Source organism: Ambystoma mexicanum, chromosome 5p (genome assembly GCF_040938575.1).
Source record: "Ambystoma mexicanum isolate Mex_15411 chromosome 5p, UKY_AmexF1_1, whole genome shotgun sequence".
In the NCBI taxonomy this organism is placed as follows: domain Eukaryota; kingdom Metazoa; phylum Chordata; class Amphibia; order Caudata; family Ambystomatidae; genus Ambystoma; species Ambystoma mexicanum.
In genome coordinates this window covers 6,973,501-7,045,589 of record NC_090930.1, presented here as the reverse complement: position 1 = coordinate 7,045,589, position 72,089 = coordinate 6,973,501, and positions in this window count along the sequence as shown.

Below are 72,089 nucleotides of genomic sequence, written 5' to 3'. Positions count from 1 at the left end.
CATCGACCTGGACATTATTGAGAGGGTGGAGGGTCCAACCCCGTGTGTCTCCCCAATTGTCGTTGCCCCTAAACCCAAACAACCAGGGGCCGTCCGCATCTGCGTGGACATGAGACTGTCTAATATTGCCATCAAAAGGGAGTGTCACCTCACGCCCACTCTGGATGACACCGTCGGTGAGCTGCAGGGAGCGAAGGTCTTCTCCAAGCTGGACCTGAGGTCTGGCTACCATCAGCTGGAACTTCACCCGGAGTCGAGATATATAACCACCTTCACGACTCACGAGGGGCTCTACCAGTTTAAAAGGCTCAGTTTCGGTGTATCGTCGGCAGCGGAGGTTTTCCAGAACGCCATCCGGGGAGCCCTTGCGGGACTGAAAGGGGTGATCAATATGTCAGATGACTATTAGTCTTCGCACAATCGGAGGCGGAGCACCTAAAGAGAGTGGATCAGGCATTGGAGAGACTGAAATGCTTGGGGTTGACCCTGCACCGAAAGAAATGTGAATTTCTCATGGATCGAATAGAATTCTTCAGGTTTGTGTTTCGTGCGGGAGGTATCTCGCCTGATCCGGAGAAAGTAAGGAACATTCGTGAGGAGGCCCGCCAGAGTCACAAGCCGAGATAAGGAGCTTTTCTCGGCATGGTCAACTACTGTGGACGATTCATTCGCGATCTGGTATCTCTGTCTGAGCCTTTGCGGGCCCTGACAAGGAATGACGCGGCATGGGCCTGGACGTCGAAGGAGCAGAGGGCGTTCGCTGAGATCAAAAATGCCTTGTCGGGCCAAGAGACCATGGCATATTTTAACCCAGACAGGGAATCGGAAATAGTGGTGGACGCCAGCCAAGTGGGGTTGGGAGCGGTGCTCATGCAGGCAGATCCGCAGGGAACCATGCGTCCCATCGCCTATGTCAGTAAGGCGCTTACAGAGACAGAAAAGCAGTATTCACAAATTGAGCGTGAGGCCCTAGCCATCCTGTGGGGCTGCAAGTACTTCAGGATCTACATCCTGGGGAAGCCCGTGGTTGTTATAACTGACCACAAGCCACTGATTATGATTATGGCCGGGGCCTCCTCCAAGCCCCCACTGCGCATCGAGAGATGGATGCTGTTGCTTATTGAATATGGGGTCAAGCTACAGTATCGCCCTGGCACTCACAATCTGGCGGACTATCCGTCCCGTCACCCGGCGGCAGGGCGCCCTCGAGACTCGGCCGAAGTGGTGGACTGCATTGAGATGGTGCAGTACGTGGTGGAAGCAGCCCTGCCAGTGGCCCTGGCGCGCCAAGAAATTGCGGATGCGTCGAATGTGGATGAGGTATTCCTGGTCATCAAGGAAGCCATGGCTAGCGGGAGAGGCGTGAAGTTCTCACAAACAATGCCAGGAGAGAGAGCGGGGCGCAAAGAGATCTCCAATCACTATGGAAGGTGCGCAACGAGCTATCAGTTGCAGACGACGGCCTTCGGCTGAGAGGGTGCCAAATCGTCATCCCACGAGCCATGGTGGGGAAAGTGCTGCAACTCGCCCATAAAGGTCACCAGGGGGCGGCAAAAACAAAGGCACGCATAAGACTGAAGGTGTGGTTCCCGGACCTGGAGAGGAGAGTGGATGAATTTGTGCGCGCTTGCGTACCGGCCAGGCGGCTAGCCCAGTGGGGAGAGGGCCGCCCATCCTGGCACTTGGAAAGAAGTGAGCAGCCTTGGGGGACGGTGCATGCCAACTACGGCTCCACGGGCAGAGCAATGTACTTTCTTGCAGTTGTTGACCAGTGGTTGCGTTATCCCGAGGTGGAGCTGGTGGAATCCACAGCCAGCACCCACACAATTCTGGCCCTGGAGAAGATGTTCGCCACACACAGGTTCCCCACCGAGATTTGTTCTGACAACGGCTCGCCATTCCAGGGGCAACAGTTTGCCTGACACTGTGAGGTGAGGGGGATCAAACATCAGAAAGTCACCCCACTCTGGCCCAAGGCGAATGGGGAGTTTGAGCGGATCATGTGGACACTCAATAAGGTCTTCAGGATCTCGCTGGATGGGGGAGAGGAGATACGCCAAAACCTCTTTGAATTTCTGTGTGAGTACCGCACAACCCCACATCAGTCCACTGGGGTTGCGCCAGCCGAGGCCCTATTCAAGCGCTCTCACAGAGGACTGCTACCAGAAGTGGAAGGGCGCAGCCCTGGAGTGATTGACAACAACCGGGTGCGCGTGGAGTGGGATATCAAAAACGAGCGGGAAAGCGCCCGCCGGAACTTGCCAGAGAAGTTGATTGCAGTAGGGGACACTGTGTTGGTCTGGAATCGGAGGCCGGAAGGGAAGCTATCTCTCCCGTACGAGGCCCAGCCGCTGGGCGTGACCCATGTCAAGGGGTCCATGATCACCACGGCCAATGCCAGGGGCAACATCACGCGAAATGTGTCGTACTTCAAGCGGATTGAGGCTGCACCTCCTCCAGTGCCGCCCGAGACACCCAGACCTGGACCCGAGCCAGGGTCACCACCGAGGGACGAGGGACCTCCAGAAGCTCCAGGGACACCGGAGACACCTTGAGAGGAGTCCAGAAGGTACCCGAGCTGTGCGGGGCAGAAGCCGACGCAGAGGTTCCAGGACTTTATCATGGACTCAGCATCGTAACAGGTTGAGAACTGTTAGTGAGGTCCAAAGTTGTTATTGTTGCGTGTTAATGTTATAGTTGTTTCTTGTTTGGGGAAAAAGGAGGGATGTTGTGTAGTGACTACGCTGTAGGCGCATGCGCAGCCCATAACGAGGCTCGTGCATGCGTGTAGTGAATTAGGAAAGTCCGGGCCAGCAGTTGCAGCTGGGACCCGAGCAGGCAACACGCGTCCCGTTTGTGTTCTTCCAGTGTGAGTGCCTGCGCACGTGTGAATGCCGGCGGGGGCCCATGGGGTCCCTCGCCCACACAACTCCAACACATTATTATCATGTGGATTTCGTACCACTTACCCTGCTGCAGAGTTATGTTTCATGCTCTTTATGGTTAAACAGTGTGACTTTGCAAATCCCAGAGAAATCGTGGAGGTGAGCCCTACATGGGAACCCTGCAAGGCTGAACAAGAATGAATGGATGAATAAGGAACGTATAGAGTGCAGCGTACAACCGGGGGTGTCTTGGTGCTGACATTAGATGGACGCCTAAAGGAAGAGATCCAGGGGAATGGGGAAATGGGGGGGAGGGTCTGGGGGTGCATCATGGATAGGAACAGATGTGAAAGCCTTTCACCTCTGGAAGAAGCAGGCTGATTAGCATCTGTCCATGGTGAAGCGAGTAGCCCCAAAGCAGAGAGCTCTGAGAGCCGGTTCCATCAACACATGCTGACAGAAGGTTCCCGAGAGGGATGGCGACAGCTCGGTCGAGGCTTACCTTAATGTCCTGGAATATTGCTGGGGCAGCCATTACATTTCCAGACCCCCCCCATTCTTGACTTCCTTGATACCTCTGCCATCTGGGCCACAGGGGGGGGACTGGCAGAATGTCTGCAGTTCACAATGTATTCCTGCAGAAAAAAACACTTGGCAGACTCTTTTGGCGCTTGGCGTATCTTTTAACTTTATACAGGATTCTTAAGATATCCAGGATAGGAGCTGATCCTGTCCTGGTCATTCTTGTGTGTAACTCCCCGGAATTACATTGTGACAAACAGACCCTCAACATTTTAATTTATTTTTTTACAGGAAACTATTCAATTTGTTAATATGGCGCTGGACCAGCACATTTTTGGAGGGCATTTTAATTTGAATGTTGGTAGTGGGCCTGTATGATAATTATGAGGAAAACAAAAGAGGTGATGGCTGGAAGGTTTACAACGAATCTTAACTGCTGGCATTGCTCTGGGCAACCGTCTAGACCATCGTTCTTCGCCTGCCAAGCCATTACAGAAGGGGAAAGACCATATGCAAATCAGGCATGGCCCACCTCAAAAGGGGCAGTCCAGCCCAAACTGCTAGGTCACATCCCTTCTGCACGAGACCACAAGCATCCCCAAACATGTTTCGGCCTGGTTGGGCCTCATCAGTGAGGAGCGGCTTGGGTCTCTAGGACCAGCAGGCACGGGACCCACGTCTGGGCAAACCCGTCCCGCTCAGGTAGACATAGCAAAAACAAAGAGGTGATGGCTGGAAGGTTTAGAATTAATCTTAACCGCTGGCATTGCTCTGGGCAACCGTCTAGACCATCGTTCTTCGCCTGCCAAGCCATTCCAGAAGGGGAAAGACCATATGCAAATCAGGCCTGGTCCCTCCCCAGCAGGGGCACTGCAGCCTGAACTGGTAGATCACATCCCTTTTATAGGAGACCACAAGCATCCCCAGGCATGTTTCGGCCTTGTTGGCCTCATCAGTGAGGAGTAGCTTGGGTCTCCAGGCCCAGCGGGCACACGGCCAATATCTGGGCATACCCGTCTTACTCGGGGTCACTAAAGCAAAACAAAAGCGGCAATGGCTGGAAGGTTTACAATTAATCGTAATTAAATTATAATTATGAGGAACATACCTTAGACCTGGCGGAACCAATCAGGATTGACGCTCGCACATGTCCAAATGGGCTCTTATTCAATTAGTGGCTGAGAGAATGGAGTCTGAGGTCCATTTTTGGGAGAGCTCCGACCGATGCTCCCGTTCAAGGGGCAGAGGGTTATCAATTATAGATGACTTCTGTACACCAGGAGCAAAGCGGGGCCTCATGAAGGCCTTCCCTGTGGTACAGGTGGTGGGCAGTGACCATGGAAGGGGGTAAAATGTCCTCATCGACCTTTGAGCGCATGGACCTGTTAAGTTGGTGTCCGACCAGGATGAGGTTGCGATGGGGAAAGCAAAACCGTCAACCATATATGAAAAGCTTATTAGCCATATACGAGAGGGGGCGTGTACACGTCTATACGCCTGCCTTGGGTATCACACATCATGTAAGTCCGGAAAGGATGGGGGGGGGATAACGCTGAATGTAGGCAGCAAAGGGCAGAACCCTTCCCAAATAAGGGTGCAATAACCACTGGTAGAGCACGAGACTAGCACCTGCTTACTCTATGGCCATCCTCATTAGAAGCCTCAACTAAGCCATGTCCAAGGCCGAAGGTCCAATCTAGCAGTCTGCCCAGGCGCGTCTGGAATCACTCACTCAAGACTCAAATAGTCATTGTTCCGCCCCATATGCACCTCGGCCGCCCATTGGTGCTACTGGCTGAGAATAGTGGTAATTATAAATGGCACAGACGTGCTCTTGGTCACTCAGAAGCAAACTCAGAAGCCATAGCCCGGTGCCTGAGGACGTAGCGGTACAGGGTTTAAATAGTATTTTCGGGCATTTGAGCTCCTGTAACAGCACGTTATTTTAACACAATAATTCCAGAATCTAGTTATTCACCCTCTGGAAAAGAGGAATCATTTACCCCATTTTTTAAAAGGGGCGGCGTGATTTACCTTCCTCTAAGAGACCGCTTTCCCTTTTGGATTCCCCATTTAACATTCTTGGGCCAAACTGGAGCAAAGGATACCTGACGGGGGTGAATTGAGTGATGTACGATTGGGAACCAGTAAACAGACATTGAACTTGTGCCTCATGATTTCTTTATTTATTTATTGGATATTTGTAACTTGTGCCTCATTATTTCTTTATTTATTTATTGGATATTTGCAAGGCACAATGGTGTTTCAAGTCGTCTATATTGCAAGCAGCAGCCCCCATATGTGGCCTTCATGGATCTGAGCACCAGGGAGAAAGCTTCTTCTACTGTCACATGCAAGAGCTGCCCAACGGTGCTGGTGATGTTCTGGCAGATGCAGAGGGATCGTCGCACCCCCAGTCTTCCAGCTAATATGGCAGTGTGGCAGGCCTGCGTATTGGCGCCCCTCCTGTTCTCATCATAGCTGCAGGATTCGCTGCTGGCAACTAATCTGGATGTGCCAAGGTCGGCAATTGACACTTCCCAGCATTGATCTACGAAGACGCTAACGTGCTCCTGGCCCACACACTGTGTGCCATACAATCTCCGATCAGGCAATATATTATTTCTATTAATGCACCGGACCTCCTGGTAAATGCTGGGAAAACCGCCATTACGGTCTGCCAGCGGCGTGGAAAACCAGTTACCAAACCCTGTATTATATGTACACAAACTCCCATAAAATCCTATGCGTTACCACTTTTGACTATCGAGCGGTAAGATTCTCATCCAGTTTAAATGGTAATGCTCACCTTCTAAACCAAAGCACAACAACGCAACAGGCGGTAGGTGGCGGCTCTAGGTCTATGGGATCCTGAATACCACAACCAGTGCCTATAACCCTCAAGGTGTTCCAAACCGGTGGCAATTGCCGGATCGAGAATGTGCACAGCCTTCACGTTATGATATGATAAGGCATTTTTAATGCACCTATACACAAGTGTTTCAAGGCGCAAAATCATTTTATCAAAAGTCATGAGGTCTGCCCTATTCTACATATGATTTCGTGGCCGATGTCGAAGTTCATCTTTCCTTTTTGGAAGATGAGCTCAAGCTGGAGCCTAACTTTTGTTGGCTGCGATTCTGGAATAACTCAGAGGCTGTCCGGACACATTTTATCCTGAGAGCCTGCTTATCACACCCAAAGGCGCTGAGGGTACCATGGCTTGCCCGTATTAAGTATTATTTCTCCAAGATAGATGCAAGGGATTGCTTTCATAACCCCATGCCTAGGACTAAGTTCTGCGCAATCGCTCGTAAAAGACAATTTACTGCTGACATTGAAGCAAATGCAGCACAAGAAATTAAGTTTGCAAAATAATCGCAATCATGTTGTTAAGACGGCCTGGGAAGTCCCAATTACACAAAGGTTCTGGATCCAGATGAAACTGGACTCAGTAATGGAAACAGACAAAGTGCAAGGCAAAGCCCAGCTCTAATATCATCCAAATATAGCAGGGACAGCACAAGCATAGAATCCTTGACACTCTCAACGTGCTTATCACAAATAACAGTGTATATACTCAATATTCACCATAATTCATATCATACTAGGATCTTAGCAGAACCTACAGGTTATGGCGATTGCTTACTAGTGGTGACTACCTACGTGTTCTCTAGGGGTTACATTCCTAATTGGATAATGCATGTCTGATTGCTCCTACTGAGACCACCTCTACATCGATAAAAACTAAAATACATCCTCTCTACAATGAACTATTGGTTGTCAGAATACATAATGGGCAGCATAACATCAGGGATTCCGATTGGTTGGCAGTCTACTGACCAACCTTGGACAACTGCCAAATCGTCCAAACATGAGCCGGACAGAAGCAGGGAGACAGAGGTCCATGGGCTGCTTTCCTTTCAATTAAACATTATAGCATCCCTCATTTCAAGGCCATGAGCCAGGGGGATCCCTTTGTATTTGGCCTTGTGTGGCATCCTGTGTACACACGTGTAAGGAGTAAGGGAGGTGTCTTATCTGTGTGCGTTGTTAATGAATACAAAGTGTTCTGCAATTATAGGTCACAAGTGATAGGACCATGCTTTGAATTATTTAAACCTGCATTCATCCGGATTTTAACTAATATTGATGCAAGGGCTATGGTTTCTTTTACCACTGGAGATACTCTTGAGTTATTCTTCTTATGCACTATTTTGACTTATAGTTGTGCTGCACCTGGTGCACAGAACCTGGTTGCATGTTTATAAAACCTTAATTAATCCGGGAGTATCCTTCTTGCGTTCTGGCAATTGCGATTGCATGCTTTCATTGCAATGTTCTGACCCACCCTTAATTTGCGATAACCTTGGGTGGGGTTGTCAGCTCCTGCCTAAGCTCTGCACAGACCTTCATTTCTGTGGTTTCAGCATTCTGAGTTCTCAGAGAGCCTTGAGGCCTTTCATTTACTTGGAAGTGAGCTATGACTTCCATGTTTGAATAGCTGGCATCCCATTACTATTGCATTTCTATGTTAGTGAGCTCCATTCATGTGTCATTCATGTTGCATTCAGTTTATACTTTTCCTATGTTTGTAATCTACATGTTTTATGAATGCTGTGTTCATATTATTCATGTATAAATGCATGTGTTATCTGGTGTTCACGTTCTTCATGTTGAGCACACATTTGCTTTGAGTCTAATGCATGCACAGGTATTGTTGCAATGTTAGTTTGGTTACTCGTGCCATCTTCAGCATTAGATTGGGCCTCATTCCGAGTATGGCGGTAAGGGATAGCGGCCACCGCTAAAGAGAGCGGTGGCGGTAATCCCTTACCGCCATACTCCGAGTTCCCTTAGCGCCATGGTGCTTTTAACACCTGCTTTTAGCAGGCGTTAAATACCATGGCGCTAAGGGACCTTGATGTTAATTACGCCACCGTAATTTACGGTGGCGTAATTGACGCCTTCCCCACTCCCATTATGCCCTATGGGGCAAGAATGGGAATGGGGAAGGGTAAATGGGGATTGGGGAATTACCGCCCCGCCAACCTTGGAATGGGGCGGTAATTCCGCCAACCACCAAGGCGCTGCCGGTCCGGGTACGGCGTCAACCAAGGCGTTAATAGCGCCATTGGTTAGCGCCGTACTCGGAATGAGGCCCATTGTGTCCATCTCCTGCTGTACCTGCCTGGGATGGGGGTGGCAAAATTGTCTTAGTGAGTAACGTTTCTCACCTGTGTAATATTGAACTGGGGGAGGGGCAGAAGCTATGGATGACGTATTCATCTGCCTCTCAACAATGGGCCTCATTACAACTCAGGCGTTAAGGGTTAACACCACCGTTAACCCTTAACGCCTGATTCTGATTTTAACGCCTGCTTTTTGCAGGCGTTAAAATCCATGGCGCTAACCTGCCATGGTGCTAATTACGCCGCCGTAATTTACGGCGGCGTAATTAGCGCCTTCCCCACTCCCATTATGCCCTATGGGGCAAAAATGGGAATGGGGAAGGGAAAATGGGAAATGGGGATTTACCGCCCCACTCACCTTGGAATGGGGCGGTAAATCCGCCATCCACCATGGTGTAAACAGAGTTTACACCATGGTGGTAAAGCTGGTGCACTTAGCACCAAGGTTGTAATGAAGCCCAATGTGTTCCTTATTAGTAATACTATTCAAGAGTATCTCCTGTGAAGCAATGGAATCAACGAAAACATTTTGGTTGAAGAGCAAGAGTAAATAAACTATCGCTAAGGGCCGTAATCGCTGCATGGTCTAACCAGGGGGATGCTACTTCTCCATTAGGTGGGAAATTGCGTGAAGATCTTCTCCATTTGTTTCTATTTCGTCAAACGCATTCTTCAATAGGAAGAAATAATGTATTATCCATTCTCAGAGTGTCTGGGATTCGACGATGCAGACCGGCTTTGTTCTATTTATAAATGGTGGTGACTCAACGTAAAGACGGGCTGCATACTCACACGCATGACAAGCTTTGAGTTTGAGGTCACGACTATTACTGATCAGTAAGGGAAAATCACCTTCAAGGATAGCTGAAATATAATGTGGACGATATTAAAAAAATTCTTCACTCTAATTGGGATAAGTTTTGCACTTTTTTAAATGATTTTAAGGAGTTGCATTGCTGTATTGTGATGTGTAGTTTGTGGAATACAAATCTATGATTCTATTGGTCCTGATAGTGTTGTTAATCTGTTTTAAACCTATTGATACTTTTTAATGATCATTTGGTTTTATTGTTTCTATTTTCTCTTTTATGACACTGTGTGTTGAAATAAAGAATTGAATTGACTTCTATGATCCCTCTTGAGTAAAGCACAGGCGGTCTGCCTGCACCCCTCGCCCTGGCTTTGGAGCCCGCATGCCTCTCGCAAGTCAGGTAGGGCAGTGCATTGGAACACATATTAGGAGGAATACTTCCTGTAATAAGCCTTCAGTCATTGGTGGTGATGTGTTTTGCTCCAATGTCTGCTATTGACATTCTCAGAAGGGTGCACAGAGCTGTTTCCGCTGTGCAATGTTATTAATTGTATGTTTTTTTATTAACACAATGAATACCTGAAGGATGGCATGAATACATGGTATTGTTTGATAGGACTGCAAATGCACATTTCTGATGTTAAGATGGATTGACCAGTGATCTTACCCTATCTGTGGCACACATTCCAAATATCAGCAGGTGCCATGCAGCAGGGAAGTCCCTTGCAAGGCCCGATGTGGATCTTCTTACCTCTGGCAGGAGGCGGGCACAGGTCTGTCCCTGAAGCCGGTCTCTCTGAAGGTCACCTCCGTCTGGACACACATGATCCCTCCCAGAAGAAGCTGGCCAGGTCTGGAGAGGGCATCAAGGTCCCACCCTGGCAGAGTGCAGGGAGAAGCCACCAGTGGGTTCAAAGCAAAGAGGACAAGTGTGATAATCACACGCCTGTGAAGATCCATGTGCGCTTGAATGGTTTATGATGACCGGCAACTGCTTTTCTTGACAATTTGTCGATTATGCCACTTGGAGGTTCTCCTGTACACATGTGGTGTGTTGCAAAACACCACTAACTACACAAATGAAGAGATTACAGTGTCAGTGATACCGAGGCACTGTGCCAGAGGGGACCGCAAACAACTACCCAGCTGCCAGCGCAGTCGTAGTCACTCCTGAAGATGGACGTATCTTCAAAACAAGGATCTTATGTAGAGGCAAAGAGCAAAGGAATCCCTGCAGATTACTTCAGAGGTTCGATCTCAGATCGCAAACTCTCTAGATGAGCACATTTCGCACAGGGCCTTATACAGTGAGAATTAATGACCACTTTCTGAACCGGTCATTAAACGCTCGAAGCTCATATTCTCAGGGGAGAGGAGGGGGGGTGAGACTGTGATTAAAGAGGCGTAATTGGATCTAACGCAATGAAATGTAAAGCCCCCTGTGCCCCACTCAAGAAGAGGGCGTGAGTGGAGAAGGAATGCGGAGAGGAACCGAGGGATATCCACCAACCACCGAGGAAAAGGGAACACCAACATCTCTCTCTGTGAACTACAAAAATAATGAAAGCTTGATTAAGATTCAGAATAAAACATGCATGGATCTTGCCAATATCATGTTTGGGATTTCAGAATGCGGCGACTTCCTGCTGTAACATGGCCTGACAGATACAGGTCACACAATACATGTCGCGCCATTCCCTCTATTCCACAAGTGACATGTACGAGCTATCACTCCTGCTACATTGGCTCAGACATGGGTGGTGCTGGCGGAGCGGTGTGGCTCCGCTTTGCAGAGTAGTGTGGAGTGAAGTGAGATCACAGTTCAGCAGAGGGTTGGTTAGATAAGCACATCTATCATGAATTGATTAGACTGGAAGTAGATGTTTGGAGTACATGTGCTAAGAACAAACAAGATATTCAGATTTCCATTATCATGTTTATTTTCTTATTGTATGCAATGCTTAGAAAAACATGTTTTGGTAAATGTACAGCAGATTAAAAAAAAGTATTTTCTTTGAGTGTACAAGACTCAACATGAAGATCCTTTGATCATCAAAATGTAAGTAAAACCTCTACACATGTTTCACCACTATATGTGGATCCTCTGGAGGTAATTAGTGTTTATGTACTTGTTGATTGTTCCTTCTGGTGATGTTGCTTAATTTGTTTGTTTGCTCCCCAGCATAGATTTTTAATTTCCAATGTTTGTTAAAGATGAACAGAAGAGGAAGATGATGGCAGCGATTCCAGCAAAACAAGTTATTAGATTACAGAAGGCCCAGAATGCAGCAAACAGGTTGATTGACACCTGAGGAAGAGGGACTATGTATCCGGAATACGTAGATCCCTCCATTGATTAATGGTAGACGATCGAATCAAATTCAAAGTGGCCTGCCTGATGTACAAATTTCTCAACGGGTTGGCCCCAGACTATCCTACTGCTCGGGTTGTCCGGTATCATCCGAGCAGAGATCTTCGCTCTGGAGATAAATTACTGGTCTGTGTACCACACTCCAAATTGGTCTCCAAGGGGGACAGGAAATTTGGAGTGTTTGGTCCCAAATTGTGGGTGCAGTTTCCATTGCAAATCAGAGTATTCCAGTCCTTGGGACTGTTTGGAAAGATGCTGAAAACCTTTTTTGTTCAGAGAAGCAGTCCCAATTATGGATTGCACATATTGTTTTTATACTGATAATTTCTGTTTGATAGTTGCCATCTACGGCCGAATACAGTTGAGTCTGTTTGGTGCACTTCATAAATTATCAAAATCAAGATACCTCCTTTGGTTTCAGGCCAAGAAGTATATTTGTCCTCTTCTGTTCATCTTTAAAAAGCTATGGAAATTAAAAATACCTCACACAAGACCTCAATTAAGGATCAAATGCGGGGGCATAAACAAAGAAATTAAGCAATATCACCAACAGGAACAATCAACAAGTACATAAATACTACTTACTACTTACCTCCAGGGGATCCATGCACGTTGAGAGGTTTTGCTGACATTTTGATGTATCATAGGAAATGTGTGTTGAGTAATGTACACTCAAAGAAGATACTCTTTTTTGATGAATAGGCTGCAAATTTAATTAAAAAATTAGCGGGTCAACTAGGGTTGTAATATCCCTGTAATTGCCCATTCCAGGGCACCGGAAAAAAAATAACTCTGGCGGCGTCCACCAGGGTCCCTGTGCTACAGGCACGGCTGTCCGCCAGGGTCCCTGTGCTACAGGCACGGCTGTCCGCCAGGGTCCCTGTGCTACAGGCACGGCTGTCCACCAGGGTCATAATGAGGCCCACTGACTTGAGCCTTCTTCCCCTTTATATACTCCTCCCTCTCCTTCCATTGGTTCCGCTGCTCAGCTGGTTCTCCAGTCAAACCGCTAGCTTCCTTTTCCCCATAGGCCACATTACAGACATCAGAAACAAGATAACAGGACTTAAGCACCGACCCCTTTTTGTAAAAGGGTCAGACAGGGTTTGGTAATGGGGGCCTGTAAGAGGTGTTAAAATTCAGTCCATATCTTGATGGAATAGAGTGGCTGGATTATTGGTTGGATGTGTGCAATGGTTCCCTGGCGCTCTCTCTCTGGTGCACTGCAAGCTTGTGTCTCAGCCGATTGGAACGCTGGTTCTTTTGGTCCTAAGGAGAAGGAGAGAGAGCAAGAACACTGGACAGCAGGTATGGGGCAAGTGGCACAGTGATCATTTAACTAGGCACAGGTTGAATTGACAGGCGATGGGGCCCTTCCAATTCCCACAATTGATCTCGGAGGCAGGACTGCCGATGGTAGGCCTCCTGCCCCAGGAGGAGAGGGGTCCCACACCCTCTTGACAATGTCAAGTCCCTGACTCTGTCACAGTAATAAATGCATGCAGTATATTCTCATAGGACAAAAGGTCTGCTAAGGTACCGGTAATACCGGCATTGCACTGCGGCTATTCGTCCTTGTGACAGATCGAACCTAGAATGGTGACTCATCTCCGGAAAAAAGGCAACCACACTGGCCCTTGAAATTTAACTGACGTTGGCCCTCTGTCCTTCTTCCCCATAGCAATAAAAATTTAATTAGTATATACCAAGTAGTGCCAAGCCTTAGATTAATAATGTTGGGATGCACATTCAGATCCCAGCCCATTCCATTTGATTTAGACTGCAGAAAATATTCTAATACACGAGAAACACACATGAGCGGATACAGGTGGGGAGTCCTGTGTATATAGATGAATATTGTGGGGTGCGCAATATTCCCTCAAACATTGTGGGAATTTACATAGATTTAAGGTAGACTAATAACAGCTTTATAGAGTTAGAGGTAGGTACACTGCATGTGTACACCATACATGGAAAAAATCCCTGTTCGATGACGAGGAATATAGAAGTGACAATGGTAGGCCTGCTCCTTGCAGGCTGCGTTGAAAACACAAAACAACGAGGCCTCGTGCTTGAATATCTCACACCCACCCAAGGCGATGTAGAGAATACACACACACACAAACATGTATACTGTTAGAGATGTGCGAAATTAGGAAGGAATGTGAACAGCCTAATACGAGTAAGGCTGCAGCTGGTCGTGAAGGACAAGCCCATGGGAGCCAGGGCAGAGGTCTTGAGCTGCCAAAACACACATTGAGATTTAGGACACCAGCGCCCCCCAGGATAATGGGCCATCCATTTGAACTCACCTGCCTGTGAATAAACCATATAAAACCTTCACAAAATAGATTGATTAGTGGTATCTGCAGGGAATCCAAGCTTGCCCCTCGGAAGCAGCAGCTGATAAGGGGGGAACCGAGGATACCGTGGCCTGTGATTTTTACCAGGGAGAGCAAAGTGTGATGCCAACGCTTGTAAGATTGCAATGGGTGGCATGGTGGGGGCGCCTGTGTGTCTGCGATGAGAAGAAGGTTGCTTCAATCGCAAGGACCAGACTTGCCTCGAAGTTATCGACTGAGCTCATGCTGACGGCCAGGTGCACATCACATGATTAGGCCTCAGGGCAGTGCAGCGATCCTGGGGATTTAACCAATCATCAAACAGCAACCCACGGTGAAAAGATCATCACCCACGTGTGAAGAAGCTGGAGTCGGAGAGGATGTCGCCATTCAATTGGGGGTGCACATGTAAACAGAAGTATGTATCTAGGCGGCATCCAAAGATGGTGGGGTGAATACTGTACATCGTGTGCATCATAGATGTTGATTTTTACAGATATGCCGTGCTGTTTGCTTATAAGGAGAGAGAGAGCTCAGCAGCAGCGGACTTATAAATACCCTGTCGTCTATTCCTTTTTGTAAACAAATACAGCTCTTGTTCTTCTCACTAAAGGGTGCAACGATATCCTCAGAGGATTGTTATTTACTGTCTGGTTGTTCTTCGCCTGCCAAGCCATTACAAAAGGGAAAGACCATATGCAAATCAGGCTTAGTCCCATACACAATTGGTGACCCGGACGTGATCTCAGACTCCCCCGTGAGGGTTAGGGTAAGGGGTAGAGCAATTATTATTATTATTATTATTATTATTATTATTATTATTATTATTATTATTATTATTGGTTGCAATTAGGGTTAGGGCAAGGGTTAGAATTAGGCTTAGGGTTAGAGTTGGGTTAGGGTTAGAGTTGGGACAAGGTTTAGGGTAAGGGGTAGGGTAAGGGGTAGGGCAAGGGTTAGAATTAGGCTTAGGGTTAGAGTTGGGTTAGGGTTAGAGTTGGGACAAGGTTTAGGGTAAGGGGTAGGGTAAGGGGTAGGGCAAGGGTTAGAATTAGGCTTAGGGTTAGTGTTGGGTTAGGGTTAGAGTTGGGACAAGGTTTAGGGTAAGGGGTAGGGTAAGGGGTAGGGCAAGGGTTAGAATTAGGCTTAGGGTTAGAGTTGGGTTAGGGTTAGAGTTGGGGCAAGGTTTAGGGTAAGGGGTAGGGTAAGGGGTAGGGCAATGGTTAGAATTAGGCTTAGGGTTAGAGTTGGGTTAGGGTTAGAGTTGGGACAAGGTTTAGGGTAAGGGGTAGGGTAAGGGGTAGGGCAAGGGTTAGAATTAGGCTTAGGGTTAGTGTTGGGTTAGGGTTAGAGTTGGGACAAGGTTTAGGGTAAGGGGTAGGGTAAGGGGTAGGGCAAGGGTTAGAATTAGGCTTAGGGTTAGAGTTGGGTTAGGGTTAGAGTTGGGCCTAAACCCCCCTACCTTACCATCCCTCCACCTGCATCACCGAAAATCTGTTGCCAACGGCAGAACCCCCTCGATCCTGCACTGCCTGACCCTCCTGCCTGACCTTATTATGCCGGGCGCCGTGCGGCATGAAAGCGAGGCTGAGGCCTCGTCGCTAGGATACTAGCACCTACAACTTCCCCACACATCCGCCGGCAGGCGGAAGCGCCGGCCACACGAAGGCCCATACAAAGGCCCCTGTTTGCCCCTGGAGCACAGTCACCTCGCCAGGAGCTCACTCGAGGAGAGGGCAGGAGCCCCTCCCCATGCGCAGCAGCATCCGCATCCAGCGCCAGCACTCCACGTGCTTCGACCTCATCTACGGCTCCGCTCACGCATCGATAGCCACGGAAGGGCTGAGCTGCTCGGGGTAAGGCCTAAACCCCCCTACCTCACCCTCCCTCCACCTGCATCACCGAAAATCTGTTGCCAACGGCAGAACCCCCTCGATCCTGCACTGCCTGACCCTCCTGCCTGACCTTATTATGCCGGGCGCCGTGCGGCATGAAAGCGAGGCTGAGGCCTCGTCGCTAGGATACTAGCACCTACAACTTCCCCACACATCCGCCGGCAGGCGGAAGCGCCGGCCACACGAAGGCCCATACAAAGGCCCCTGTTTGCTCCCTGTTCGCGCCGTGGAGCGTGAGGGAGTGCCTTCTGCTGAACCCACCACGGTGTTGGTCTCCGCCCCGCAACACACCTCATTCCCAGCTGTTGATGTACTCTCGTTCCCCAGAAATGCGGTAAGACTCTTCGTGGACCTGACCTAGCTGAACTTAGTATGATCAACTCACCCAGCCTATCGTCCACTGCTGCCCAGACTGGATATTAAGGCCCTTCCCCTCTTACATTCGGGAGCACCCTTAATACGCAGTGCCACATCTATCATCACAACTCACATCACGAACCACCGCTTATTGTAATTCCTCTTATGTACGACTTGCACCTCCTTTATGTTCTATAATCGTATAGCGTTTGTTGTTAAGCTAATTGCTCGTAACTTGCTACACTCAACTTGTCAGACTAGCTGAATTTTTGCCTTTTGAGTCACTGCTTGCATAATTGCACATGTACTTACCCATTAGCTGAACTTTGCCTTTGAGTAATTGAATGCATAACTGCACGGGTACTTACCCATTAGCTGAACTTTGCCTTTGAGTAATTGAATGCATAACTGCACGGGTACTTACCCATTAGCTGAACTTTGCCTTTGAGTAATTGAATGCATAATTGCACGTGTACCTACCCATTAGCTGAACTTTGCCTTTGAGTAATTGAATGCATAATTGCACGTGTACCTACCCATTAGCTGAACTTTGCCTTTGAGTAATTGAATGCATAATTGCACGTGTACCTACCCATTAGCTGAACTTTGCCTTTGAGTAATTGAATGCATAATTGCACGTGTACCTACCCAGTAGCTGATCTTTTGCCTTTTGAGTCACTGCTTGCATAATTGCACATGTACTCACCCAGCAAGCTGCACTTGGACGGCCACTTCCTGGCTGATCCAACCTCTGCCCAGCGCACAACTCCTCCACGTCCCCTCCAGTGCACGCCTACACTACCGCACAGACGGTTAGAGCACTTGGCTCATGATATGCGGCCACTGCCAACTGCCAGCCACCTTTCTCTCGCCATCATCGTAGGTCTCATCACTGCCACATCCCTTTATACCCCTACCCCTTCCAGCACCGTCAAGACCGACCCGCATCACCTTACTTCTCACCTTACCACAATGCCCCTTAGTAACCCATACCTCAATGACCCTGCCCTTTGGCTCCATCACTTTGCCACTAAACCCACACCTAATCAACCTTGCACACTCCAAGTCAGGAATCTTAGACTTGGATCCAGATTACCTCGTGCCCACTGCATTCAGCACACTCACGTCACCACTACTTCACAGAAGTTACCATCTTCCCACAGCACTATCTCCGCCAAAGAACTCAAGGGTGCCCTCATTAACGCCAGATCTATTACGGCCCACGCATTGGACATCTCTGACCTCATCACCACTCATAACCTCGATTTTCTGGCCATTACCGAAACATGGTTACACGCAGCCTCTGGCCCACTCCTCTCCCTCGCTATCCCCAACGGCTACTCTATCCTTAGAGCTGACCGTCAATCAACATCCAAAGGAGGTGGAGTCGCATTCATACATAGAAACAACATCATACTTAGAATCATCCCCAACACAGAGCTCAGCTCTGCAGAATCCCTCTCCGTGAAACTCACCTTATCTCCAACAAATACTGCTACCCTCCACCTCATCTATAGACCTCCAGGACCACTTAGCTCCTTCATAGATGAGATCACAGCCATTCTGACTGTCAATACGAAACCCAACTCTCAGGTACTACTTCTAGGTGACCTTAACCTTGGCCTACATGACACTAATGATCATCTGGCCTCGGAAGTCACTATCACATTAGCTAACTTAGGATTCCAACAGCGCATCGACAAACCTACTCATATTAAAGGTAGAACGCTCGATTGGATTTCGGATCTCAATTGCAACACTACCGTAAGCTCCAACCACGCTTGTGCCTGGTCCGACCACCACATCATTATCTTCCACCTGCCAGCGACCAACCCTCTCACCACTCCCACGATAGCTCCAGCCACTCCCACAAGGAACAAAAAAGACATCACCAGGGATAAACTCCTCCCACTCATCCTTCCTATCCTGAACAAATGTGTGTCCCAACACAATGACCCCACAGTCTTAGTAGATATCTTCAATCAAACACTGCTCAAAGCCATCGATAATATAGCTCCGCTTAAATTACGGAAAGCTAAACAACAAGCCCATTTGAATTCTTGGTTCACCCCGCAGTTACGAGCCTTACGCAAAGAAAAACGCAAGGCTGAATCACTCTGGAAGAGCCACCCATGCAACCCCAACAATGAACGCCTCATCATCGCCACCCACAACTACAAGGAAGCGATCTTACAAGCTAAAAAGGAGACCTATAACCAACGTATTATACAAGCAGAATCCAAAACTAAGGAGTTGTTTAAAGTCCTTAAAGAACTGGAAGCCCCTTCCCCTGCCCCTGATACCTGCACTAAAGACAGGCAATGGTGCAATAACATTCAAAACGCTCTCCTCAACAAAATCACCACCCTGCAATCAAAAATCAACGCCAAACAAACTACCCTACTCACCAACCCCCCCACTAAACCCTCCACCACGCCAACGGCCTCCTTTACTCACACCCCTTTCAGCTTCACCCCACTCACCATCCTCGAGGTCGAAAACATCATTCGCAACCTAAAACCCTCTAACTGCCAAGGTGACTCTTGCCCAGCACCTATCATTAAGGAAGCGGCACAGGACCTTGCTCCGTTCATAACCACATTCATCAACTCTTCATTCCTAACTGGAACAGTACCCAACAATTTAAAGGACGCCTGGGTTATCCCTCTCCTAAAAAAACCGAATCTAGACCCTGAAACACCAACGAACTATAGACCTATTACCACTGTACCGTTCCTACTTAAAATACTTGACAGAGCAGCATACCTGCAGATTCAGAATTACTTAGAAACTTATAACCTCCTCGGCTCAAGACAGTCTGGCTTCAGACCCAAGCACGGGACTGAAACAGCTCTTCTTGACCTAATAACTCAAATTGAGGACCTTAAAGACAACGGTAAACTGTCCCTTCTACTACTACTGGACCTATCTGCTGCCTTCGACTTGGTAAACCACCAAATACTATGTCGGCACCTGAAATCTGCTGCCCACTTCTCTGACAATGCATCCAACTGGATCAGGTCATTCCTCGACAACAGACACATGAGAGTTTTCTCACCCACCGCAACGGCCGACCCTACACCAGTCCCGTGTGGAGTCCCGCAAGGGTCCTGTGTCTCCCCTACTCTCTATAATGTCTTCACCAAACCATTATTTGATGTGCTTGACTATCTGGGTGTCACCTACACGAACTACGCCGATGACACCCAGATACACATACCCATTACCTGTGACTACATTGTTGATTCCAAAGCCCTCAATGTCATTTACCTTGTCATTCAAGCTTGGATGGCCCAGCACGAGCTGTGCCTCAACGATGATAAGACTGAGCTTCTCATCTTAGGCACGCAACAGAGACTTAACAAACTAAGTCCCCTGTTCGGCTCCTTTAACATTGACGGTAATCTAATTAAAGTATCTAAAGATACCAAAACTCTGGGTATCTACCTGGACGCCTCCTTATCTCTCACCCGACAAACCAATGCAGTGGCTGCCGCGTCTGCCTACACCTGCAAATTGATCTCAGCCTGTCGCCCATTCCTCACCGCCAAGAACTGCATTACCCTGGCCAGGACCTTGGTTATGTCCAAATTGGACTATTGTAATGCATTGTACCAAGGCACTAACCAGGGCAATCTCAACAAACTTCAGACTACCCAAAACAATGCCATTAGAGCGGCCCTTAATATCCCTCGATCTGCCCACATCTCAGAAACAAGGAAGAACCTCAACTGGCTCTCCGTCGCCCAAAGGATCTCACTGAAAGCACTCACTCTTACATACAAATGTGTTAACCACCAGGCCCCCTCATATCTTGCCTCTCGATTCACTCAACATATACCAACGCGAGTACTCAGATCTGCACAGTCCCACGGTCTTGCAATCCCTAGATTCAAGCTTCACACAGCTGGTGGTGCCAGCTTCCCTGTCCTGGCAGCCAAGCTTTGGAACACTGTACCACTCACCATCAGAACCTTACCATCATTCAACCTATTCAAACACAAAGCCAAGCTTTGGCTAGTTACATCTCACTGACTCTGACGGACCATCCGGCTTTGCTTTGCTCCGACATTACTGTCCCGCTCATTGCTTTGCTTTGTAAACGTCAATTGTATATTCTGTATATTCTGATCGCAATCTGTTGGTACCAGTGCGATGACTTGTCATACCTGTAACTTTCTGTCAAGATATGCGCCCGGTTGCCTTTGGGCCTGGTCTGCGCTATATAAATAAATAAATAAATAAATAAATAAATAAATAAATAAGACAAGGTTTAGGGTAAGGGGTAGGGCAAGGGTTAGAATTAGGCTTAGGGTTAGAGTTGGGTTAGGGTTAGAGTTCGGACAAGGTTTAGGGTAAGGGGTAGGGTAAGGGGTAGGGCAAGGGTTAGAATTAGGCTTAGGGTTAGTGTTGGGTTAGGGTTAGAGTTGGGACAAGGTTTAGGGTAAGGGGTATGGTAAGGGGTAGGGCAAGGGTTAGAATTAGGCTTAGGGTTAGTGTTGGGTTAGGGTTAGGGTTACGATGGGGAAAGGGGGGGACAACAAAAAACAACAAAAAAAAAAACAATTAAATGTTACATGAAGCTGGCCTGTTCCAACATCCTTTGAAGATTTCAGCACTGGACAGCTCCATGTAACATTTTAACGTTACAAAAAATGCATCCAAATGCTATTTTTTGCATTTAAAAGTCCATATCCATCGAAACTTGTCCATTTCTATATTCGATGGACAGGTTTCGATGTATATGCACTTTTACATGTAAAGAATAGCATTTCGATGGATTGGCTTTGGATGCATTTCCATCAATGGATTTGCATTTCGATGTATTTCCATCGATGGAAAGACTATAAACCGTGTGAGTGTAGTGTGCAGGGAATGGGAGAAAAGTGTGGAAGACCACGTGGAATTGTATATAAGTTGCTTTAGTTATTAAATAGAAGACTGTGGTGTAATGGGACCCTTCCCATTGTTAGGGAAGAAGACAGTGCTGTGTAACGAAGGACATGGTACGGATAGAGACTCTGGGCCTCATTACGACTCAGGCGGTAAGGGGTTTACGGCGGCGTAAACAGCGCCGACCCTTACCGCCTGATTCCGAGGTCCCTTAGCGCCATGGAGGTTTTAACACCTGCTTTTAGCAGGTGTTAAAATCCATGGCGCTAAGGGACCTTGATGTTAATTACGCCACCGTAATTTACGGTGGCGTAATTAACGCCTTCCCCACTCCCATTATGCCCTATGGGGCAAAAATGGGAATGGGGAAGGGTAAATGGGGATTGGGGACTTACCACCCCGCCAACCTCGGAATGGGGCGGTAAGTCCGCCAACCACCATGGCGTAAACGTAGTTTACGCCATGGTGGTAAAGGTACGACCCAGGCGGTAACTTACCGCCTGGGTCGTAATGAGGCCCTCTGTATATTTAGTGGGTCTGGAATCTCTCCGTCCAGTATAAGGTGGGCATGAGAACGAAATGTAGTTGTGGTAGAGGCCCCTTGTGGACCTGGGATTTCTCAACCTGATGTAGAGGAGGTGTGGGAATGGAAAAGACGTTTTTATTGTGATTTTACTGTTGTTTGTTTTATGGTAACAAAGAGAGGCGGAGGGCGGGCCTGATTTTGTTGTGTCAAAGGAGTGGTGTGGGCGGTGTAGGAAAGTGAGGAAAGTGTGGGGGGATTTGACTGTGGGGAAGGTTGGGGCATTGGTAGCTGGAAACAAGCTTGAAACACTTGTGTATAGGCGCGTTATAAATGCCATATCATATCATATCAAGGCAAAAAGGGTAACAGGTGAGCTATTCCTCTGTACCAAGAAACGATTATTAAATATCATAAAGAATAGTTAACAGAGACAAAAAGGGGGCTGTATGATGTGATATGATATGGCATTTATAACGCGCCTATACACAAGTGGTCAAGGCGCGACGAGGCAAGGGAGGGGAAACAGGGAAGACAGAGACAGCAATCCTACTAGGACAGGTGACATTGTGATCAGGGGAAGCGGGGAGAGGAAAAGTGTGGGGTAAGGGGAAGGGGCAGTGCAGTACATGGGATAAACAGTACAAATAAATAGAATAAATAAGGCAATAAGTAAAATGCGGGCCAGCTGGTGTATTTGTATTTGTATTTATTTATTTATAACGCGCAAACCAGCAGGCCCGGAGGCATCAGGGCGCAATTTGTAAAAGGTTACAGATATGCAGGTATAACAGAGAATCATTAAACATTTACACATGGGATCCGATATGCAGGTATAACAAAGAATCATTATATACATTTACAAGAGGATCTTATATACATATGTACAGTAGTTTCAGTGCCGATAGGTGATAGTAGCGGTCGGCAAGTCAGGGTAGGTCAGGAAGAAACGCGAAGCCGGCCTTAAAGCTGGTTGAAAAGCCAAGATCTAGTATTGGCTTTGAAGGTATTGAAAGAGTCTTCCGCTCTAATTGAAACAGGGAGGGAGTTCCATAACTTGGAAGCTAAGACGGGGAAACTTGAGCCCCCTGCTTTTTGCAATTTAAATCTGGGGATCGCTAGACAGTGGGATTGGGCTGTTCTTAGAGATCGGGAGGTAGAGTGGCGCGACAGTCGACTACCAAGGTAGATCGGGGCTTTGTTGGCTAGGCATTTGTGCGTAAGGGCGAGTGTTTTGAGTGAAATTCTCTGTTTGACAGGTAGCCAATTTAACTTACTTCTGGTTTCTGTGATGTGGTGGTGTCGGGGAATGTTTAAAGCGGCACGAATGGCGTTGTTTTGTGTCGTTTGTAGTCTGTTCAGGTTCTCTTGGCTGGTGCCAAGATAAAGAGCACTGCAGTAATCAATTTTAGCCATAATAAGGGTTCTCGCTAGCGTAACGCTGTTAGACGTAGTGAGGAATGGTCTGCAAGCTGCAATAAGTTTGCATGTGTATGCAGACGCAGATCTGACAGCATTAGTTTGTCGGGTTAATGAGAGTGTGGCATCAAGGAAGAAACCTAACGTTTTGGTATCTTTTGAGACACGAATGATATTACCATCTATGTTGAATGATTGATAGGACGGCTCTAGTCTGCTCAGGCGTTGTGCAGTGCCCAAGATCAGGAGCTCCGTCTTGTCATCATTCAAGCACAACTGATGTTGGGCCATCCAGGCTTGGATGACCAAGTAGAAGTCGTTAAGGGCCTTGGTGTCACCTAGATAATCCCCAGTGATGGGGATGAGTATCTGGGTGTCGTCCGCATAGTTGGTATAGGAGACACCCAGATAGTCAAGCACATCAAAGAGTGGTTTCGTGAAAATGTTATAGAGTGTAGGTGACACACAAGATCCCTGAGGAACGCCACAGTAAATCGGGGAAGGGTCCGCGGCTGCGGATGGGGCAAAGACTCTCATGGATCTGTTGCTCAGGAAAGATTTGATCCAAGCCGCAGCCGAAGAAGAGAAGTTGGCAGCGGAATGGAGGTGCTCGCACAGGATCTGATGGTTGACCAGATCGAATGCGGCTGAGAGGTCGAGAAGTAGTAGCATTGCTAGTTTGCCTTGATCCTTTAGAACCTCGATTTGAGTTTTAAGGTCTAATAATGCGGTCTCTGTCCCGTGTCTGGGGCGGAAACCAGATTGTCGTAGACCTAGCAAGTTATTAGTTTCCAAGTAATTTTGGATCTGAAAGTATGCGGCATGGTCTAGGATCTTGAGCAGAAATGGTACAGTGGTGATAGGTCGGAAGTTAGTGGGAATGTTAGGGTCTAGGGAAGGTTTTTTAAGCAATGGGATAACCCAAGCGTCCTTCAGATTGTCCGGGACAATACCTGTTTGAAAGGAAGAGTTGATGAAGGCCGTGATGAATGGGGCCAACTCATGCGCTGAGTCCTTGATAGTAGGGGCTGGGCACGGGTCACCTTGGCAGTTGGTTGGCTTAATTCTAAGAATTATATTTTCTACCTCTGCCACGGTAAGCGGAGAGAATGCGAATGGTGTGATATTGGTAGAGTCTGGCAAGGGGGCCTTAGTGAGGGAAGGAGCGTGGTTGTCGCGCTTCAGGCTGTCCTGTTTATCTTTGATTTTGTCTTGTAGTGTGGAGATTTTATTTAGTAAGGCTGCTTGGATGTTGGCACACCATTTGCTATCTTTCACGCATGTGTCAGGGGGGGCGACTGGAGTTTCAAGCTCTCTTAGGATTTTAAAGAGTTCCTTGGTGTTCGAGTCGGCTTGAATAATGCGGTTGTTGAAAGATTCTGCATTATTCAAGCCGACTCGCAAGTGCAAGGGTAAGTGCAGACATCAGGTGCCAAGAAGGGATACAGAAAACAATCCCCAAGTGCGGGGGATGCCAGAGAGTCAGTGCAGGTGTTCAACCGGTGGGGGAGGGGACCTGGGCCTGAGATCAGAGGGTAGCCAGGTGACCAGTGCAGTTTAAGTTTCAGCCAGGAGTTTAGCACGGGAGAGGAGGAGAGAAAGCAGAAGCAAAGAGGAAGGTTTTGACTTGATTCCGGAACCAGAGATGGCTCTCCTCAAGTTTAGGGAGGCAGGGAGGCTGTTCCAGAGGGAGGACCCAGCCAAAGAAAGCGATCTACCACCAACTCGTTGCTTGGAGTAGCTATTGACCCTGAGGGAGTTGGAGGCGGATGAGCGAAGAGCTTGAGAAGGAAGATATTTAGGAAGACAGAGTTGAAGGTCTTGTGGACAATGCAGAGAGTTTTGAAGTTAATCCTCACAGCCACTGGGAGCCAGTGCAGAGATTTCAGTCCTTGAGAGATACAATACCTGTGTTTGAGGCCAAGGACAAGTCTTGCAGTCCTGTTCTGGATGAGTTGCAGAGTGGGGAGAGTAGAAGACGGCAGATTTAGAAAGAGGCTGTTGCAGTAGTCCAACCTAGAGATAACCAGGGCTCTGGAGACAGTGAGCTTCTGGGGGAAGAAGAAGAAACGATGAATACCTCTGAGGAGGTGCAGCTGGTAGTGTGACTTCTTAGAGATGTCAGAGATGTGAGGAGGGAAGTAGAGTGTGGAGTCGAAGATGACCCGAGATTTTTAGCATCACAGATGGGCACAGGAAGAGGGCCCAGAGAGGCCGGCCAGAGAGTGACAGGAACGGAGGGAGTACGTGTGCTGATGAGGAGAATCTCGGTCTTACTGGAATTAAGGCAGATATTGTTGGTGGAACACCACTCCGGGATAGCAGACAGAAAGTCAGAGATGAGAGGAGAAGAAGTGATGGAAGGGAGCCTGAAAATGAGTTGAGTGTCATCCACATAGCACTGAAAGTTGGGTCAGAGAGCGGCAATGCAGTGGGCAAGAAGTGCCAGGCATTGGTTGAACAGCCAGGGAGAGAGGTTAGACCCCTGGGTTACACCACAGGTAGAGATAGAGATAGAGGAGTGGAAGGACCCAAGTTGCCGTGGGAGGGTCGATCAGAGAGAAAAGAGGTCAGCCAGGCTGGGGCCTGATCGGTGATACGCAGGTTATTACGGAGATGTTTGAGCAGGATGGCATGGTTGACCCTGTCAAAGGCAGAGTAGAGATCAAGTAAGATGAGGACACAGGCAGTGTTGGAATCGGTGTTGGAGAGCAGGTCTTCATGGATGGTCAGGAGAGCAGTTTCCGTGCTTCTGGCAGCTCTGTTGCCAGACTGATGGTCATGGAGACAACCAGCAGTCATGGCCGGAACAGGCAACAAACAACAAAGACATTTTGAGCCACATGTCTTTGTTCCTGGCAGACAGATACAGAGGGAAAATGTTGAAAAACAGAAAGGAAGTGTTAGAGTTATGGAAAATGGTGGAAGACTTGGAGGATGTTCCTATCAACCCCCTAAGATTGTGAGTGGGCCAGCCATAACCTGTGTGCTGACCACTACTGTGCCTACCGCGCTGAGTTCTCCAGTATCTGCAGCCCCAGAGTCCCCCGGAGATGCCAGTCAGCCCCCTCCATCACAGTGTTAACCCACACGCGCTGCACCAGGATACAATAATCTACAAATCTACTTTGCCCACCACTGCTCCCCCACCACCCACACGGGCACAATATCAGAACCTACCAATCCTATAGCGTCTGCTGCTGCGAGGACTATAGCACAAGGAGAAACAGAAAGCCACAGAAGGAGTTGGCGGTAGCGCTGAGAAAGTCGGAGGAAGAACTCGCAAAGTTGAAGTTGGATAGGAGAGACAGACAGTGAGCGCCTGTTGGGACTGATGAATGGAGAGCAGGAGATATTCAGTTTAGAATTGAGAGTACTGCGATTAAATATGTACATATTGAGAAAGAAACAGAGGAGAGAAGTAGAAGGCGGTTGGGGCGCATTTCCAATTCTTGCATGAGAGGCCGGGGAAAGAGCAATGCGTGCCATGGGCGCATATGGACAAAAATAATAAAATAAAGGCGCTCGAGTCTCTCAACGCTGGAAAGGCCAGTGGATACATGCCTTTGAAAAGCAGACAGATGGTACTACCTTAACTGTGGTAGACTTGAGAAGCTTGTTTAAATCAAAACTGGGTGATCAGCCAGATGACATTTGGGTCAAAGCAGGGTACCCGGGGTGAAGATAGGGAATTTTAGTCATGATGGAGCACATTTTAATGACATCGGCCCCCAACTGTGGGCGGCACTGCAGAGTACATATCCAGACATGCCAGATCTTTAATCGATATTGCAGCAGAAAATGCAGGATGATGAAGACCCCGCTCAATACATCTTGCAAATCCAGGAGTTGTGGAGGGCAGAATCGAGAGATTCATGGTACCGGGTGATTCCATTCTTTTATTTTGTAGTGAAAAGGGGACTTCCGAAGGAAGCACAAAAGACTCTTAATAAGATAGTAGAAACCGAAGCTAAGGAGTGGGCGGAAATACAGTCTATTATTGTACCCCGTTGTAAACGGTTAAAATAAAAAGAAAAGGATACGGCTCAGAGGGCACACATAGAGGAGGTAAAATTGGTGCAGAAGAAGTTATCAAAGGTTGCAGTGGAAGGAACAGTAATGACAGTGCAGACACAATGTCAGGTAGAGCCCAGAGTAATTCAGGCAGACGTCTGTGCGGCACCTGGGCGAGGAGATATGATTAGAACGGTGGGTACCAGCCTTAGTACCAAGGAAGGTTTCCAGGGTGGTAGCAGTGAGGAAGAGGGGGGTTTTCAGGGGCCCTGGGAGGACAAGGTAGATTTGGAGGAATGGGGCCACAGGGAGGAGGAGCAGTTCAGTGCTGGACGTGTAGATGAATTGGCCACTTTTTATGAGAAGTAGACAAGTGATTGTGTAGCCACGGCAACAGGTGTACCCGTACCTTCATGGATGCCCGGCTCCTTACCCCCTGTCTTATGTACAATCCCCCTGGCAGTCCCATACTGTGCGCCACTGCCCACAGTCCTGACTGCTCCCCCACTGTCATTTCCACAGCTGCCAGCCCCGGGCTCTGCTAGTGCATCAACATACACAGTCACCCGGTGCAGCAGCAGGAACCCCAAGTGCAGAATAGTGATGCAGTATCAAGGGGCCACTGTCATTGGAGGGAACCCATTAATCGTTTCAGGAACAAGCACATACCCAGATTAGGACAGCCCACATAGAGCCTTAGCATGTCCAGCTCGATCAGTCTCTGCCAAGTCATAAGAGGAACCCTTTAAAGGCAGCGGTCCTCAGGTGAATGGTCTAAAGCTAGCCTGCTTTAGGGGACTAGTCCCTAGCTGGAGCAGTCTTTGCCCTGTTGATCTTGCACCCAAAGTGCTCTGCTCCAGATGAAGTGGCAGAGACAGGAAAGTGAAACAGATACAGTGAGAAGCAAGATGGTGGAAGGCTTCTTCCGGTATCCAGAACATCCCTGCCGGTCCTACTCCCGCACCTGCCCTTCTGACCTTTGGCTATGCAGCACCCTTGTGAGGCTGCTCCACCTGACTCTGTGTGCTCCTTTGATACCTTGGCCTAGGACAGCTGCCTGCCGTGCGGTTGTCTCTGAGGTAGGGGTTACCATCCCTCAAAAAGAGAATAAAAGAGAGGCTGAGTACTCAGGGTTTATGTCCTGCTGTGTGGCAGTATCGGCCTGTATGACCCGAATACACATCACCATCCACAGCAGAGCGGACTCACAGGAGCGGACACGTGTGCCACATCCATTGGGATGTGGCGGTAATGTATTTATTGATTATTTATAATGTGCTTGTACACAATGTGATTCGAGGCACAACAAGACAAGAGGGAAGGGGGGCAGGGAGGACAAAACAGGCGATCTTACTGGGCCTTGTGACATTCGGTTCATGCAAGTGCATTAACGGTAAGTACACAGGAGAGAAGAGTGGGGGAAGTGCTGGTCAGGGCAGAGGGCCTGTGAGAAAGTAAGTGCCAAGGGAGGTCAGGTGGAGAATGCCAGGGGAAAGCAGAGAGTGCAGGGGATGGAAGGTCCCTGAGATAAGTGTGAGTTAAGGGGCTGGAGGGCTACAGAGGTGCAGGCCCAGCCAGGCAAGTGCGGGGGGGCAGGAGGGCAAGTCCAGGGTTTGACTAGACCTGGGATGCCTGGTGCCCTGTTAGAATCTGATACAGGCAGCCAGTCAAGAGGCAGAGAGGGACATTAGCAGGGGAGAGGTGGAGGGAAGAAAAAAGAGAAAAGGAAGGTCTTGAGAATTTTCTGGATCTTAATGAGATCCGGCTCAAGTCTGAGAGGGGCAGGGAGGCACCTGTGGAGGAGAGAGATCCACCCCCCACTCTCTGTTTGGAATAGCATCTTATCTGCAGAGCTTTAGAGCTTGAAGACCGAAGGGCTCCAGCAAGGAGGTAATTAGGTCAAAAGTGGGTGGACGTAGCGCTTTCGGAGGCCACAGAAATCCTTTTGGATGATGCAGAGGGTCTTGAACTTGATCCTTGCAGCAACCGTGAACCAGTGGAGAGATTTTAGGGCTGGAGAGATGCAGCCCCTGTGTTTGAGGCCAAGATAAGTCTTGTAGTACTGTTCTAGATTAGTTGAAAGGGGCAAAGGGAGGAGTTAGGCAGATTGCAGAAGAGTCTGTTGCAGTAGTCCAACCTGGAGAGGACCAGGGCTCTGGAGACATTGAATTTCTGGGGAGAGGTGAATAAAGGAGAATGCCTCTGAGGCGGTGCAGCTTAAAGTGTGCCTTCCTGGCAAAGTCAGTGATATGAGAAGAGGAGGGAGAAGAGTCGACGATGACACCAAGTATTTTTGCCTGACAGGTGAGTGAGGGAAGGGGGCCCATGGAGGACAGTGAAGGCAAGTCCCTGTTTACGCTCATGCCAGAAAGAAACAAGCTTAACGGGCATTACATCGTCATCACTATACAGTACAAACTAGCGAAGCTGTTTGGTGCGACCCTGAATATATGGGCCTGCTTCATAGGGGAGGCCAGGCTATGAATGGTTCTCTTCTCTGCTGTCGGTCTGTTCCCAGGTGGGTCAGTTGGGCTCATCTCTGCAAGGAGTGAAGATCATGCTTCTCGTGAGTTACAGTTTCAAAAGCTGCTATGATGCACTAAGAACGCTACTACATCATTGTGGCAAACACCTGGGAGGCTTGGGGACTGGTCCCAAGGGGAAGGGAGGAAGAAATATAGTCCCGCTGACCCACACATTCTGTGCTTTGTTGATATTGCATCCCTCACACCCAAGGCCTCCACCGCTGATTTGGTCTATAACTTATCCCTCCCTGTACCTCGCATTACAAAGGATCTATTGTTGTGGAGAGGTGAAACGGCCGCACATGCTCAAATCTTTTATGGCCATTGGTTTTATGGTTGGGTTGGGGTCACTCACTATAATGGAATGCAGTTTTTTTTTCCCCCTGGGTCAGTGGTGTGGGCCATTGCTCTGGGTAGGCTGGGTAGGCTGGGTAGGGGGTAGAGGTCTGCTGATAGTTTGGCTGTGATGAATGGGCGCTGCGAGGAGCCTGGTGTTGTCACACAGCCTTGTAAGGTCCCTTCCTCCCAGTGAAGGGAGAAGGGGAAGCTTCCAAGAGAACTGGCTGTGCAGGCTTATCCCGTCTTAGTGTTTCAGCGTCTATGCGGACTCTTTGATCGAGCTGCCATGCAGTGCTAAGCATTCGATGTGCATCTATTATTCCCACTATGTTATGTTTGTGCTGAGTTTCTTTGCACGGTTCTCCCCCCAGCACATCACATGGCTACCTATGGGATTCACCTCACTCTAAAGCACCTAGAGGGGGATGGGATAGACATTCCCCCCTTTCCTTACTTATACAGTAACAAATTCTTCCCCGCATTTGCGCTCATTTTCTCTTCTCACTGCAGCCTCATAGGGGGTGTTCCTTTTCTCGGCATCCAAGTCCTCACACATGTCATAAGCCTTCTCCTGCTTGCCCATACTCTTTGGGTGTATGTACATGCCATATCAATGCATCCCCCATCCCCTGCTAGGTCTACCCATACTTCCTTGTAATTTTCAGAGTCAGGGGGAGGGACAATGGTTGTGTGGTAAAGTCGGTCACCTTCATCTCCGTGAAGATGACCGACTTTACCACACTAGAGGACAGGGACCATGTGGGGAATGGGATGATTCATTTGCACTTCTACGTCCTTTGGATTACGAGACCCTTTTGGAGCACCAGTAGAATACATCATCATTGCACTATTAGGCACTGCTTTGGCACAGCACCAGAAACCCAATTGGCACGTGCAGAAGATGACCAAGACAAACAAGATGGCGGGCACCATCATTTTCACCAATGTTCCGAGCCAGGATGGGGCCCAACTGAACACAGGTGAGAACCAATCTTTTTCCTGGATGCCAGCCTTCTTTTTTTTTCTTGTCCTTTAGATCATGCACTGCAGCGATTACATGTGATATTGTCCCATTTTGAGCATCTTCAGAAAGTACGAATGTGCAACATGAACTCCGAATCATTTTGCACACACCACCTTCCTTTGCTGTCAGCATGTCGAGGACATAACGGTTTTGCATTGTCATTAACGTGAGGGCATGCAGCTCGACCCTTATAATGTTGAACCCTTGCTAGGTATCATTAGCCAACTGGACCAGCACACAACACACGATTTGGAGCTATTGGCACTGGTTCTTGCTTGCACACCCGGTAGCATTAAGGATACGAAAAATGTCTCTGCTGAGTTAAATAATTAATATTCCTCAGGTATTTGTTCAAACAGTTCTGATGAGTCTTTCGATAGGCAATTTGATGCTCTTCTTCTACTTTGCAGATGGCTATATGGTACATTCTCACAGAGGATGTGAAAGTCTGACGGTGGCAGCATGTGCTGTGCTGCGATGGTAGTGGCACTAGGGGTAAGTCGTCAGGCAGTGGCCTCCATTTCAGGTGATCTTCTGGGACTACTAACAGGGATGAGTGTAGCGTAGCTAGCAAACAATAGCCCCACCAGTATGTTGGCCAGACACCCAGTCGTAGTCCATCAGTGCTGCAGTGCCATTCTTGAGGTCTGGAATCAACACTGTCCTGTTACACCGTTCGGTTGAGCCAACAAAGACAGTTCCTTCACTGAAAAAAGCACAGTTCATAAGTGTTTCCTTGGTGCACTTTCACCGGCTTCTCCATGGCTGCAATCCATGTCGGTTTTGTGGCCTGCATTGTCCATATTTGTGCACATGTCTGTTCAACAAGTGCCAATAGTTTTTTCTGGAAACCATAAAAGTTCTGCAGCTCTACAAGTGAGGGTCGCTTCTTGCCACTTGTTAACCTAGTTCGCTCCTTCGATCACCAAGTAGGGTTGTTTTAAATAGTTGGTGCTGGTCAGACTGGTTGTACATTTCTGGTCATCTGAGTCAGTAAGTTGTAGGTGGACATTACGTGCCTGAAAAATGCCTCTGAGCCTGCATTGCGCAAGATGAATTAGGCATTGTGCCTCTATAATTGGTACTTCTTGTGGTACTAGAACATTGGGTGCCCCAGATGTTGCGGTATCAAGGAGCACACATAGCAACTGCTATTAGTTGTTTGTCTTCCCACTGCACTCATGTTGGAGCACCAACTGTAAGAGTGCTCGGGATGATGGATATCTTCTACTGCATCGAGGCCTAGGCCATGGTATGCGTCATATTTAGGTTTACACACTTGTCTTTTTATTCTGTTATGGTGTGATAAGTGTCTTTTGGTCCAACTGTTTCTACTGTTCATGATGTTTACACTAATATTTGTACTACACAAAAGGTCTTTGACTTTTGGATGTACACAGAATCATGCGGGTATTTCTGTCATTAGTTGGGGTTGTGTTATACATTTATGTGGTTGTGTTTTCTCGTTCAGTTAAACCAAAGGAAGTGCTTTCATTCAGGTTCAGGCTTGGGGTCAATGCAGTTAAATGAAAGGGCGTACTTTGGTTTAAATTACAGTTGTGGGTGTTCCCCTCCCCCTTCTTTTAGATGGCCTGCCCAGATGTCCCCCAATATATTCCTAACACAATCATGAGAAAGGTAAACAGAATGTCCATGAAATAAAGGCTGCACTGATAAGAATACATTCTAGTGCTAGTTGAAGTCTTCATCTTTTCAACACCTATAATGGGAATAAGAATGGGTAAAACAAAGGAATGGAGGGTAGGGGGATTAGGGTAAACGTGGTAAAGAAATTGGGGAGGGGCAAGGAAGAAGGAGGGAGAGAGAGATAGAGAGAGAGAGAGAGAGAGAGAGAGAGAGAGAGAGAGAGAGAGAGAGAAAGTTTTAATTTAAGTAGCGTACGCCTTCAGCAGCAATGCATGTTTGCATAGCTCTTGTACATGCACTTATATGGTCAGCATTAAGCTACGTGAATAGAGGTATACTTTTTGCGTTAGCTTTGAGTGGTTGTTGTGGAAATGTGTGGGGCCCTGCGAATGTCAGCAGGTGTATATAATATCAGAGCCCTTTCATGTTTAGTGCAAGAGGGGTGGAAAACACAACCTTGTAGGGCCCATGGAACTTGCGATTGTTCAATTTTCTCACAAAGTTCCTGACATACACCAGCTCCCATGGCAACAATGGTTTGGCGGGTGCTGGGTCAGTCGGTGGAGCTGTGATGTTCTATGTGTCCTCTGGGTGCAGCAGTGCCATCTGTGGTGACACACACTGGTTCGCACATGTTATCTGTGCTAAATATTGCTTCAATTCCTCCCCCAGAATTGTTGCAGCTTTGTTGGCATCTGATGCCCTCCTCACAGGGGAGATGGGTGTCTGCATGTGTATGCCAGTCACTATCTCATGGGGGGAGAGGTGGTGATCCTCGCTGGGCTGAGTGCGTAAATTGAACAGGGCTAGGGGTAGGCAGTAAATCCAGTTCTTTTAAAGGGTGTTACACAATTTAGAAAGCCTGCTTTTGAGGAGTAAGCTTAGAGCCCTTTGGGTAACACGCATGCAATGGATGCGATGCAGAATAACTCTGACAGCAAATAATCAAGCCAACTCAGGAACATGTCAAAGTGTTAATTATCTAAAACAGGGAGTTACGGACATTTGCTCAAGTTCTTTCAGCACATATTACATAAAAACACATTTATATACTAAAAACTTGTCATAAGTGACGTCATACTACGTGGCAAATGATAAAAACTTAAGATGGATTGTGATACGCTCAAAAATAACATCTAAGTATACGTTCTAAAAGGGGTGGGGTTGTGATTGGATATCTACTGTCAGGTGGACAACGTATGCCTACCTCTAAAACGTGTCATCTTCAATATTATTAAGTACACAATGTAGAATTGGCCCTTAAACTATAAGGCCTTTCATTATATGTCCCTAAATTATTGGTTGGCATGCTCATGCCATGTCTGGAACATTTGGTTCACTTAGCAGCACATAAGCTCAGACCCAGGTGCCAGGAGCTGGACTTGACTTTACCTCCCCAACCAATTAGCCCAACACCTCTCATCATCCTTGCCTTCTGCCATGAAGATTGTCTTTGAACTTGGCCTTGCAAAGTATCCTTGTCTGTGGGAATATATGGGAGAGCAGGCTTTCACTATCGTTGTTGTAGGACTCTAAACTCAGCTCTATTTACATCCTTGGCTCACGTGACAGGAGACCATGATTTGGTCCATTTTGTAGCATTTAAACATATTAAATGAATAAAACTTGGCACACTTGGCTTTCTTACTTTGCACCTTAGGTATGATGCAGCTTCTCACATTCACTGCCTTCAAGAATAGATAACAGACCTTGGCTGCTTCAGCTTTGATACCAGGCCAGACAGCCCTGCCAGGCTCATCCACAATCTCAGCTTAACTGCAACACAATTCTCTGCCTTTCCTCTCCATGGGTTCTGGCTTACTAAAATTCATGACACAGATGTCCAGCTTCTATACAATGGTGGATCCACCTGCAATCTATTCACTATGTATAGCCAGCTTCTAAGATTAATTAATCTACTTGCGTTACAGCATCTGTACAGTTATTGAATGGCTTGCATTTTCTGCAGTGCTTAACAGGCGTGCAATCTTCTTTTCACATATGAAGGTTTATTTGATTCTTAACTTCGTCATCAGTTTCTGTGAGCCCTGTGCTTTCTCTTCAGCCAGTATTTTCAGTGTGTAACACTTGTCTCTTGTGACGTCACTTGCTTCTCTTTCATTCTTTTTCATATTCCTTCAGGGAGTTCCTCCCTCAGATTGTCGTCTCTTCAGGGATCCATTTGATAGGATTTTCTCAGAAGATACCTTTTCTCAAACACTTGCTGCGGAATTGGCACAACTGCTGGTATCAAACATGGTGCAGTCTCAGGCTTCCAACATATAGGAGGCAAGGGGGCAGGATTTCCAGTAGAGGCATAGAACTGCTCCTCTACACACCCCCCCCTCTGGGCTAGCCATCGCCAAATCTTCAATGGGTTCCACATCTTGATATGTTCTCTTGAAAAAGTGCTTCTTCAGAGAACAGATCTTCATCACCCCCTCAGGGATCCAGCTGATTTAACATGTTCATCCACACTCCAGGTCATGTAGTTGCACTGTCCACTTGGATTACAATAGACCCATCGTCCCACATACTTCTTATGATTCTATAGATACAGGAACTTTGTTCCTTCAGGTGCTACGATGCTGGCCTCTATGTATTTTCTGACATCTTTATCAGTCATTCCTTGGGTCCAAACGCTAATTCGACATCGATCATGATCTTGTTTCCGACGGCCTTCTTTGCTGTCTTCTTACATTGTGCAATTATTATCGTGATCACACAGAATCCAAACATCACCAAGACCAATATTGCTCCAAGAAACCTGAAGATGTTTGCCATCCAACTGTCATCTTTAATATCCTCTGTCTTGTCTTCCATTTTGTTATGCAGGTTCGTTAGCAACATTATGACCTCTGTCAAGGTCCCAGTCTTTTCATTGTGAGGTGTGAATGTGCAACACGATGGCCCAATTTTGGCACAAACTCATCCTTCCAATACTGTGATCATGTCATGGACATATCTGTTCTTCAGGGTCATTAGTCGTATGGCCCTCAGCTCTTCTTTGACAGCATTGAATCCCTTTATGGTGGTATTGATTGTCTGCAGCAGCTTCCATCTTGTGATCTGTAACCACTTGGCATTGGCCATCGTCTGGATCCCAGGCATGAATATAGTCATAAATATTGAAGCAGTCTGGCTGAACAACCAGTGTTCATAAGGAATGGCATCAATGCTTCTATTGATTTGGCTGAGAAGTCATTATCTCTTCTGGTTCTCCTTTTCCTTCTGTTGACTCTTTTTACAAAAATGCATAATGTGTACCTGAATTTCTGGCCAATTCTTGGCCTCTACCCCTACTACTTTATTTAGATTGGGCTGGACTTCCTTGGGGATTCCCTCCTTTAGCATGTGGTACAAATGTGCCACATTCTTTTGCCGCGCTTCTCCCATATCAGCCCTCCACATCTCCTGAAATAACTGGATGTGTGTGGCAGGATCATGATCCAATTTAATAATTGTCACTAAAATAGAATTTATATCTGCTATATCGGGATACATAATATACAGGGCCCCCATACCTATGCCCTGCAATCATTAGAAACTGCTGCATCATGAGCATTTGAATCAGGCTGAACTCCTGGAAACCCCGCTCTCCTCCATAGCTTGTGTGACCGCTCCCCCATCAGAGCTGTGAATACGCTTTTCAGGCCCCTATGACCAACATGACATCAGCTGTATATTTCTGTAATGCATAAATCCACATCCCCGCCCTGCAGCTAGCAAAGGGAGTGTCTCCATCAAATGATTCCAGTCCATGTGTGACCATGGGACATAATGTGCCTTTCCCAGAACCTTCTGGAGCAACGGAAACTGAGTTGGACCCACTTTTACCGGGGCTTCTCCATCTCTCCCCTGCTACTGACTACAGCCATACGAGTACCCTGGTGCGTCCCAAGACTCCATGGTATATTCTCTGTCACTGCCCCTGGAGTGGGATGTGGGGCAGCTACACCCTGCTCTCCCTGCCCGATATCTGATTCCCCTTCATCTCCTACTCCTTGTATTACTTCCCATGACACTTCTACAGGCACAGAAGCATACTCAGCACTATCGTAGGGTGTTTGCTCCTGTCCTCCCTGCTCGAATCCTGTACCCATGACAGCATTCCTGTTCTCAATGTCCACATTGACCTCCTTGGTAATCTATATATCCAACCGAATAAGAGCTTGTCCATGCCTCCACTTTCCTTCCTGTACATCCTGTGCCTCTCTATTCACTTCTTCCCGATCTGTATTTCTCTGCCGCCGTAACAGCATTACCTCTTCCTCTGCTAGCCTCAGTGCTTCTTCCATTTTTTCCTGCTTCTGTGTCTCTACTACCCTTCTCAACCTATCCTCTATTTTAGTGGGAAAAGGTCTAATCTCCTCCTCCCTCATTCTCAACCCCTCATCCGTTCTTCTAGTTTCCAGCCTCACTCTCTCTCACTCTTCCATCTTTAATCTGTCTGCTAACCAAGCAGTCAGGGGAGTTATGACCTTTCTGCTCTTTAATCTCAATCTTTCTGCCACCCTAACCATTGAAGAATTTACCCTTCCACTTTCCTTGGTGTCCCACTTCATAGGGATTGTAGTTGATGGAGGCATTACTTGTATCCATCTCGCAACCACTGAAGTGGCCACTGGGGAAAATGAAGGTTGGAACTCAGGTTCTGTGTAGCCCTCTGCAGGCGATAAAGGATAGCACCCATATGGGGACGGTGTGGAATGAATTCCTGCACCCTCCTTTTTCAGCCCCTCCTCTAAGACTTTAACACTATGGGCCTTCCTGCCTTTTTCATACATCCTCCATAACTCGAGGATGTGTAATTGTTTGTCTAACTTTGAACCCTTGTGCATTGTAGTAAAAAAAAGTATGCAGGTTTTCCAATATCCCCTTGTTGTAGGGCCCCTCAGTGGGGCAAGAACTAAGCATTTTACCCTTCCTGCAACCATCCCCAAAGATATTTTAGAATCTTCACCTTATACCCAGGAAGTACCGGGCACAAATGATTGCGTGGCGTCCCCATACTCCAACCCAATTTACTCCAAATTATTTCCTAAAAAATAATACAGAAGCCGAACCTGCCCTTCAAAATTTCCAACCAATGGAACCCATTTTTTTCCCTTCCTGGTTTCATACTTTTCTCTACAATCACTAACTTCACTCGATTTCACTGCATACACCTTGCTTGGCTAGTTACTTTAGTTATTCTTCTCACTCTTACACAAAAGACAGCATCTTATCAAAAGAACACTTGCTGACCAATTTCTCCGAGATATCTCCTTCACTTGGCCCTTGAAAGAGCGCAATGTTTTTCACTACAAAACCGCTGCTCTCGCTCTCTTCATCATTAGTATGGTATTCTCTACTACAATACCATCTTTCCCTGACTGCAGGACATTTCCCCTTCACTACTTTGACTAGCCAAGAAAAGCGAGGTGAGGGCTCCGTCTGCACAGTCAATAGAAAATGAAGGGGGTCAAGGGTATACTTCAGAAAAGTATCTATGGGTGGACATACCATAAAATGCCACCTCACCCCTAGTTGAGGGCACCGGCTGACCAGACAAGCAAGCTGAATGGTATCAGGACAAACATTACAGTGAACGTCCTGGGTAGGATACCACCACACACCTCTGGAATAACAAACCAAGTAAAAAAATATGCAAAGGACTTACAATGTAAAACAGTTCACTCACTCCTTCAAAGCATTCACCCTTTCAATCCCTGTACCCTCGGCTAACTGCACACACACACTACAATTCTACACTTACTAAATCCCTTAAATCAAAGAAAAGCCCTCTTTATCCCCTATTTCCCCTCTGGCGTTATCCCCCAAAAGTGCACTCACATGAACCTGAAGCCCTCTGAAGTAGTTCTCTATCAATTCATCCTGCACAGCTGGACCATGGTACCATGCCTCCAGGGAACAAATGGGACCTTAACCATTATGGCACCCGCAAACCTCTCTTTTTCACTGTGCACAGAAGACTGGTGCCCAGTGAGGTGCTGCAGTCGCGTTATGTGTACAGGAGACCCCCAAGGTCTCAGAAAGCCTGGGGTCAGTTTGTTGGTCACCAAATGTATGGATGGGCCCCAAATCACCTTAACCAACCAGGCCGACCACTTAAGAAGCGAGTGCACATTTGTACATAAAGCAAGTTTATTGTACAATCATCATGGAAGGCGCTAGATGAACCTGTCAAGTCAAACTAACCCAAGTCTCACTGAACCACATACGTTTACACATGATATACATTTTTGCAACAGTTAAAATACTCTGATATGTTTTATTGCAATCCACCTCACAAATGTGATTGGACAAAACCTATACAAAGAAATCCCATCTTTCTCTAATTCTTCCATTCCCATTGGCCATTGTTACCTTAACTACCATTTTCAGATCGTATTCATAGCACCCGCCTCTTTGGGATTCTACCGTGGTAGGTCAAGACATCAGCACATGGTTAAACATTCATATACAAACATAATTCATTACAAGTAACAACTGGCCTGAAGCCCTCAGGCCCTGAGGATTCTAACCTTACAAAATAGGTACATACTCAACCTACTAACAGCTATGGAGCAAGGGGTTTATCAAAAAATAGGGAGCATGTGTTGCACGTTTGTGCCTGCCAATGATTCAGAGAATGGGTACCTTACTCAGAATGTTGCCACCTTGCATAATCTCAGAGTGATTATGGAGAATGAGGCAGAGATCACAAATGGCCCGTAGTTGGACTCTCTTCTGTCGTGTGTGCCATCGTATATGAGCCTCGCCGTGAAGATGCTACTGCCTATGTTTGTTTTTTTTTTCATTATTTTCAGCTCTTGTCAAATGCTCTCATGTTGTTGTTCTGCCCAGGTCCCAAAAGTAGCTGCCATGATGACTGTGACCCTGCCCAAGGCTAGAATCACTGCCATTTCATCTCACATGGGTACTCAGACTGAAGCTATCTTGTGTCCTCCATGAAGTTGGGATGATTGTGTGGCGCAGCGGGTAGATTGTGGAAATGGTGGGGGAGAATTGGATTTGTTCAATGGAGGAGAATGCCCATCTTGAGACCGATATGAGAGATGATTGCAGGGTTGTTCCCCAAGAAGATGATTTTAAAGAACAGGAATATGATTTGTTAGGTAAAATATGAACTAAAGGGGGGAATGTTATCATTGCCAGGACAAATCCCAATGATGAAGAGTTGTTCATGTTGCGTTACAGCTTTTCCCTTCGGGAGGTATTAGCACACTGCCGGAGCTTCCTTGTGGGGAACAGCTGTAACGCAGCCCAGCCAGAACTCCAGGATGGTTGGAGGTGATATCCCCAGCCTTGGACATCTGTTTACCATGTGGGTGTACCATCCCCAAGCATAGCGTCAGCTCCAGGGAGACCCGGCAGGGTCCCCTTCCCTCCACCAAGGGAAATTCTGTAACACAGCCCAGTCAGTGCTCCAGGATGGTTCAGGGTGATGTCCCTGGCTTTGGGTGGCTGTCTCCCATGTGGGTTGACCATCCCCAAGTGCAACGTCGGTCGGGGACTCTGCCGGGGCTCCCTGGGACTGCCGTTGGACTTGTGGACAATCAACACTTTTTCTTTTCCACCCAAGTAGGTGCACCCACACATGTGAGGTACCGTTTTCATTGGGACACCTGTGGGAATGCAGGAAGGTAGGACATGTGCTGTTAATGGCGTGTTTTGGTGGGTCGGCGGTGCGAAATGTCTGAAAATTGTGATTTTTTTGCCACATTTCAGATTTTGCTGGTGCGTGTGGGTAATAAATTGTGGGCTGATTTGCGCAAGTCAGATCTCTGTGGAATCCCACGGGTGTCTTCTTTTGGAAATGCATGGGGTTCCCTGTTTTCCTTGGTGGCTTTGACACTCTATACCCAAATCTGTAGGTTATCTCCCCAAACCCTTTAGTGGTTACCAGTGTTTCAGCGTTTTCCCTTTGCGCCCAGGTGGGTGCACCCATACATGTGAGGTACCGTTTTCGTCAGGACACCTGTGGGAACACGGGAAGGTAGAAAATGTGTTTGCCGCATGTTTTGTTGAGTGGGCAGAGGAAAATGGCTGAAAATTGAGTTCTTTTCACCATATTTCAGACTTTGCCGGGGATTGTGGGTATTACATTCTGGGGAGATTTGCGCAAGTCAGACCTCTGTGGATTCCAACGGGTGTCTTCTTTTTGGAAATGCATGGGGTTCCCTGTTTTCCTTGGTGGCTTTGTCACCCTAGGCCCAAATCTGTAGGTTGTCCACAAGAGCAAAATCTCTCAAAATCTGCTCTGCTGAAAGACTTGGGGTTCCAGTGGTTTAGCCTTTTCCCTTTGCGCCCAGGTAAGTGCACCCACACATGTGAGGTACCTTTTTACTTGGGACACCTGTTGTAATGCAGGAAGTTAGAAAATGTGTTCATAGCATTTTCCGGTGGGTGGGCAGAGGGAAATGTCTGGAAAATGTGTTTTTTTTTTTAAACATTTCGGAATTTGCTGGCGATTGTGAGTAATAAATTCTGGGAAGATTTGCACATGTCAGACCTCTGTAGATTCCCACGGGTGTCTTCTTTTCGGAAATGCATGGGGTTTCCTATATTCCTTGGTGGCTTCGACATCCTAGGCCCAAATTTGTAGGTTGTCCACAAGAGCAAAATCCCGCAAAATCTGCTCTGCCAAAAGACTTGGGGTTGCCAGTGGTTTAGCCTTTTCCCTTTGCGCCCAGGTAGGTGCACCCAAGAATGCAAGGTTCTGTTTTTGTCGGGACACCTGTGGGAATGTGGGAAGGTAGGACATGGCTTGTTGGCGGCGTTTCGGTGGGTGGGCAGAGGGAAATGTCTGAAAATGTTGTTTTTTTCCCCAGATTTCAGACCTTGCAGGGGATTGTGCATACTCAATTCTGAGGCGATTCACTAAGTCAGACCTCTGTGGATTCCCACGGGTGTCTTATTTTCGGAAATGCATGGAGTTTACTGTTTTCCTTGGTGGCTGTGACACCCCAGGCCCAAATCTGTAGGTTGTCCACCAGAGCTAAACCTGCTCTACCGAAAGAGTTGGGATTACCAGTGGTTTAGACTTTTCCCTTTGCGCCCAGGTAGGTGCACCCACACATGTGATGTGAGGGACTGTTTTTGTCAGAATACCTATGGGAATGCAGGAAGGTAGGACATGTGTTGTTGGCAGCATGTTTCAGTGGGTGCCAGAGGGAAATGTCTAAGAATGGTGGTTTTTTTGCAAAATTTTGGACTTTGCCTGGGATTGTCGGTAAAACATTCTGAGGCGATTCACGCAAGTCAGACCTCTGTGGATTCCCACGGGTATCTTCTTTTTGGAAATGCATGGGTTCTCTGTTTTCCCTGTTGGCTGCAACATCATACGCCCAAATCTGTAGGTGGTCCACAAGACCCAAATCTGCTATGCCAAAAGACTTGTGCTTAACAGTGCTTTAGCCTTTTCCCTTTGCGCCCAGGTTGGTGCACCCACACATGTGAGGTACAATTTTCTTCGGGACACCTTTGGGAACATGGGAAGGTAGGACATTTGCTGTGTCCGCTTGGTTTTCATAACATTTGGACGCAATTGCTGCTGCTCTTTGTCACACAACCCTTTCATTTCCCAAATATGACCTACGTTTAGTCGCTGCTTTAGGCACTATACACTTTTGTAACCTGCACAGGTCACCTACCCTTCAAAAGGTCAGCCTGTGCTCTTTCAAGAAATGTATGCTTGCCCTTCCTCACCACATTTGTTTTCCTTATTTACACATGCAAAATACTTCTGTTTAGGGCATGAGCATAAATAACCTGTGTACCATGGCTCCATTTTTGGCTTGTGGTAATGCTTGTTTTGTGAAACAATATGAAAAATGTGTGATTTCCTAACTGGAAGAGTCGTGCAAATGTAGTGGGGCATTTCTTTTGTCAAAATTCACAGAAGCCATTGCCTTACCGGGCCAATCATGTCCACCACATACCTTTTTTCTGTCATTTTTCCAATTTTTCCCCAAACTATGGAATTTTTCCCGACATAGTTGTTGCCTGATCTGTGCAAACCACCCCTTCCTAAACTTGGAATTTTGTCTACTTTTCAGAAAGGTATCCCTTTCTGTTTTACCGTCAGCTTTCCTACCCTCCTCTTCCATTCCATCCACACATGTCCTATTGGAAAAAAAGGCCAAATTCCCTACTTCTCACAACACATCTGTTAACCGTATCAAAATATGTTTTTTTGGTTTCCACCTAACCTGTTCTTGAAATTCTGGAAAATGGCAAATTCAGCACACCAAACAATATGTTCCCTAGCTCTTACAAAGAAAAAGCCACAGGCTTCTGTGTACATCATTTTATTGTAATTTTCTGAAAAAAACTAAAATGGTCTAGCTTTTTGGTTATTTTCTCTCACCCCTCTACAGCAAGGTAGGATTCCTTGGTGGAGTTACGACCATCTACATGTGAGAAGAAAAGGGATCAAATTTGGCAGAGATATCTCATGTAATAAAGAAGTTACAAGGGATTGAATGACAACATACCGAAATCACCAAAAAAGGTCTTGGAACTGGAGGAAAGCCTTTGGCAGTTAAGTGGTTAAACATGCATGCACAATGATATACATACACAGGACAATTATAAATCTACATATAGTGGACTATCATATATATGGATTAACATGCAGCACTCAGAGTTTGACATTGTGAAACTGGTTTTGCAGAGTTTCAGGGGCCAAACGATGGGTAAATAAGTAACGACAACATTTGCCAATGGTGAGCTCAGCTAAAGAAACCGCCCATGGGAGCTTGAGAGAGGGTTTTGACTAGTTGTTTTTGAGCAGCAATAAACATGGGGGGAGAAGATGCTTGAGGCCAAAGTGGCTGATGCTCGTTGTGATTCGATAATTTACCCAGGATGTGGCCACGGGCTATGTGTGTTCAAATGGTAGTTATTTAGATTAGAATATTCTGGGATGCCAGTAAAGTTGGAGTGGATGAGCTAGTTATCGCCAGTTGAAAGGGAACCTGTTTATTCTGCTTTGTTTAAGCATCCATGCTAACCATATGCCATTATGTTTAAGGTCAAGAGGTTTCAGGCCAGTTGTAACTCGTAATGAATTATGTTTGTATATGAATGTGTAACCATGTGCGGATGTCATGACCGACCACGGACGAATCCCAAAAAGGGGTGTGCTATTAATATGATCTGAAAATGGTAGTTAAGATAACAATGGCCAATGAGAATGGACGAATTGGAGAAAGATGTGGTTTCCTTGAATAGGTTTTGTCCAATTACATGTGGGGGCAGTGGATTGTAATAAAACATATGGGAGTGTTTTAACTGTTGCAAACATTTATGTAATGTGTCCACTTATGTGGTTCAGAGAGACTTGGGTTAGTTGGGCTCAACATGATCATCGTGCTCCACCCAGGCCGATTGTACAATAAACTTGCTTTACGTACAAACGTGCACTCGCTTCTCAAGTGGTGGGCCTGCTTTGTTAAGGTGACCAGGGGCCCATCCATACATTATTTTTTTCTTTCTTCTTCAATTAGATTACTGCCTCTCACTCAATATCATTTTTGTTCTAAAACTCATTTCACTTTTTTCTGTGTTTTTTTGCTTTGAGGACTTCAGAAATACATGTGTGTGTAATGTGCTTTGAAAAAGGCTGGTAGGGTGAAACTGTTGGCCATGCAGTTGGCAAACCTTCTCTAGTTGTTTGTAACTGGCAAACATGTGTTAGTTGCATGAAACTTATAATGTCTATTACAGATGTTGATACATAGACGAATGCTATATAGTAGTTAGTAACTCCAAATATCTATTGCAGACTTGCAGGGTAATTCATAGAATCCAGCGCACAAGTAGCGCACGCGGCTGGCGCACAGCGTGCGCCTGCGATAGTCTGCGCCAGGCACGTGCGCTAAAACTGATTTCCGCGCACAGCGTATTCATGGATTTCATGCTCCCAAACCAGCCGTGGCGCAGAGAATCGCAGCGAGCCTGCAGCAGCGCCAGTAACGCCCCCAAGAACGCCCTCGCGCAAGGAAAAGCCATCAAAATCGCTAAATCATCGCTAAGGGCTGCGCTAACCCTGGACCACTTCACAGGGCAGGCAAACAAGGAAAGTAAAGCGGGCAATCTTCAAATCATGAGTACGCGGGAAGTACTACACGCGACTAGGCAGGGAACGTGAATTACAGGGGTACGCGGGAATTATCACACGCGAACAGCCAGGGAACGCGTATTACAGGGGTACGCGTGAAGTAGAACACGCGATAGGCCAGGGAACGTGTATTACAGGGGTACGCGTGAAGTAGAACACGCGATAGGCCAGGGAACGTGTATTACAGGGGTACGCGGGAATCATCACACGCGAACAGCCAGGGTGCGTGTATTACAGGGGTAGCGGGAAGTTCAACACGCGATTGGCCAGGGTACGTGTATTACAGGGGTACGCGTGAAGTAGAACACGCGATAGGCCAGGGAACGTGTATTACAGGGGTACGCGGGAATTATCACACGCGAACAGCCAGGGTGCGTGTATTACAGGGGTAGCGGGAAGTTCAACACGCGATTGGCCAGGGAACGTGTATTACAGGGGTACGCGTGAAGTAGAACACGCGATAGGCCAGGGAACGTGTATCACAGGGGTACGCGGGAATTATCACACGCGAACAGCCAGGGTGCGTGTATTACAGGGGTAGCGGGAAGTTCAACACGCGATTGGCCAGGGTACGTGTATCACAGGGGTGCGTGGGAATTATCACACGCGAATAGGCTGGGTGGGCCCTCACAGGTGTACCCTGTACACCCTCCACGGCCCCTGCAGGCAGCCCACAAAACAGGGGACTACCCTGCACACCTGATCATGTCCCCCTGCACCCCCATCCACCAGGGGCACCCTCCACCAGGCCCCCACCCATGTCTCCCACCACCCCCACCCCCCAGCAGTGCAGGGGCACCTGCCATCAGGCCCCCACCCATGTCTCCCACCACCCCCACCCCCCATCCACCAGGGGCACCCTCCACCAGGCCCCCACCCATGTCTCCCACCACCCCCACCCACCAGCACTGTGGGGCACGTGGCCAGCAGGCAGTCAGGCAGCAGCAGATGGCAGGTGGGAGCGTGCTCAGGGCTCTGGGGGACTGTAATTTGGCCTCCTGGCCAGGAGCGTGGTCTTTCGTGTTTGAACGCGTGGACAGCCTGATAGGGAGTGATTTTGCACGTGAAAACCCCACACTCAGCGAATCGCGCGAAAACCCGTCACCAGCATATGTGCGTCTATAGTTACCTGCACGTGCAGTGTCAAAGCGTGTGATTGGTGAAAATGGATCTACACGCAGGAGTGACAAAGCGTGTGATTGGTGAAAATGGATCTACACGCAGGAGTGACAAAGCGTGTGATTGGTGAAAAGTGAGCTACACGCAGGAGTGTCAAAGCGTGTGATTGGTGAAAAAGGATCCACACGCAGAAGTGACAAAGCGTGTGATTGGTGAACATGGGCCAAGCACGTACACGCCGTAAGTGACGCTGTACGTGTGGGCCTGTATATAAGGTAGTGTTGAACACCATTTCCTTGTACGTGCTTTTCGTGGAGAGCGAGTGGGTGAATTCTGTACTTCTTGTCGTTTCACACGCGATTTACTTCACGGCGTTTCCAGTTCGTACTCCCTGTTACCTCTGACAGCTTTTTCTCTTTTTCCTCTTGTACTAGTTTACCTGGGCCTGTTCCCTCAAACAGTGTCCCCTTCTACTGTTGTCCTGTCTCCTCAGACAGCGTACACATCTTCTTTTGGCGGGGGTGTTGCCAACCAAACGCGCTCATTTTTCACGCTCTTTTACCTGGCAGACGGTGAGTCACGCACGTATCTAACTTCTGTGCTTGCCCCGTGTGTAGCCTACCCCTTCAGAGGTCATTCTAGGCTGCGTGTGACACGCATACGTTCATTGTGTTACTGGATGCCACAGCGTAGTGCAGGGTTTTCCATCAGCACACGTGGTCTAGGAGGGGTATTGTGCACGTTCCTTAACTTTTCTGGGGTGCCTGTGCGTTGCGTGACCCGTCATCTTTCCCCAGGGGTGTCATATAGCCTTGCCACTGCACTAGGATACGAATACCATCTGGTACCCAACCCCTTTGACACCCAATTGCCCAGGACAATTGTGCACACCGACTCCCATACGCACAATAACATCAGTGCCATGGTTGGGAGGCGTGCAAGCCGTAAGGGTGGCAAAGGTGGCCGAGCCACACGTGGTGGCCGTGGAGGATCCACTAGGGGACGTGGTTGTGACTTGCAGGGTGCCCCTGTCCCCCCCAGTCTGGAGGACCAGTCAGGGACACCCATGCCCCCCCCCCCCCAGTTGAGGGTCATGTGGCTGATACCAACCCTGATCAGCCCTTGTTGGACCAGCCCATTGTGGCAGCAGACCTGTCCGAGGGTGATCCCATCGCTGACATCCAGGTCAGCAGGTCCACTGCACGTGCACCGGTGCACATTGGTGTCATCAGGGCACGCGCATCTATGCCAGATAGGTCATCTGCTGGCCCCCGTAGCCAGGGTGTGGCTCCATCCACCCCACCTCTCATACACCCTGCCAAGACTGTGTCGGTCCTAGTTCATGCACCTCAGATCAGGCCTGACCCCATCCCACTACCCCCAATGCCTGCACCTACTCCCATGCTGAGTGTGCAATCCCACACACCCAGTACTGAGTCCACCACGGCTCCTGCCCCTAGTGTCCACAGCGGCGTAGGACACTCTGGATCCCCACCCCCTTCCAAGCGCAAGAGGAAGAGTGCACGTCCGGCACAGGCTGATTCCCCAGGCACGGCTGCACAGTCCGGCCCATCAAGGAAGCCAAGCTTCACAGACGCCGAACTGAATGCACTTGTTCAGTATGTGTCAGATCATGATAGGGAAATGGTCATCGTTGCAGGGTCCAAGACCACACATGCCAGACGCCAGGCACACTGGCAGACCATTGCTGACAGAATAAGTGCCCTTGGAGTAGTGAGGCGCACAGCTAGTGATTGCCAGAAGCGCTGGAATGACCTTAAGCGCAGGGCAAAGGATAAGCTGGCCTCAAGTCATGCCGCAACCTTGGTGACTGGAGGTGGGTCCCCAGCACAGGAAATAGAACTCACACCACACGAGTCCGTAGCTGGATCCTACGTCACCGAGGGACAACTCCAAGGTGTGGGAGATCTCCCTGATTACGAGGCATCATCCGGTGAGTGCACATGCATGTGTGTATTATCCATGTGCATGGTGTGTGTGTGAAGCATTCATGTTGGGTGCCTGTCAAGGGGGTGTGTGGCAGAGTAGATAGTGGCACCCATGTGCCTCATCCAGTATGTTCAGTGCAACACCATCTGCCCACAGCACTATCCCAACTGGCAACAGTGCACATATGGCCCTACACCATGGAAGTTGCCCTTGAATTGTCATTTTGTCACTACATTGTTGCTCATACTCCCCTGTCTATTCATCTGATGTCTTACATACCATTCCTATACTTTCCCCCAGCCAATCAAGTTTCATCTTCACATGCCTGACATGCAATGATACCACATGCTAATGCGTCCTCTGTATATAAATGCCAACCAACATGCTGTCATACTGTGGATGTTGCCTTGACATCCACCTCCTACCTGTGTGCTTTGGTACCGTCTGGTTTCGAGCCCCATTCCCTCACACTCCATGCTGCTCTTCATGGTTTATCTTCCCTGACTTCTACAGTTCAGACCATCGTGCCCTACTCACGACACCTGCTTGCTAACAGTCAAATGAGGGCACCCTGCCCTCCAATGCGACCCACCCTATTGCTGACAAGTGCATCTGAGCCTACTCAAAGCCAACTCTCACTGACATCTGCTCATACATGCCTTTGCCTGTCCCATAGACCCTTCACATGGTCCCTGTCCTCTCTCCTTGCTCCTCTTCCACCATCAATGGTGGGACCCGTTGGGGTGTACTCCTGGCCTCCTTCCAATCCTCAGAGGCCACAATTGATGTGCATGGTAATGGGAGCATCTCAGTCCAAGGCCCTTAGGCCAACCTCATTCTCCTTGAGAAATGCTAGCCACATCTCATCAACTTCCTTTCCTCTCCTGCTGTCCCCCCTCCTCTCTCCTCATCAATCCTGCACTGCCTCCCTGCACCCTCCCATGATCCTTCTCCGCCTCCCACTCCAACTCCTACACATGCTGCACCTCTGATCTCTAGCACTCCCCGTAAGTCCTCCAAGGCTGTCAACCTCCTCCACAATTACACTCCTTTCACTGCGGCTGCATCAGGCATTCCTCCGATATCTGTCACTTACATGAGGTTATGCACCTTGACATCCTTGGTCTCATGGAAACATGTCTGACGGCCAACTCTGTCTGCATCCTTCACACACTCCTACCTGATGTTCAGGAGACCCTCTCCTTGGCCCGCCACTACTGTGCAGGGGGGGTGTGCCCTTGGCTTCCCTGAGGGTATTCCTGCCACTGTCACTCCTACTTAGACCTACTCCACTCTGGAATGGCTTGTGTGACGTCTCTCTCTACCACACCTTGACATTCACAAACTGTGCGTACTGTGTCTGGGAAAACTGGTCAAATGTACTACTTCCTTTCTGAGTGTCCTCACCTCTCCTCCTCACTCATGTCCCCAGACACAGAAATCCTCTTCCTTGTTGCTGTACGCATCCACCTGCATGCTTGTTGACCCCCCACGTGACCTTTCTGTGACCTCAGCAACTCCCTCTCACCCTCTAGACTCCCGTCTGTCCCTACTCATTCTGCAGGGCACACTCTTGATGCTCTGATCTCATCTGACTTTCCCCTCTCCGTCCATCTCTGCACTCCTCTCTCCTGGAGTGATCACATTCTCCTCTCCTCCCAGCTCACCCTCACCACACCACAGGCAAAGCCACCCTCACCACTGTCACACACCTTCTTGGTATTCCAACCCATGAAGTGTGTGTCAGTCGAGGCTCATGCTGCCAAAATCTCCCCCCCATCCAGCTCCCCCTTCGGCTCACTCCCATCCTGACAGGGCCCACTCCATGCTCCACTCTATGTCAGGTACACTGGATGTCTTTGCCACGGTCATGACCACCTGTCTGAAGCCCCATGCCAATGCAGAGTCCTGGCATGACTCGGATCTTGTGAACCCAGACCACAGGTGCCGGGTGGCAGAGAGGGAATGTCCTGCATCATGCTCATCCTCTGGCAAACTGGCCTGCCACATGCTCCAAAGGCAATAGCGCCTCACCCTTTTCACCAAGATGAGATCCCCAATCCAAGGGCACATATCTGCGGCATGTGACAACTCTGCAGGACACATAGAAATCTGCAAGGACCTTGCCGAGCCAGATGCAGTGTGTACCTCCCCTGTCCCCTCCGAGCCCACAGCACTGCATGATTGTCTCTGTACCCCTATAGGCCACCCCCCCCAGCACTTGTCTGCGCCTAACCCCATCTGCCCTTGACGTTAAGTCCTACTTACCTTGTACAGCACTTCCAGCCGCCACTTCCCCTTGCACTTCATTGTGCCACCCACCCCTGCACTTGCGTGACATGAATGACACCAGCACCAGTAGGATTGTTGACTGGCATCCCCTACTGCCCCACCACCCCTCAGTGCTCCGCTGTACCTTCATACATTTCTGGACCGGTGCTTCACGAATGCTATATGATTCCTTTACAGGTGATGGGGAGGTGGAATCTCATTGTTTACTGCATTTAGTTGATGTAGACAAGGCACTGTGCATCAAGGCCAATTTGGACTAGCAGATCCATGTACAACATGTCAACTTATTGATGTGATGATGCAATGTCAGGACCAGAGTGGTAGAAATCCTAAAAAGTTGCCCTCCTCTCCCTCTTCACTTGGTGGCTATGTCACATGCCATGTGTGTGATGGCATGTGCCTTTGACATGGCAATCACCGGCCAATGTGTGATGGCAGTGCTAGGCAGCATGGTGAGCAGGCGTTGCTCTCCAATCTGTACATTGTATGCCCTGAGCCTCCCCTACAGACCCAGTGATGGTGAATGCATAGGAGGTCTCCCAGTCATGTGGGACATGTGTCGTAGAACTACTGCCTCTGTTGTTCATCAGCCCTTGTTGCATGCCATGGTGCTAATGCCTGTTTCCATTTTTCTCTTTCATGTCTTTGCAGGGGACGAAGCACTTGTTGATGCTGGGGATGTGGTGGTTGAGCCGTCCCAGGAGGGCAACCCGGGCCGACCTTCCACAAGTGAGGGACGTGGTGTGTTTGTGGGTGAAAACCCACAAGTGCTGCAGGTCGTGCTGTCGAGGGGTGTCTCTGGGGGTTCCTCCCCCGAGCAGTATTCAGGTGTAGACTCGGAGGATGACACCTATGTGCAGTCGCAGGTGAGTGTTCTTGGGAGAGAATCTCCTCTGTCCGACCCACCTGCAGCCGGGCCATTGCCCTCAATGGGGATGTCAGTGTCGGCAGCTCAGCCTCCGGTGGTTACGGATGCAGGGCCACACCACACAATCTCTGATCCTGTTCCTGGGGCTGCAGATCAGAGAGGGAATGCAGTCCTGCAGCCTGAGGCCTTGCCGGCACAGCAAGGCGCAGTCCGCCTTGCCCCAGGCAGGTGTGGTGCCCGTCAACGTGGTGGCCGTATGCCACCTGGCAATACCGCTTGGGAGCAATCCATCTACGGTATGGCCAACCAACAGGCAGCATCATCCGAGATGATTGCACAGGCCATGGATAGGGTGGCCACTTCCATTGTCCCCCCAGAAAGGCTGATGGAGCGACTGGAGCAGGCTACAGAGTCCATCTGCCAGGCACACAGGGAGGATATGTTGGCGTCCAACAAGGACAGGCGGGCGGCACTGGCGACTCTGCGGGAATCACTTTCCATGGAGTCCCAGCGCCACAGGGAAGGCCTGAGGGAAGAATTCCATCACCTCAGGTCGACCCTGTTAGAGCTTGAGGCTTCATCCCATAGAAGGACAGAGGAGCAGCTGGAGCGTCTGACACGGACGCTCTCGGCCGAGATGCAGGCAACTCGTGCGGAGGTCAGGTCATCCCGGGAGTTACTGCATGGGGACCTCCGCATGATTATAACCCAGAACCAGAACTACCAGACCCGCCTGCTTGCAGCCATGGAGGAGCAAACTCGTGCTTTGCGTGGGCTGCCTCCCATTGTCACACCATCTTCTGAGGCAGCTCCCCCACCTCCTGAGTCAGCTGCAGGGTCTGGCCAGAGCGATAGCGACTCATCTCCCACAACAGAGTAGCCGTGTGGGCCACGAGCCTATGGGGTGTTTTAGTTTCCCATGATCCACACAGGTGGATTGTGGCGTGCATCCTGTCCTCGGACCTCATAGGTGCCCCCCCCCCCCCCCCCGCCGGCCCTTTCATGGCCATTTTTTCTCAATTTTCTTTTTTCTTTTCCAAGAGTGTTGCCTTGTGTGGGTACCTGGGCATACACTGTATTGTGGCTGGGCACATGCAGGCTTGTCCTGAGTTTGGTTTAGATGCTTGGGTAGCAGACATCCACACCCCTCCTGCTTCCGTTTCCATGGGCTTGCAAAGGGTGTGCCCAAGTGACAGCAAATTACACGGTGACATTGGACTCCCATGAGCTGTTGGCCAGTCCATAGTCAATACTGTGTAGACATTCATAGTGTACATTGTTGTTGCACCTAACTATGCATGATGGTTTGATATGTGCCTCTACTTACATATGTTGCTCATGTTTTGCAGGTATTTCACACAGTTCTTCACACGGGCATACTCTCTGGAGTCAGACTACATGTCGGTAGATGTGCACTGACACTTTTGCGTGGCGCCATCACTGTACATCTGGACGGTGAGGACATACCAGCAGAATCAGGTAATGAGACTACCATTGATTACATGCATTGTGTCTTGTTTGGGTGGGCTTCAGGGTGGGTTGGTGTGTAATTTGATTGAAATTACTCTTACACAGGTGTGTAGTAGTGGCTCCAGCGCGGTTAGCTGTTCAAGTGCGGCTATGTTCCATTTGGGGCACTGCTATTTGTGACACCGGTGTCATGTTGTGATGGCCAGTTTGTTTGCTCTCACATACCATGACATGGTGTCCTCAGTGGCGGGACTGTGAAGGGAATGGGTGACATGGCAATGTTGTCATGTAGTGAATCGCCTGTGGCAATGCATATTTGATTGATGGAGTTGTGTCTTCTCGTTGTGATGCATTGCTGGTGTATGTGTAGGTAGGGGTGCACACATAGTGACACTTCCATGTTAACAATCTCAGGCTGATGTGTATCTGACAGTTTATTGTCAAGTAATTTTGTGACACTGTCAGGTAGTGTCATCATTGATTGTCAGATGGTATGTGCCAGAGCAGTGTGCACTAGCCAGCACTGTGATTCCTAGGTGAAGAAGTTGGCCACCAGTTGCGTACGGGCTGCCACCCCCCGTGCCCTTTCCCCTCCCATGCGCAGCGGGCGTGCATGTGGTTGTGGATGTGGGGGCACCACCATGTCCACGGGCAGGCCCCGGCGTGTTGCAACGTTGTGCAGGACACATGCTGCCACTATGATCCTGCACACTATTCGGGGAGCATATAACAGCTGCCCGCCAGAACGGTCAAGGGAGCGAAAGCGTGACTTCAGCACTCCGAATGTGCGCTCCACTATGCCCCGTGTTGCAATGTGGTCTGTGTTGTACCTTACCTCGGGTGGCGTGGTGGGGTTCCGGATTGGGGTCATCATGTGGGGGCTGATAGGGTAGGCACTGTCCCCTGCGGAGGTGGTGATGGGTATCATTAGTGGTGTTGTGTCATGACCCAGTATCTGACATGCATGCATGTGCAGTGGCATTCATGCTCACCAAGCAGCCATGTATCTCCATGCTGGCCAGCCTCCAGGTCCCGGCATAGTGTAGACATTCTGTAGATGAAGCTGTCGTGGGTGGACCCGGGATAGTTGGCATATACTGATGTGATTATTCCCTTGGCATTGCATACAACTTGCACGTTGATGGAATGCCAGTGCTTGCGGTTTCTATAGATGTGCTCTGTTGCCCTGGGTGGACGTAGAGCCACATGTGTGCAGTCAATTGCACCAAGCACTTTGGGGAATTGAGCCACACCATAGAATTCCTGGATGCACGTCCGCCTTTCTGCATGAGTCCTGGGGAGATATATGTGCCTGCGGACTGATGGCCGTGCAGTGATGATGTTCAAGACCTGGTGTAGGCAGCGTGACTGCGTGGCCTGTGACACACCACCCACTATGGCACTTGTCCGCTGAAAGGATCCAGTGGCCAAGAAGTGCAGTACATTCAGGACCTTCTGCAGGGGGCTGAGTGCTTGGGAGCACAGGGTGGGTGATGTGAGGTCATCCTCCCACTCACTGACCAGGTCCAGTATGATGTGTGCTGGAAACCTGTACCTCCCATACACCTGGTCATCAGGCATCCCGAATAGGCTGGTTCTGGGTGTGAATATTCTGGCCCTGACTCTCCTCCTCCTCCTCCTTTGGTAGCCCACTGCCACTGCTGCTAGGAACGGTATGTTCATCCTGGCATCTGGCTTGTTTATTGATAAGTGCGCAAATTAATGCCTTGCGCGTGTTCTAGGCGAGCGTGTGACCCTCGCACCCCTGGAATCTAGTTCCCACTCCAATAGCGTGTGGAAATTCCCACGCAGCAGGCATACAGGTGCGCTGACGTACTTGCGTGTGTAAGTGCCCGCGCACCCCTGTAATACACGTACATAGGCCAATGGCGTGTACGCGCACTTTTGGCCAATTACACGCGATGACACTCTGACGTGCAGTATTTCCACGTGTGCTCCGTCATCACGTGCTGAGTGGGGAACGCCCGTGCGGATCACGTCAGACGCGCTTACGCGGTGAGGGACTCTGGTCCAATAGAATCGCGTATGCGTGCTGATGCACTTACGCGCTAAGGCCCTTTCCTCGGATTTCACGCTGACGTGCAGGAATTTCACGTGCCAAATCACTCTGTATCAAGCTGGCCACCCGAAAACACACGGAACACCACGCTCCTGCCCAGAAGGCCGAGTTACTGCCCCCCCAGTGCCCTGAGCAGCCTCCCACGTGCTATCTGCTGCTGCCTGCCTGCCTGCCTGCCTGCCTGCTGCCACCGTGCCCTGCCATTTGGTGCCTGCACATCAGCCATCTGCAGGGGTCCAGTTGCTGTGTCCACCCCTGCTGGAACTGAAGACTCCCAACTGGGATTACATCGCTCCACAGCCCAGCCCCAGGACCCAGTTGCCCACCCACACCTGCCTCTGGGGTTGCCATGTCGGGCACTTCGACATCTGGCACCAGTGGCAACCCCAGGCCAGAGGGGCAGAGGGGCACCAGCTTCACTGCCACCGAAGTTGGTGTCCTGGTGGAGCATGTCCTGGGGCAGTATGATGCCCTCTTTGGATCGTCCCGCGCCAGCAAGGAAGGACGGGAGAGGATCTGGGCCGACTGTGTGGTTGCCATCAACGCGGAGGGGGTGGCAACCCACAACGTCCAGAAGATCAAGAAGCGCTGGGAGGACTTGAGGTCCAGGACCCTTGTGAAGGCCCGGCGCCTCGTGGAGGGGGGCCGGGGCCGCATGAGTTCCATCCAGAAGAGGGTCCTGGAACGCGTACGCCCAGCGCTCCACGCCCAGGTCCTTGAGAGGGAGGCCCGTCTGGAGTTGAGCGGTAAGTGTGCAAGCATTACTGTGTGAGACAGGGCATGTTGCGGTGTGCTGGTTCTATGATACTTGCCTGTATGTGTGCCATGGGCCATGTATGCATGTATGTGTGCAGGGACATCATGGTAATGCATGTGCGACCAGTGATGTGTGACCCACATGGTTGTTGCATGTGTTGAAATGTGGCATGGGGAGCCCTATGCAGATTTAGGACATGAGAGCATGCCAGTCTCTGTACCTGGACATGGATGGGGGTGAAGGATGGGTGCTGATGCTAGGTACATATATGGTAGCCATGTCTGTGTGCCTGACGGGCGTGTCTGTGACTTGTGCATGCCATGGATGCATGACACATGTGTGTGACAATGCACAGATTCTGTGACGCACCCAACTAACCCTTGTTTCGCCTGTGTTCGTTGTGTTTGGGGCCAGATGGATGTGACTGAGGTGAAGTGTGTGCATGTGATATGCATGAGCCATGATGCATGTGAGTCACATATCATTGAATGTTTCAAGAGTCAATTGGACATGCATGGAAATGTGCATGGCATGCACCATGCCTGTTACTGTGTGTGTTTTGCCTGGACTGACCCATGTGTTGTGGAGGGACATGATGGAAGTGTACTTTGACAGGGGTGCTCATCTGCTATTGCTTCCTGTCTAGGGGACCATTTTACAGTAGCCTGATGCTTGTGTCCTTTGTCTCCCTCTACGCAGCGGCTAGTGAAGAAGAGGGCGGAGACGGCGCTGTGGAGCAAGGCGGCGGGGATGCCCCCACGGCTGCAGCGGAAGGGGTGGGTGAGCCCCCACAGGGGCCTGCTACGGCGGGAGACGGTGAGGAGCCATCCAGGTTGGTGGTTTGCACAGAGGAGGAGGAGGCCGACACTGGTGCACACATGGGGCCTGGTGGGAGCATCCCTGCTGGTGCAAGTGGTGCAGTCCAGGGCCAGGGGCAGGGGGCAGCACAGGTCACCGTGGAGGTGCCTGTGCATGTCGCTGTCCCTGACGCTGTGAGTGCACCACCATGCACCAGCAGGGATGCCCCGTCCCAGGCCCGTCCGCAGGTAGTGGGGATGTCCATGTCAACTGACTCCCCTCCACCTGCGGCCGTGGGAACCCCTGGCCGCGTGGAGCAGGTCCTGATTGGGGTCGCGATGCGCACGGCTGTGATTCGTGATGACGTGCGTGCTTCCCGGGAGGAGCACGCACGTCATCACGAAGTGCACCGTGCCGACGTGGCCCAATTGGGATCGGCCATGTTCGGGGGGTTCCTGCATGTGTTGGCCAATCTGACGGCCCTCTCCTCCTCTGTGCAGGCTATCCAACGGTCGTTCTCCTTGCCGTCTTCCGGCCCAGATGCCACCATGGCCCCCTGTGGACCTGCCCCGACCAATGCAGCCAGCTCGGTGGGGATCCCATCCCTGCCACAGTTGGGAGTCGGAGGTCCAGCAGGGGTGGACGACACAGCAAGTGGACCCCAGCAGATGGAAGATGTGCCGGCATCATCGGGCAGGGCACGTGCACGACGGCGTCGGTGGTTACCATCAGCCTGGATGCCGTCGTGCTGGCAGAGGCAGTGGCGTCGGAGGCAGCAGCGGGCTCGACGTGGGAGGCATCATGGCTCAGGGCCATCAAGATCAGAGGGGCAGGCATCGGCCGGAGGGCAGGGCAACCCTGGCATGGCGGTGTGTTCCGTGTGGGAGGAGTTTGGCCAGTGGATAGGTGCGGAGCGGCAGCGGGCGGAAGAGGAGCGGCTCGCCATGGCCAGGGCGGAGATCTCCATGCATCGGGCATTGAGGCGGGCTGAGTGCCTCGAGGAGGCTCGCAGGGATTTTGGTGAGCACATGGGGTTGTCCCTGCGAGACCTCGGGGCCAGGACAGAGTCCCGCCTCCAGGACATTGACATGGAGTTCGAGGATGCCCTGGCCAGCATCACCAAGTGAGCCGCAGGACTAGCCCGCTGCCTTTGTATATAGTTTTTTAGTTAGTTAGTGCTAGGTTTCCTTTATTTATTTTTATTATTTTGGACCGCTCGGACAATGGCCACTTTTTTGTACATATTTATTTTATTAGTTAGTATTAGGTTTCATTTGTGCTGTTGGGCTCATGGACCCTGGAACATTCCTGTATATATTGTTATATTTTGGGAGATACATTTTTTAATTTTTTTATTGTTTACACCATGACGTAATGGTTTTTCTTTGATTTCCTACTACATGGTTTTGCTTTGGACAAATTATATTGATTTTTTAATCCTTTGTTTTTTGGTTTATCATTTTTGTTCTCGGACATGGACCTTTTATTTACTTTGCCACATAGTTGTATGTTTTATTGGTTTACTTGATTTGTGTTTTTAATACATTTTTATATTATCTTACACTTGTGTTATTTTCTCTTTGGTTTCTTACATGTCATGATATGGGTTTTGACATTCAGTTGCACCCATTGTGTATGTGTGTGTGACAGACATGTGTTCTTTTGCATACTTGCCTTTGGGGTTGTGTCATGTGATTGCATTCACTATGTGGGTGCATGCAATCCTTGCCTGGGTGTTTGTGCTGGGTATGCTGGCCATTACTGCCATGATTGTGTATCGTCAGGACCTGGGGCCAGGGGGACATGGGTGGGGGCCTGCTGGCAGGTTCCCCACAGTGCTGGGGGTGGTGGGAGACATGGGTGGGGGCCTGGTGGAGGGTGTCCCTGGTGGATGGGGGGTGGGGGTGGTGGGAGACATGGGTTGGACATGGGTGGGGGCCTGCTGGCAGGTTCCCCACAGTGCTGGGGGTGGTGGGAGACATGGGTGGGGGCCTGGTGGAGGGTGTCCCTGGTGGATGGGGGGTGGGGGTGGTGGGAGACATGGGTTGGACATGGGTGGGGGCCTGCTGGCAGGTTCCCCACAGTGCTGGGGGTGGGGGTGGTGGGAGACATGGGTTGGACATGGGTGGGGGCCTGCTGGCAGGTTCCCCACAGTGCTGGGGGTGAGGGTGGTGGGAGACATGGGTTGGACATGGGTGGGGGCCTGCTGGCAGGTTCCCCACAGTGCTGGGGGTGGTGGGAGACATGGGTGGGGGCCTGGTGGAGGGTGTCCCTGGTGGATGGGGGGTGGGGGTGGTGGGAGACATGGGTGGGGGCCTGGTGGAGGGTGTCCCTGGTGGATGGGGGGTGGGGGTGGTGGGAGACATGGGTTGGACATGGGTGGGGGCCTGCTGGCAGGTTCCCCACAGTGCTGGGGGTGGGGGTGGTGGGAGACATGGGTTGGACATGGGTGGGGGCCTGCTGGCAGGTTCCCCACAGTGCTGGGGGTGGTGGGAGACATGGGTGGGGGCCTGGTGGAGGGTGTCCCTGGTGGATGGGGGGTGGGGGTGGTGGGAGACATGGGTTGGACATGGGTGGGGGCCTGCTGGCAGGTTCCCCACAGTGCTGGGGGTGGTGGGAGACATGGGTGGGGGCCTGGTGGAGGGTGTCCCTGGTGGATTGGGGGTGGGGGTGGTGGGAGACATGGGTGGGGGCCTGGTGGAGGGTGTCCCTGGTGGATGGGGGGTGGGGGTGGTGGGAGACATGAGCAGGTGTGCAGGGTAGTTCCCTGTGGTGTGTGCTGCCTGCAGGGGCCGTGGAGGGTGTACAGGTAATGCCTGGGAGCACACAGCCATATCGCGTGTGGAACTTCCCGCGCACCCCTGAAATCCACGTACCCGGCCATGTCGCGTGTGGGACTTCCCGCGCACCCCTGAAATCCACGTACCCTGCCATATCGCGTGTGGTACTTCCCGCGCACCCCTGAAATCCACGTACCCTGACTAATCGCGTGTGGAACTTCCCGCGCACCCCTGAAATCCACGTACCCTGCCATATCGCGTGTGGTACTTCCCGCGCACCCCTGAAATCCACGTACCCTGACTAATCGCGTGTGGAACTTCCCGCGCACCCCTGCAATCCACGTACCCGGCCATATCGCGTGTGGAACTTCCCGCGCACCCCTGAAATCCACGTACACGGCCATATCGCGTGTGGAACTTCCCGCGCACCCCTGAAATCCACGTACCCGGCCATATCGCGTGTGGAACTTCCCGCGCACCCCTGAAATCCACGTACACGGCCATATCGCGTGTGGAACTTCCCGCGCACCCCTGAAATCCACGTACCCGGCCATATCGCGTGTGGGACTTCCCGCGCACCCCTGAAATCAACGTACCCGGCCATATCGCGTGTGGGACTTCCCGCGCACCCCTGAAATCCACGTACCCTGCCATATCGCGTGTGGTACTTCCCGCGCACCCCTGAAATCCACGTACCCTGACTAATCGCGTGTGGAACTTCCCGCGCACCCCTGCAATCCACGTACCCGGCCATATCGCGTGTGGAACTTCCCGCGCACCCTTGAAATCCACGTACACGGCCATATCGCGTGTGGAACTTCCCGCGCACCCCTGAAATCCACGTACCCTGCCATATCGCGTGTGGAACTTCCCGCGCACCCCTGCAATCCACGTACCCGTCCATATCGCGTGTGGAACTTCCCGCGCACCCCTGCAATCCACGTACCCGGCCATATCGCGTGTGGAACTTCCCGCGTACCCCTGAAATCCACGTACCCGGCCATATCGCGTGTGGAACTTCCCGCGCACCCCTGAAATCCACGTACCCGGCCATATCGCGTGTGGAACTTCCCGCGCACCCCTGAAATCCACGTACCCGGCCATATCGCGTGTGGAACTTCCCGCGCACCCCTGCAATCCACGTACCCTGACTAATCGCGTGTGGGACTTCCCGCGCACCCCTGAAATCAACGTACCCGGCCATATCGCGTGTGGGACTTCCCGCGCACCCCTGAAATCCACGTACCCTGCCATATCGCGTGTGGTACTTCCCGCGCACCCCTGAAATCCACGTACCCTGACTAATCGCGTGTGGAACTTCCCGCGCACCCCTGCAATCCACGTACCCGGCCATATTGCGTGTGGAACTTCCCGCGCACCCCTGAAATCCACGTACACGGCCATATCGCGTGTGGAACTTCCCGCGCACCCCTGAAATCCACGTACCCTGCCATATCGCGTGTGGAACTTCCCGCGCACCCCTGCAATCCACGTACCCGGCCATATCGCGTGTGGAACTTCCCGCGCACCCCTGCAATCCACGTACCCGGCCATATCGCGTGTGGAACTTCCCGCACACCCCTGAAATCCACGTACCCGGCCATATCGCGTGTGGAACTTCCCGCGCACCCCTGAAATCCACGTACCCGGCCATATCGCGTGTGGAACTTCCCGCGCACCCCTGCTATCCACGTACCCTGACTAATCGCGTGTGGAACTTCCCGCGCACCCCTGTAATCCACGTACCCGGCCATATCGCGTGTGCAACTTCCCGCGCACCCCGGTATGCACGCACACGTTTATTTTTTCTCTCAGCGCGTGTCTGTGTTTGTGGGTACCCCTTTGTACGTCATTTGTCCTGGAGGGCCACAGTATTGGACATTGATCATGTCTGTATATAGGTGCTATTTGTTGGCGCACCTTTTAGCGCACATTTCTTGCAGGCGCAGAGACGCTACCGCCTGCTTTCTTGTGGCGGTCGTGTTTGTGCCTGTTTGTGCCTGTGCGCTGCTTTGAGCGTGCGCTTTTTTGCCCTATTCTATTCCATGAATACGTGTTGTATGCGAGCGTGTGGGCGTTCCGCGCACTTGCCTCCTATACTTTCCCCGTGCCGCCCACATTCTTCCCCATTCCGAGTGTTGTGCCCCATTTTATTCCCCATTCCGAGTGTCCCGCCCTGTGTTCCGCCTACTTTAGAGCTGTGCGCTGCGCTCGGAGTGATAGCGCAGTGGCCGTGGCGCACGACGTTGGTTGACCTGTGCGCCGGCCTGCGCCGCGCGCTTTTTCAGCGCACGTCCTCTGCTTTTCTTGCGCACGGACTTCCATGAATCGACGTGCGCTGGTTTCCCTGCGCTTTTCGCTAATTTTCGGCGCAGCGCACGTATTGGCCCCTCTGCGCCGGAATTTTCGGCGCACATTTATTCCATGAATCGGCCTGCAGATGTTTAGATCACAGGATTTCACTTACTAACAATCTCACAAACAAGTGATGAGCATCAAGTTAGAAACAGGACTCCATGCTAGTTTATGAATTCAATAAACCAACTTTTCTGAATGTCTTGTATGCATTTTTAAATCACTTTGCTTTTGGAGCAGGTGCATAAGGGTGAAACTTCCATGCACTCACTATTATTTTTTAAAACATTTTTATTTTATTGTTTGGTTGGATTTAAAACTTGTCAATAAATACATATCAAAGAAAAATAGAAAAATAAAAAGAAAGCAAGAGTAAAGAAAATAAAAAACAAAAAACAACATCATAGTAATGCAGACAATTTGTCTACTCTTAAAATACATGTATTTTGACCTATTTTAAAAGTCTAAGAACAGTTTTGCTATCATTTTGCGGGTTGTGCTATATTTTAAAAATATGTTGGAATAAAAGAGCCAGGACAAAATGTATAATTCCTGTTATAAAATAACCTCCTTTGTTACTAGATTTGGATACGTATTCATTATGCATCAATTTCTTATAGTTTTAGCGATAAAAAAAATGTCAAGGTTGCAATAGTAACACACAGACGATCACTATTAAAAATCTTATGCCATAGAGTGTCTTGGGTTACATTCCTGATATCTCAAATGAGATGCTGCAACACATGTTTCCTCTGTAGTTGCAAAGAGGGACATTGCGTGAGTCGATGTTTCAGTGTTTCCTGCTCAAGTTGATTGTTGCAGAAGAGACAGAAGTTAGCAGCCTTGATGATTACTCTCTGTTTGGCCAGCATGTCCCTTGTTAGCCATAGGTTCAGATGAAATCGACGAAACTAGTCTCTATACAACGTGCTCGGAAACTTGACAAGGTACGGCTATGGTTCATGAAGGCTTTTAAGTTTGAAGCTCCCATTCATGCCCAGGCAGCCACAAGCATGATGTGAAGCATGTGACCCTGTTCCTCTTCACCATCCTCACCAACCCTTACCCCGAAGAGGACACGCCATGGGGAAAGGTCCCTTAGGATCCCATCGACCCCCTTAATCCAAGAGAGGACTGCTGGGTGACTGACAGCTAGGCTGGACTGAATGGGAGAAACCTGCATTAAAAGCAAGGCTTTTTGGCTTGGAAGGCAGAGTCGACCACTGGACGAAGGAATCCGAAGAAGAACCTGGAAAAGACGCCTGCTGCAACTCCTGGACCGTTGGTTTGCCCGGTGAAGCCCTTCTGCTGTGCTGAAGCTCCGAATTCATCTTGACTAGAGAAGCCCTGCAAGGACGACTTCTCCCCTTGAGTTGGTGGGACCAATCAACTCCAAAGTAAGACACCTGGACATCCTCTCAAAGCTGGTTGAATTTCCACTGCAGTCGCTGCTGGAACCGAATAGCCAGGGAGAGGAACACCAGATTGTGTGCGTTGCTTTTAAGCCAGCCAAGAGCTCCAGGAAGGTCCTCCAGACTCTCATGAAGCAGGACTGACCGAGCCTGAGCTGCCTCAATAGAGTGCTGGACCCCAGATGTAATCAGATATCGATAGCCCATCTCGATAGCCAGGAACCGTGGTGTTGCTATTTGCAGTAGACGCGAGGAGCTGAAACACTGAAGTGCCACCTGTTTGAAGATTGCCAGTTCTGGTCTGTGACCATCCCATTGCAGTGCAAGAGTCCCCAGAAGTCCTCTCTCTTGTCCCTACGACTGAGGCCGAGGAACACCAGGATCTGAAGAGCTGTACAGGAACAGAAACCATCTGCTGCACTTTTCTTCAACCTAAAGGAACTCATCTCTTGTTGTGCCATCTTGCTTGTTCTCAGTTGAGACTTGCCTTGGTTGCTCCTATAGAGTTGCTTGCATCTTCTACTACTCACAGGCCTAACAGCTTGTGGCCCTACATTTGATTCTGCTTTTACTACAAAGATGTCTACAACATTGTGCAAGACATTTACTTACCTGCAAGAAGTGTTTCAGTTCACCTTGACTTTTGATAACTTAACATTGGCTGGCATGGCTCCCTGAATGACCCTTCTCTCCTCTGCTTATGTGTTTTTCCTTCCTTCCAGGAAAGGGTTAACTGACTTTGCATGGGGGGGTTTTGAAAGTACTTACCTGCTTAAGAATAACTGTATGGATACTTGTCTTATTCTGAAACCTCTTTACTTTGACACTCTTCTCAGTAATGTTCTAATTGCAACACTGATATATTAATGTCCACAACATCCTAACTATTGAAGTCAACTGAAGATGTAGGACGTGCCTGTGTGTCATCCCAAATGGGTATTTGCTCATTTAGAAAGCTAAGAGTGTGTACTTTGAAGTGTATTTGAGTGCTGTTTTACATTGCTCTCTTCTAAAGAAGGCTTATTGTAACTGACTGTTAAATAAATTAATAATTGTTTAATCAAGAACCCTTGGGTGTAAGAGTTTATTTGTCAACTTGTCACTGTGAATCTCTGTGTAACTCCCTTATAGCTCACATTGACCCCTCTTGAGATAAGCCTGGCTACTCGACCACACTGTGTAGTACAGACTTATACCAAAGGTTGGGTTCCTATTGCCAGGAGGTCAGGGTTGTTGTAGTGCACCCAAATCTTACCTAACATGTGTCATAGGCTATTTTGTGTTTCTTACCTGCCTAGAGGAACTGCAGCAGGACACGCTTTACCTCAAGCATGTGTCATAGTCTATTCTGTGTTTCTTCCCTGCCTAGAGGAACTGCAGCAGGACACGCTTTACCTCAAACAAAAATGACCTGGGAACAGTCACTGGAGCATCTGAAACAGGAATAGAAATTTGGGTAGTCTCACCATCTTGATCAAATTAAGCCTCGCCTTCAAGGACAGTCCCAAGCCCCCCTCACCTTTCCAGGTCCCGCTTCAATGCAGCCCACAGGAGGAGATAGTTCGCGGAAAAAAGGTCCCAGAGGTCCCGTGTTAGCTGAACCCCACAGGTACTGAAACATCTCTATCTGTACCCTAAAGGGGAGCCAATCCACATAGTTCCTTTCCCTTTCTGCAGGTTCCCTACAGTAAACGTCACTGATTTATCCAGGTTAATCTTAAAAGCAGACACCTTCCCATCCTCCTCCAGACTCTTCAGGATGTGGGGGACTGAGTGTGACGGATCAGAGACATAACGTTTTGCATCATCTGCAAAAAGGCTCAGTTTATAACATATCCCGTAGCCACTACCCCTCTGATCTCCCTATTATTCCTGGTTGAGAGCACCCATGGTTCCATGACCAACGCATAAATCAGTGGGGACAGAGGGCATCCCTGGCATGTACCCCATTGCAGAGGGAAGAGCCCGGTCCCATTAACCACTACTCTAGCCGTGGGCTCTGAATACAGGGCCGCTAACCATCCCATCCACCTCGGACCCATTCCCAGAGACACAAGGACCTCCCCCATGAAGGCCCAGCTCACCCAGTTAATTGCCTTCTCAGCATCAACGGATAGCAAGAGCGCCCCCTTTTCCCGTGCAGGGAGCTCATAACATGGAGAGTCTTAACCGTACTGTCTGCTCCTTGCCTTTTCACCACAAAGCCCACCTGGTCGGTGAATTAATCGGGGGAGACACGATCCCAGATGCGTTGCCATGATTCTGGCGAAGATCTTGGCGTTCACGTTGAGGAGAGATATAGGCTTGTACGAGACGCATTCTACCGGGTCCTTCACCTCTTTCGGTATAACAGCTTTCAAAGACTGAAGGAAGGTCTGGGGGTATCATGCTCCCTCCCGCGACTTTGTTATAAAATTTGGCCAAGGGTTTTGCCAGAGAGATTGGTGCTGCTTATAAAAAATCAGCCGTGAAGCGGTCCTCTCGTGGAGCTTTCCCGACTCTCAGCCCTTTAACAGCTTCCAGGACCTTGTCCCCAGTTACTGCCCCCTCCAAGGCCTCTCTTTCTGACCCCCTCGGTTTGGGGAGGCCGCACTTAGCCAGGTAGTGCCGAATATCCTCCACTGATTCATTTGCTGGCCTAGTATACAAGTCCTTCTAGTAGCTCGCATAGCAATCCGCTACAGCCTTTCCTCCCTTGGAGATCAGTCCTCCCCTTCCCGGAAACCGGCCACATCTCCAATTAGGACCGTATTTAATTCCTGTCTTTTGTCTCTCATATCAATAAGTAAGGCCCCTCCGTCCCCACCTCCCTGGTTCAGCTGCAGGCACATTGCCTTTAGCTCCTCACGGATCCTATTCTCGATTAAAGCCCTTTCCCTCTTTTTGAGGGCACCTTCTGCTATGAGTAAGCAACGGAAAGTGGCCTTGGCTGCTTCCCATACCATTCCCATGGTTGTCTCCCCATTATCGTTGGTCTCAAAATATGCCCACACCACCTTACCCATGAATTCTTGAAACACCTGGTCCCTCAACAGTGTGTCGTTGCATCTCCACCTGTACGTCTGTTGCGAATCTGGTAGCCGCCAGGCCACCGTCACCAGTTTGTGGTCAGACCACTTAATAGTGTCCACCCTTGGGACGCCCACCTAATCCTCCTGTTCCCTTGGGACCAGTATAAAATCGATCCTTGTGTATGACTGGTGAGGGGGTGAAAAGAAAGTGTAGCCCCCCGCTGCCGCCCAAGCCTTGAGCCATACATCCACCCAAAAATGATCCTGCAAGAGGTCCCTGAATGCAAGACTGTCCCTTGTGAGCTCTCTGGATCTCTGACACATTGCCAACCACCATTCTAGTGCAGGGTCCAATATCAAGTTGAAATCTCCCCCCAGGATCAGTGCCCCCTCTGCCCACTTGTCCACTACTCGGAACACCTGTCGTAGGAATAGAGGTTTGCAAGCGTAACTCGTGTGGCCTCCTGGGAACCATTTATAGCCAGAAAACTCCCCTCAAAACCACTCCTGATCTCAACCCCCTCCAGAGCGAATGACTTCCCCAATAATATCCCCTCCCCTCCCCCTCTTAGAGGTTTTATGAGAGGCCCGGACATTTCCAGCATTCTCCCTTTCTTTGATTAATGACTCCACACCTCTCAAGTAGTGTGTTTCCTGCAAGAAGAGGACCATCAATTTCTGTTTACGAAACATATTACTAGTGAGGGAGTGTTACGCTCACCTAGTATCCACGGGGACGCCACCCAGCCATAGGGACTCTGGTATCCTTCTCTGAGGTTCCCAGGTGTGACCAGCTGGGAAGTTCTGCCTGGAATACAGGTGGGCAATGTTCAAGACTGGGCAACTGAGATAAGCAGCTCCCCACAACCCGTATGCCCGCAGCCCCTCTGGACCTCTCCTCACCTTGTTGTTCTTTCAGGTGTGCCATCTGTCCTGCCTTCTTGGCAGGGGCGCATTGTGCTTTGTGGGCGAATGCGATCTAGTTACTTCACTGATGCCGGCCCGCTTTGAGTCTTTCAGGTAGGTCTTATTGCTGTTGTATATTGTTATTCTTGCATGCCTTTCTTGGTTTAATAAATGTCTCTTTCTCTTCCTTAGGTGCGCAGAAGTCCAATGTGATGCATTGGCTGAATTGGGTATCGCTGGTAAATGATGGCATATAAGGAGTGCTATGATGCGGTAAGTAGGTGCTATGCGCAGCGCTATGATGCCTTGCCTTTGCTAACCTGTTGTCTTTTCTTTCCCATAGATCGCGGTGCTCACCTGGTGTATGAAATCCCGAGGCGATGCTGGTCGAGGGGCAACTTGCGAGGTAAGCTTTTCGGTACATTTCGTTATGTTGTAAAAGTGTCTAATGTCTTATTTCTTCCTTTTTTACAGACCCGTTGGAACGGGAGACGCGTTGATCCTAGGATGCTGTTCGCAGGAGCTGTGGGCAGCTAACGATGAAAATTACAGGTAAGCTGCTGCTGCTAACAATGTCCTCTTGTCTCTTTACAGATGCTGTTCTTCCGAAGTTCACGGGCACAGCTCAACACGATGAGCGTCATGTTGCAGGATTGCAAAGTAACACGAAACGTGTTATCCAAGTCGGGTGTGGTTTAAATAGCTTCAAGAAAGTAGTCCAGGTAAAGTAGTTCCTAGGCTACCACACCCAAAACACTATACCGCATAGCTTGGTTCCAAGGAGCCAAGCTATGTGGATGCCTCCATGTTGGCTGGCACTTGAAAGAAAGTAGTTCCCTAAACACAAGTCTTTATTAAGTATGAGCCTGGCACCAAAGGCGCCAGGACTGGCCGCAAGAGGGCCTAGGCAAAGGATGCCTAAGTTTGTTGGAGACCCAAGCCAAGACCCCTCCTGGCCCATGGGCTTGCCAGGGGGGTTCCTGGATGTGGGTCATGACAGGAAGCTCTTGTTCTGCGAATATAGACCCTTCACGTTCAGAGTGCCAATTAGTACCTCAGCCATAACCCTTCCTCACCCTTCTCTCGCCGTATCTACGGTGTCCAACTGGGCCGGCAGGCCTCTCAACATATGGATAGCATAGCATGTGTCTCCCCCTCCCACCCGTCTCTCAACCCATATCCCCTGTCCTCCCCCCTCCCACCCACCCTCTAAATTGAGGCGTCTGCCTCCACCTCCCAAACTTGCCGGAGATGATTGACGGAGCAGCAGGGGCTCCTCCCCTACCCTGGGTACTCGATATAACAACTCACTCGCTCTTAACACCTTAAAGTAATAGCGGGCCAAAGAGCGGAGGGGACTTAGTCACCTTGGTGTACTTCCTTCTCCCCACCTCTCTTCCTCCCAATCTCCTTATACCCCTGACCATGTGCTTTTTCCCCCATGGGGCAGTTCCCATATTTTACATTGTCAATGAACGTGAACAAGATAACCAGAAACAGCAACGTCAACTTGGGTGGTCGATTCCCCTTCCGCTGGTAAGCGAGAAGTCAAGAAGGAATAGTTAAACCTTGAGTCTCGTCCTAACAGCTGGACCTCTGAGGGGACCCTAGCATGTCATGGCAGTATAGCATGTACATTAGAAGACAACATAAGCCCACTCATCGCCCCCTCAGGAGGCTTCTCCCCTCAGAGGGGGTGTTCAGCTTCTGGAAGTTGGAACCTCTATTCCTCCTACGTTTCCCTCGCATTGCTTCAAGGCCTCTAGGTCCACAAGCAGGGGTCGGGCCCTGTCCACCCATGTTCGCTGAAGGACCTTCACGGGTGTCAATCAGTTCTTCCTTAATTTCTTGGATCTCTTTCTCTGCCACCAGGTAGTGCCTCTCCCTTCCCACTCGAACGTCAATGAAAATGGCTACACCCATCTCTCACACCCTTTTCCTGCAGCCATTTAGTGAGTGCCCCACACCTCTCACATCGCAGCAGTGTATAGACGGAGAGGTCCTGAAAGATTGTCACTGTGGAGTTCCCATAGTTTATTTCCCTGATCCGTTTTGCTCTCTCAAGGACCCTCACTTTGTCACCATAATAGTACATATGTGCTAGGACCTCCGCCAGCTCTGTGATCTCTATTTATCATGAGCTTGTCACCATCTTCTATGCCGAGAGTCAACCTGAATATATCTTGCACCTTGCCCTCCAAGCATTCCTGGGTCTCCCCTTCCGCCTCGACCAGTCCAAAGATCCTGAGGATATACCGCCTCTCGCGGTTTTCAATGTCGTCCACCTTAAGGCGCAGCTCCTCCTCCCGGCATTCCACTTCCATGAAGCAGGCCTCCATCTGTGTTTCCAGGAGACCAGTGCACGTTTGGTTCGCCTCAACCCCCTCCATCCTGTCTTCCAGTGTGGCCACCTTGGCTGACAGGTGAGCAATTCTTTCCCCCATGTCCGTTCTCATCACCCTAATCTCCTCCATAATGGTCTGTATGTCTGACTTGATGGAGGACAGCTATGCAGGGGCCGGGTGTGAGGTTTCTGCTTCCATCGTGATCTCCTCTGAGCGAAAGTGGAACCTAACTAGGATGTCTCTCCAGCTCATATACTGTGTAAGCACTCCCTTGCCCTGTACTCCGGTGGTCCAGGATATGATATCACCAGTTCAACTTTGTGACCTCTGGGTCTAGGTCCCAAACCCTCAAGGTGTGCAGCCCCACAACAAATCCAGGCGGGCAGGGACTGATGAGGCCAGGGGCATTTTACAGTGCCAGAAGGGTCGTTCTCCAGTGGGTCCCGGTGCGGGAGCAGAGCTTGATCCAAGTAGTCAATGTCCGAGTGTGGTGGTCCGCACCATCTGCTGCCATCCACATGGCGTGAAAGGGACAGAGCCGGGATCCAAAGACGTCTGGATCACAAGAGGGTTACACCTTAACCCCTTAGGGGGCCCCTCAGTCCCACCTCACTGCCCGTGCATGGGGGCCCACCACGGGGGCCAGGTCCCTCCTAGTGCCACTGGGTCTCCTGTGCAGTGCCTGTGTCCACTACAAACACCCTATCCCACACTTCTTGAAGTGGCTTCGGGGGTTATGCCAAGCCCACATGATCACCTGTTCTGTGGGGTCAGGCCCGGTCCTCATGGGTTGAGGGGGGCAGCAGTAAGGCTTGCGCCTCCTCCCCCAGGTTGCGGTGGCCATATAAGACCTCTGAACAGCTCCCGGTACGTGATGCGGAGGCCATCACTCTGCTGTCTTTCCCCACACATGGAAGATGGCTTCTATCTGCCTCCTCATCTGCTGTTGGCCCCGTCAGCTGGTTCCTCTCCTGACCAGTGTCAGGAATGGGTGCACTCCCGCGAAGGCCCCGGCGCGTTGTGCCTCACTGGTGGGGGTGCCTCCCCACCGCACTCATCAAGTTAGCAGGGCGCGGAGGCTCTTCCCAGGCCACAAGGCCACCCTTGCTTTCCTGTGGGGATCACTGCCCCATCCTGTGGGGATCACCTGGCTTCTCGCAGCTCCTCCCCTCGATGCCGCGGGCCTGCTGCGTCGCTTTTCTTCCCTCGTTGAGAGGAGTGCGATGTGGGGGAGGGACGCCAGCCACCCCCAAGGTGTTTTCAGAGTGCTCAGGTGGTCTCGGTTCCTCGTTGCACGACCCTTCGGTTGGCCGCCATGTACAGACACACGAAATTCGTAGATTGGAGTCAGGTATAAACCTGTTTTGCACAATATCATGAAGCCCAGAGCTGGGACGGAGCTCGGAACTCAGGCAGCCATCTTGCCTGCGCCCCCTGGTGGCCTCCTCCAGGATTAGTTTTTAACAGCAAAATCGAGATATCGACAGCTTTCATTGCTATTATGACTTGATCTTTCCACGCTGCCATGGAGCGATCTTTAATTGTGTTCAAATAAGAAGCTACTATACGTAGCAATGAGTCTGGTTCGCTCGCTAATAGACATTTCTATATAGGGTACACATTTTCGATATATAATGGGCTCCGATTGAGAGAATTCCCAATTCGTTTCTCACAATACTCGTCGCTTAGTTGGCAGGCAGAGACAGCACTTTAATCCAGAGGGGGCCCTTGAGTCTTAGCCAAAAGGACGCATTCCTCCAAACCTTGGTTTCTGACCCATAGGTGACTATTTGGACTAGTTTTTGCTTATAGAATTTAAGCAGGGGTTCCATGGAGAATTTACCATATTTTGTATTTGTAATACCTGCCTGTGCAGCCAGTTTGGATTTTCCTTTTTAGCTCTTCACATTATGGTAAATCCAATGGATGGTTATTAGTGTTAATGTCCAAAGCTCTGTATTCGTTCACCACTTCCGGCGGTGAGTCATAAGGTCACAATTTGTTTGCAGCATTTCTGGTTGTATGCTACCCACCTAGCAGCAGCTCCATTTCCCTTTTTTTTAAGTTTCACACATAGGCCCAACGCACTGGTCCTAACAACCCATCCAAGCTCAAACACCTCTCTTGGCCATGTTGGGGTGCACCAATGAATTCCAGATTGTTTCTAAAAGTGCTGTGAGCCAGCGACGCGTGCTATGGCACTGTGCTTGCCTGAGCCAGTGACTCGTGGTATGGCACTGTGCTTGCCCGAGCCAGCGGTGCGTGGTATGGCACTGTGCTTGCCTGAGCCAGCGTCACGTGGTATGGCACTGTGCTTGCCTGCTCTCTTAGCAGGCAAGGCCAAAAGTCTTGCTTCAGTTTGCTCTGGCATCTCATTTGCCCTGGAGAAAGTTGCTCTTGTCCTCCCTTTGGCAAGTCTTGCTTAAGTTTGCTCCGGTGTCTCATGTGCCCTGGAGGATGTTGCTCTTGTCCGCTGGTCGGCAAGTCGTGCTGCTGTTTGTTGTTGTGTTTCAGAAGCTCTTGATATGCAAGCCTTGCTTCAGTTTTCTCTGGTGTCTCATATTCCCTGGAGGATGTTGCTCTTGTTCTCATGTCATCAAGTATTGTTGTGTTTCAGAAGCTCTTGATATTGATTTTCGCTTTGCATCGGATGGAGATTTTCCAAGTGATGTTAGTTTTTTGTGCACCGTGTTTCAGTCACTCAATGGCTTCAGCACATTTGAGGAAACGTCCAAGAAAGATCGATTGATTGTGCTCTCTTCTAGTGAATGAACTTAAGTAAACTGTTCCCTTGCCATTTCCCATGTTTGGATTGCCGTGATACTTTTTTTTTTTATTCCCTTTATAAATGCTTTAATAAACACTTTCGAACTGTATACAGTAGTAATACATTTCAAAGGAATAATTAACACATTGAACATTTTGTTTCTGTCACTTTTCCAAATGTTGCCTCCTTCTAGTACCTACTGCAGTGAATCGGGTGAGCATCAGTAAAGGAGGGTGTCTACGGAGTGACGTTTTTGCATCCAAACATAGACTACAATCATGCCCCAGACA